The 72089-nt window shown below is 40.9% G+C and overlaps 1 long non-coding RNA gene across 1 annotated transcript; it reads right to left on the bottom strand.

The window, feature by feature from the left end:
- Nucleotides 1-19142: 19142 nt before the first annotated feature.
- LOC125084288 (uncharacterized) lies at nucleotides 19143-62683 on the bottom strand. The gene is made up of 3 exons (XR_007122585.1): nucleotides 62517-62683; nucleotides 51395-51510; nucleotides 19143-19258 (listed from the first exon to the last, which is right to left on the bottom strand). It is a non-coding gene; the product is annotated as an uncharacterized LOC125084288 (long non-coding RNA).
- Nucleotides 62684-72089: the final 9406 nt, after the last annotated feature.

Genomic DNA, 72089 nt, shown 5'->3' with positions numbered 1-72089 from the left:
CGTAAGTGATTAATCACTGAATTCTACTCCTGAAACCAATATTGCACTGTTATATTAGCCAACTAAATTTTAAAAGAAAGAAGAAATTAAGAAGGATTTTCTGACACTTTTATGGTAATATTTAAGCACTAAAAGGCAATTACCAAGGTCTTGCTTTTAGGAATTGAAGTCATTCTTTTTAGCCTCTCTCAAACCTTAAGTATGTAAAGATTTTTATTTTATTTGACAGAGAGATAGAGACAGAGGACAGGTAGGGGAGCAGCAGGCAGAGGGAGAGGGAGAAGCAGGCTCTCTGCTGAGCAAAGAGCCTAATGTGGGGCTCTATTCCAGGACCCTGGGATCAAGACCTGAACCGAAGCCAGCTGCTTAACCGACTGAACCACCCAGGTGCCCTGAGAATTTTTATTTTTAAAGGAAAAAGCTCAATGATAATCTTTAAGTTAATAAAGAGAACATATATATTAAATATGAGGCATCATTTCTCAAAAAAACATTTATTATTAATGAAACTGAAAGATTTGAGATGTGAACAGATATGGAGCAAATTACCCACTGGGAACTATGCACCTGACTGCAGTGTGGTTTACGTCCTTTCCTTCTGAAACAACCCAGTAACCACACCAAGGTCAGCTCTCTATTCACCTGTTCCCATCGTGTCCATCCTGGTCAAGACACTTATCTGGATCCTTTCTACTTGGAGTCAGGGAGCACTTTCAACCACTCTGCTTATTTTGATTACTCCAAACTCTCCTTTCCTGACTTGACCCAATTTTCCTATTTCTAGTGGCTGACTCAGATTTGACCTGTCTCCTGCCTGAATCCAGTAATAAGTTTTGAAGAGGTCCCATGCATCTGATCTCCCTGTTATGATCTCATTGCATTTCTGCCACATTACTTGGAGTTAAACAATGTCACTGGGTCCAAGTGACCTTGGTAACATGAGAGTATCCTGAGTTGTTAACAAAATCACCACAGTTGACATACAACCAGAATGTATGTTTATCTGTCAATTCTTAAGAAATGTTCACACATACTCTTTAGCTTCTGACATGAATGAGATACATTTAGTGTTATCCAACAATGATCTAGAGACAAGATTCAGCATGTTTCATCATTAATTCTACTTGCTAAATACTTCTCTGGCTCTCCGCTTTCTGGTCACATGGTTAAGATTTCATGTCCCAGCACCTCTTAAGTTAAACATGGCCATGGGATCCTTCTTTGGCCAATAAAATGTCAGCAGAAATGTTAATCTAGGCAGTAGCTGAAGCAACCAGTGCTAGACTCAGGACTCTCTCCCTCTGCTAGATGAGTATGAAACCATGGGTTAAGAATACCCATCAGCCGGGGTAACAGGTGTAAGGAGTCCCCTTCTGACCCTTAGATACAGAGCATAAGAAATAACCTTTCATGACTTAAACTACTAGGAGATTTTTTATGCACTTTAACACTGCAGCATTATCTAGCCCTTTTGACTAACATAGCCACTAAGGCAAGCCTAAATGAACTAGTCACATGGAAGTACTCAATAGACAGTTTAACTTAATCAAAACCTGGAGAATACTTTCAGCATGAAGCAAGGAAGCCAAGTTCAAAGCTGCCATATATTTAATTTTATAAAGATAAAAGACAGGCATTTTCTCCTTCTTTTGTCTGAAAGAAATTATATACTTTTTTTTTAAGATTTTATTTATTTGTCAGAAAGAGCAAGAGCACAAGCAGGGAAAGCAGCAGGCAGAGAGAGAAGCAGGCTCCTGCTAAGCAAGAAGCCTGATGCAGGACTTGATCTCAGGACCCTGGGATCATGACCTGAGATGAAGCAGACACTTAACCAACTGAGCCACCCAGGCGTTCCAAGAAATTATATATTCTCACACTCTCCAAAACAGCCTTTCCTCTAAAATAAGGGTGTAAGAAATCAAGGCCAGACTTTTTATCTAAAGATATCTGTAAAAACTACAACTCTCAAAGTCAAAGATAAAAACATCACTTGATTTAATCACACAAGCCACATAATCTGTTAACTATCTGTAAACTGATTCCTCTGTAGATCAATTACATACACATTCATTTGAAGATTATGATTTAATATAGCCTAAATTATAGATTAAATTACAAGCCCTGTGTCTTTATGTGACATTTGAAATGCCATAATGATCACCAATACGGGCCATCCAGTGTGACAGTCAAGAAAGAGTTCTTAAGACATTTCACTGTGCAAACAGGTGCTTTTATTAAAGCATAGGGAGCAACAGGACTTGTGGGCCAGAACAGCTGCACTGAGATTGTGAGGAGTAACTGATCGTATACTTTTTAGTTAGTTGGGATTGGGAGTAAGTAAGTCTAAGGAATCTGCATACATTGAAAGTGAGGTTTACAGGACCTCTCCCTCTGCCCCCCCCCCACTTGTGTGCACTCTCTCTAAAATGAGTAAATAAATATTGTTTTTAAAAAATCCATTGGCTGAATTTTGGTTCATTATTCTAACTATAAGATCAGGATTCAAAAACAAAACTAAGTTTCTTGAGAATTTCTTGCTGAAATACATATAATAGATAAATGTCCTGAATCTCATTAGAGAAACATAAGTAAAGAACTAGTACAGTATACTGGCTTATTACTCTTAACTATTTACAGAGATCCCATTTTCTATTACACAATCCAATAGAGTTTAAATGAATCCACTCCTAAGCCAAGGAAGGAATTAATAGCAAAACTTATCATTTTAGGAGTCAAGATGGCAGAGGTGTAGCAGACTAAGATGACATCAGGTTGCAGGAGTTCAGTTAGATAGTTACAAACCATTCCAAACACCTACAAATCCAACAGGAGATTGAAAAGAAGAGCAGCAATTCTAGAAACAGAAAATCGACCACTTTCTGAAATGTAGGACGTGCAGAGAAGTGAATCTGAAGGGATGGGAAGATAGACAGCCGGGGGTAGGAGGGGAAGCGCAGCTCCCGGCAAGGGGTGGAGCAACAGAGCACAAAATTCAAACTTTTAAAACTCTGCTCCACTGAGGGACATTGATCCAGAGGCTAAGCGGGATTGGAGCCCTTGCGGGGACAGTGTGATCTCAGGTCCCACAGAGTCACTGAAGGATCAGACGTATCTGAGTGTAGCAGAGCTCACAGGTATTAGAGCGGGAAAGACAGAGCCAAGGAGTGACCTCTCAGTTCGGGAATACCTTAAACTGTGATCTGTGGCACAATCACGCCACTGCTCTTTGAGCAGGGACCCCCACAAGTGGTAGATCAGGGGAGAGCCACTGGAAGAGCAGAATGGCAGGAATCTAGTGGGTTTGGAGACTCCAAACGGGGCTGTGTGCCAGAGACAGAAACGCTGGGTCACAGGTCAGGTGAGCTCGAAGCCCAGCTGGAGAGATGGGAGGGATTGAGCACTTTTCTCCCAGGCACACTGAGGAGGGGGCCCCGAGCTCTCAGCTCCTCTGGGCCAGAGATTGGGAGGCCGCCATTTTCATTCCCATCCTCCAGAGCTCTGCAGAAAGCATTTATGGAACGAAAGCTCCAGAGAGCAAACTCAAGCAGATTACTTAGCCTGGCTAAGATTACTTAGCAAGGGCAGGGCTATTCTGCTTCGAGCAAAGACATTTGAGAATCACTACAACAGGCCTCTCCCAAAGAAGATCAGCAAGAACATCCAGCTAAGACCAAGCTCACTGAACAAGAACGCTGGAATTCCAAAGGAGGGGAAAGCAAAGCAGGGAATTCATGGCTTTCTCCCCATGATTCTTTAATCTTACAAAGTTATTTAAATTTTTTAAATTGAATTTTAATTTATTTTTTTCTTATTCTAATCTTTTTAAACTTTTCCTCTTTCCTCATTTAACGTTTTTACTAGTTTAACTTTACAACACCTTTCTTAAAAAAATCTTTTTAAACCTTCATTATTATAGTCATATTTTCTCCTTCATTGTATCTAACTTTATTTTTTGTATACATATACATATACATATACTACATTTTTTGTATACATATACATATTTTTTGTATACATATTTTTTGTATACATATACATATACATACCTTATTTTTTTGTTTTAAAAAATTATGGGATACAACTTCTTCTAGTAGATCAAAATATACCCTAAATCTAGCACAGGGATTTTTTCTAGTCTCCAGCCTGAGAAAATTCTCTCCACTTTCTTTTTCTTTCCTTTCCCAACCAACTCATCTTATCAATTTCTTTTTAAGAATTTTTTGCTAAATTTTAATCTTCACAGTCATATCCATCCCTTCATCACATTTACCCTTATTTTTGTATATATATGTTTTTTCATTCTTTAAAATTTGGGAAGGTAGTTTCTTCTAAGAGACCAAAATACACCCCAAATTAAGTGGGTGGCTCTGTTCTAGTCACCAGTCTAACATATATATATTTTTTTCATTTTTAAAAAAATTTGTTAAAAAAAAAAACTTCTTTTTAACCCCTTTCTTCTCCTCCCAATCTGGGGTCTCTTCTGATTTGGCTTACATTTTTCTGGGGTCTTTGCCACCCTCTTTTAGTATTTTATTCTCTCACTTATATATTCTTATCTGGATAAAATGACAAGGAGAAAAACCTCACCACAAAAAAAAAAAAAAAAGAACAAAAGGCATTACCAAAGGCTACGGACCTCATCTATATGGACATTGGTAATATGTCAGATCTAGAATTCAGAATGACGATTCTCAAGGAGCTAGCTGGGCTCAAAAAAGGCATGGAAGATATTAGAGAAATGCTGTCTGGAGAAATAGAAGCCCTTTCTGGAGAAATAAAAGAAATAACATCTAACCAAGCTGAAATCAAAAAAGCTATTAATGAGGTGGAATCAAAAATGGAGGCTCTTACTGCTAGGATAAATGAGGCAGAAGAGAGAATTAGTGATATAGAAAACCAAATGACAGAGAATAAAGAAACTGAGCAAAAGAGAGACAAACAACTACTGGATCACGAGGGGAGAATTCGAGACATAAGTGAAACCATAAGATGAAACAATATAAGAATAATTGGGATTCCAGAAGAAGAAAGAGAAAGGGGGGCAGAAGGTATACTGGAGCAAATTATTGTAGAGAATTCCCCAAATATGGCAAAGGGAATAAGCATCAAAATCCAGGAGGCACAGAGAACCCACCTCAAAGTCAATAAGAATAGGTCCACACCCTGTCATCTAATAGTAAAACTTACAATTCTTAGTGACAAAGAGAAAATCCTAAAAGCAGCTGGGAAAAGAAGTTTGTAACATACAATGCTAAAAATATTAGATTGGCAGCAGACTTATCCACAGAGACCTGGCAGGCCAGAAAGAACTGGCATGATATATTCAGAGCACTAAATGAGGAAAACATGCAGCCAAAAATACTATATCCAGCTAGGCTATCATTGAAAATAGAAGGAGAGATAAAAAGCTTCCAGGACAAACAAAAAGAATTTGTAAACAACAAACCAGCCATATAGGAAATACTGAAAGGGGTCCTCTAAGCAAAGAGAGAACCTAAAAGTAGTACACCAGAAAGGAACAGAGACAATATACAGTAACAGTCACCTTATAGGCAATACAATGGCACTAAATACATATCTTTAAATAGTTACCCCGAATGTAAATGAGCCAAATGCCCCAATCAAAAGACATAGGGTATCAAAATGGATTAAAAAAAAAAAAAACATCAATATGTGGTCTATAAGAAACTCATTTTAGACCCAAAGACACCTCCAGATTTAAAGTGATGGGGTGGTGGGGCACCTGGTTGGCTCATTGCATTAAGCCTCTGCCTTCGGCTCAGGTCATGGTCTCGGGGTCCTGGGATCAAGCCCCACATTGGGCTCTCTGCTTAGTGGGGAGCCTGCTTTCAACCCTCTCTCTGTCTACTTGTGATCTCTCTCTCTCTCTGTCAAATAAATAAATAAAATTTAAAATGATTACTATAAAGTGAAGGGGTTGAAAACAATTTACCATGCTAATGGACATCAAAAGAAAGTTTGGGTAACAATCCTCATATCAGAAAACAAAAGAACAGTAGAACAAATCACTGAAAGAAGGAGCTGGTTCTTTTAAAGAATTAATAAGATTGATAAAACCCTGGCCGGACTTATCAGAAAGAATAGAGAAAGGACCCAAATAAATAAAATCATGAATGAAAGAGGAGAGATCACAACCAACATCAAAGAAATACAAACAATTATAAAATATTATGAGAAACTAAATGCCAGCAAATTTGACAATCTGAAAGAAATGGGTTCATTCCTAGAGACATACAAACTATCAAAACTGAACCAGGAAGAAACAGAAAACCTGAACAGACCCATAACCAGTAAGGAGATTGAAGCAGTCATCCAAAACCTCCCAACAAAGAGCCCAGGGCCAGATGGCTTCCCAGGGGAACTCTACCAAATATTTAAAGAAGAATTAATACCTATTCTCCTAAAACTTTTCCAAAAAACAGTAATGGAAGGAAAACTTCCAAACTTATTTTCTGAGGCCAGCATTACCTTGATCCCAAAACCAGACAAAGACCCCATCAAAAAGGAGAATTACAGACCCATATCCTTGATGAACACAGATGCAAAAATTCTCACCAAAATAGTAGTCAACAGGATCCAACAGTATCTTAAAAGGATTATTCACCACGACGAAGTGGAGTTTATTCTTGGGCTACAATGTTGGTTCAACATCTGCAAATCAATGTGATACAATACATTAATAAAAGAAAGAACAAGAACCACATGATACCCTCAATAGATGATGAAAAAGCATTTGACAAAGTACAGCATCCTTTCTTGATCAAAACTCTTCACAGTGTAGTATGGATAGAAGGTACATACATCAATATCATCAAAGCCATCTATGAAAAACCCACCACAAATATCATTCTCAATGGAGAAAAACTGAGAGCTTTTCTGCTAAGGTCAGGAACACAGCAGGAATGTCCATTATCACTACTGCTATTCACAGAGTACTAGAAGTCCTAGCCTCAGCAATCAGACAACAAAAAGAAATTAAAAGCATCCAAATTAGCAAAGAAGAAGTCAAACTACCACTCTTTGCAGATGATACAATACTTTATGTGGAAAACCCAAAAGACTCCTCTCCAAATCTGCTAAAACTTGTACAGGAATTCAGTAAAGTGCCAAGATATAAAATCAATGCAGAGAAATCAGTTGCATTTCTTTACACCAATAAGACAGAAGAAAGAGAAATAAAGGAGTCAATCCCATTGACAACTGCACCCAAAACCATAAGATACTTAAAAATAAACCTAACCAAAGAGACAAAGAATCTATACTCAGAAAACTATAAGTACTCATGAAAGAAATTGAGGAAGACACAAAGAAATGGAAAAATGTTCCATGCTCATGGATTGGAAGAACAAATATTGTGAAGATGTCTATGCTACCTAAAGCAATCTACACTTTTAATGCAATCCCACCAAAATACCAACCATTTGTTTCAAAGAAATGGAACAAATAATCCTAGAACTTATATGGAACCAAAAAAGACCTCGAATAGCCAGAGGAATGTTGAAATAGAAAGCCAAAGTTAGTGGCATCACAATTCCAGACTTCAAGCTCTATTACAAAGCTGTCATCATCAAGACAGTATGGTACTGGCACAAAAACAGACAAATAAATCAATGGGACAAAATTGAGAGCCCAGAAATAGACCCTCAACTCTATGATCCACTAATCTTCCACAAAACAGGAAAGAATGTCAAATGAAAAAAAGACAGTCTCTTCAACTAATGGTGTTGGGAAGATTGGACAGCCACATGCAGAAAAATGAAACTGTACCATTTCCTTAAACCACACACAAAAATAGATTCAAAATGGATGAAAGACCTCAGTGTGAGACAGGAAGCCATCCAAATCCTGGAGGAGAACACAGGCAGCAACCTCTTCAACCTCAGCCACAGCCCCTTCTTCCTAGAAACATCACCAAACATCACCAAGGGAAGCAAGGGCAAAAATAAACTGTTGGGACTTCAAGATCAAAAGCTTTTGCACAGCAAAGGAAACAGTCAACAAAACCAAATGACAACTGACAGAATGGGAGAAGATATTTGCAAATGACATATCAGATAAAGGGCTAGTATCCAAAATCTATTAAAAAACTTAATCAAGGGACGCCTGGGTGGCTCAGTTGGTTGAGCAGCTGCCTTCGGCTCAGGTCATGATCCCAGCGTCCTGGGATCGAGTCCCGCATCGGGCTCCTTGCTCAGCAGGGAGCCTGCTTCTCCCTCTGCCTCTGCCTGCCATTCTGTCTGCCTGTGCTCGCTCTCTCTCCCTCTCTCTCTGACAAATAAATAAAATCTTTAAAAAAAAAAAAAAAAAAACTTAATCAAACTCAACACCCAAGGAACAAATAATCCAATCAAGAAATGGACAGGGGACATGATCAGACATTTCTGCAAAGAAGACATCCAGATGGCCAGCAGACACATGAAAAAGTGCTCCACATCACTCAGCATCAGGGAAATATAAATCAAAACCACAATAAGATACCACCTCACATCAGTCAGAATGGCTAAAATGAACAAGTCAGGAAATGACAGATGCTGATGAGGATGTGGAGAAAAGAGAACCCTTCCACACTGTTGGTGGGAATGCAAGCTGGTGCAGGCACTCTGGAAAATAGCATGGAGGTTCCTCAAAAAGTTGAAAATAGAGCTACCCTACGACCCAGCAATTGCACCACTGGGTATTTACCCTAAAGATACAAATGTAGTGATCCAAAGGGGCACGTGCACCAAAATGTTTATAGCAGCAATGTCCACAGTAGCCAAACTATGGAAAGAACCTAGATGTTGGGGCACCTGGGTGGCTCTGTGGGTTAAAGCCTCTGCCTTCGGCTCAGGTCATGATCTCAGGGTCCTGGGATCGAGCCCCGCATCAGGCTCTCTGCTCAGCAGAGAGCCTGCTTCCTCCTCTCTCTCTGCCTGCCTCTCTGCCTACTTGTGATCTCTGTCTGTCAAATAAATAAATAAAATCTTTAAAAAAAAAAAAAAGCCTCTGCCTTAGGCTCAGGTCATGATCCCAGGGTCCTGGGATTGAGTCCTGCATCGGGCTCTCTGCTCAACGGGGAGACTGCTTCCCTTCCTCTCTCTCTACCTGCTTCTCTGCTTACTTGTGATCTCTGTCTGTCAAATAAATAAATAAAATCTTAAAAAAAAAAAAAAGAAACTAGATGTCCATCAACAGATGAATGGATAAAGAAGAGTGGTATGTGTGTGTATGTATATATACATATATATATATATATATATATATATATATATGTGTGTGTGTGTGTGTGTATACACACACACACACACACAATGGAATACTATGCAGCCATCAAAAGAAATGAAATCTTGCCATTTGCGACAACGTGAATGGAACTGGCAAAATAAATCAATCAGAGAAAGACAATTATCATATGATCTCCCTGAAATGAGGAATTTGAGAGGCAACTTGGAGGGTTTGGGGGGTAGGGAAGGAAAAAATGAAACAAGATGGGATCGGGAGGGAGACAAACCATATGAGACTCATAATCTCATAAAAGAAACTGAGGGTTGCCAGGGAGTAGGGGGTAGAGAGGGTGGTCGGGTTATGGACATTGGGGAGGGTGTATGCTATGGTGAATGCTGGGAAGTGTGTAAGCCTGATGTTTCACAGACCTGTACACCTGGGGCTAGTAATACATTTTATGTTAATAAAAAATAAATAAATAAATAAAGTATGGTATATTCAGTCAGGGGAATACTACACAGCTATTGAAAATATTTTGTGCATAGAAATACACCTATACATACTAAGAGATAAAGGTAGACCATAGAGCAGTTTATTTCATATGCTTTCATATTTTAAAAACAAAACCCAAATGAAGGATATGTGTGAATATAATTAAAAGTTTAAAAATTAAAAAAAAAAATACACATTTTATGGGTGCTTGGGTGGCTCATTCTCTAAGCACCTGACTCTTGATTTCCACTAGCTCATGATCTCAGGGGCACAAGATGGAGCTCTGCCTTAGCTCCACCCTGGGCACAGAATCTGCTTGAGATTCTCTGCCCATCCCCCCAACCAAGCCTGTGCATGCGCAGGCACACCCACACACTCTCGCTTAAAATCACTTATTATTTTAATCAATACATCAAATATTTCATAAGTATCAAGAAAAATATATACATAAAAAATAGCTCCTAGCATTTCTGCCTATCTAGGTAGAGCTCAAATATTGTGTTAAAAAAAAGAAAAGAAAAGAAAAGAAAAATTTTGGTGAGCGGTATAGAATCACAATCTCAACTATGAGCTTCCTGCACTGTTTTCATTATTAACAAATTTGGTTTTTGGGTGTCAAGAATTTTTTTCACAACTTTTAGAATTTCTACTTACTTGCTACCAAAAGGCTACATTCTTAAAACTTCCCCCATTTATTCTTCTGATCTTGTGTTGCTTTACAACCATTTTTCTTACAGATCTTCACTGTTGAGATATTCCTCACTTACAGACCTTGGTTTAAAGAGATGCAGGAAAGTACTTGACCTTGTGATCCATGGATCTGCAGCTTATAGACGTGCATTCATTGTTTTATTTTCACCTGTGTTACTATTCATCTTGCTTCTGAAAATTTCTAATGTTAGGATAAAGTCAAATGATTTGAGGAATTCTGTACTAGCTTTTCTTTTTCTTTGTTTGATGTATCAGGTGCCAAGGCTCACATTTTCAAATGTCTTGATACTGTAGGAAGTTGAGCTCCAATGAAACAATTCTATAACTAACTGAAGGTAAGAAGAAGATGCAAGATACATAAGTAATGAAACATTGCTCTAAATCACAGCTATGACCCATGAGACTACAAATGAAAAGGGAAGAGTGTCCTAACACAAAGCGATGTAAACTCTGTTCATCTACAACAGGCTGTAATCAATCTGGTACGCCAGTGTAACCTTCCCTGCAGCGTTCACCATGGTGCTGGGTGCTAGCCCACTACTCTCCATGCTCCCTGCTGCTCTGCCTTCAGACCAGCATCATCTCTCACCCTGATTAATACCGGAGTCTCCAACCTGGCTTCTGTGCAACATAAACATGCCTGTGTTCATCCTGCCTGACCATCTATCACTGCGAACATCTCTGGCATTCCCTGAAAAGATGGTCTCTGAGCTTTGTTCACACATCCCAAAGGGATTTCAGTGCCACACATTCGGTTCTCCACAAACTAAACTTGTTTCCAAAATTCCATGATATCTGCCTCCCCGTACTTTTGTACGCTTGCTGTTGTTCTGCTCGGTGGCGCTACCCAGGTCAAAGTTCCCTTCGGCACTTTGTATCTGTGAGAACCCCGCTTCCTCGCATCCTCTCCATGTTTTGGTTCTCAATATCACCCCCATGGCCTGGTTTTTGGACTCATTCACAATCCTTGTTCCTCCTGTAAACACATTACACTTGCCAGTATCTTAATTAGCAAACCACAGTGATGAGACAACTTCTGGAATGGCCCTGTGGGAAGCTCTGGGAAACCCTCCACACTGACATTCATAACTGGTGAAAAGTGTGAAAACAATGCATGCGGGTACTTAGAGTCTCTGTAAATGCAGCAAATGAAGATATATTTATTCCAGAAAATCCACTAAATCTTAGTCAGAATGGCAAAGTCCTTGGCATTTAATCTATAATCCATTCCCTCCCATGCTCTCCAGCTCGGTGTAATGGAAACTCTACCCCAGCAGGCCGGGAAGAGAGGCTCCCTCTGTCTCCAGCTCCCAGTCTAGGGATGTGACTCCTCCACCAGAGGGGCAGATACCCCACTCTCTGTTGCAGGAGCTCTACTCCAGGCAAGAGCAGCTGAGAGGACTGGGGCTCTGTTCTGCCCCACCCCCCACCCTGACCCAGCCCCTACCCCTAGGACAGAAGGACAACACGTGTGACAGACCAAGAACACCAGAGCTCCTATGGCCCCTGCCCTGCACAATGCCTGGGAAGCTAAGGCGTGGTATCTAAGAGAATGCAGTGATTGTCCTTCTGGCATTTCCTTGAAGGTTCATGACTATTATTATTACTGTGGAATTAGTTATCTGAACCTGTTGATCCAAACTCATTTAACAGTTAAAATTAACAAAACAAAACACTCTTTTGTGCTTCAAATGCCTCTTAAATATTGTTTTCCACTTTACTAGTTTATATATACTTTTTAACCTAACCAAGTAAACTTTTCCTCTGTCTCTGCCATATTGTCATGTATATTTCATCAACCTTAGTCATGTCGCTCATCTCCCTTCACTGTCCGTCCCCAGTGCAGATGCTCACCCTCTCTTACCAAGACATAAAATAAATCCCTCACTTCAGTTTCTGCTATAGGAGATTACAGATATCTCTACCAAATTCATCTTCCTAAGAAACCGCCTTCCTGGGGGCACCTGGGTGGCTCAGTTGGTTAAGCGACTACCTTCAGCTCAGGTCATGATCCTGGAGTCCTGGGATCAAGTCCCACATCAGGCTCCCTGCTCAGCAGGAAGTCTGCTTCTCCCACTGACCTCTCTCCTCTCATGCCCTCTCCTTTTCATTGTCTCTCTCTACCTCTCAAATAAATAAATAAAATATTTAAAAAAAAAAAAGAAAAAAGAAACCACCTTCCTACTAAGAAATGTCCAAAGATTTTTCATAGCCTACAGAATAAAATTCCTACCCTCACATTCTTGCTCCCCATCACCTGGCCCAAACTTTCTTCTCTATTCTAATTCCCCACCACTTCCTGAATGATATCCTACGAATGAAGGAAGAACCACTTCAGGAAATGATGACTAAGAAATCATATCTAAATGAGTTATTAAAGATTTTTCTTAAAGCCCAAAAGGAAAGGGTTAAATGCCTAAACAATTTAATAAGAATGTCAACTTATCAAATTATTATTTATCCCATTTATTGAAATTTTGTTTAAGAAAGTGCTGAAGAGAAAAGTGCTTTTGTCTGTTTTTCTTTAATTCAACTCTGGTTACTGACAACTCTTATTACAGTATCAAAGATATATAACAACACAAACTTTAAAAAAGCTTCTTGTATAGCAGTATTTTATAAAGCCTTTTGTCATGATACATTTTGTAACAGACTGGAAGTTTGTTTTGGGGAGCAGAGAGGATAATTGCAAAATGGCTTAAAACACTTTAAACAGGGGCGCCTGGGTGGCTCAGTGGGTTGAAGCCTCTGCCTTCAGCTCAGGTCATGATCCCAGGGTCCTGGGATCAAGCCCCGCATCAGGCTCTCTGCTCAGCAGGGAGCCTGCTTCCCTTCTCTTCTCTCTGCCTGCCTCTCTGCCTACTTGTGATCTCTGTCAAATAAATAAAAAAAATAAAAAATAAAATAAAAAAACCCACTTTAATCACCGAGACATTTAAGTCTGAAATATTTAAGGGGAGAAAATTATAGTTTACAGGTATATTAGAAATATTCTGAGGGGCACCTGGGTGGCTCAATGGGTTAAGCCTCTGCCTTCAGCTCAGGTCATGATCTCAGGGTCCTGAGATTGAGCCCCACATTGGGCTCTCTGCTCAGTGGGGAGCATATTTCCCCCTCTCTTTCTGCCTGCCTCTCTGCCTACTTGTGATCTCTGTCTGTCAAATAAATAAATAAAATCTTTAAAAAAAAATTCTGAGTCATAAAAGATCACTACAAATGAACGGGTCATTTTTATACTGAAGACCGTATCTTAAAGGTGTAAAGAAGAAAAAAAAATCACAATTTAGCTAAACCAACTTGTCTGAACTAAATATCCATCACCTCATTATTTTAATAACTAGGTAAAAAATTGAGTCATAGTATACTATTATGAATAATTATAACACAAATGAAGTTACAACAAACTTAGTTTTAAAAATTAAAGCAAAATAAATGTAAAACTGACTTTTGAGCTCATTCAAATTGATTTACATTATTTCTTCTTCTTTAACATGAAAAGGGTTGGCCACAAAAATTTTAGCAGTCCCTTAAATTGTTTATCATTCAGAGTAGTTGTAGGATCAAATAAAATCATAATAATAATAATAGCATTATGAATAACATATATTGAGTCCTGAAAATATACCAAAATCTATGCTAAGTGCTGTCCATGCACTATCTCGTTGAATCTTTCCAATAAACTAATGACGTAGATGTTCTTACTTTTACTCATGATGTGAAGGGGAAGACAAAGCACCCAAGATTTAGGGAACTTTCTAATGAGAAACTCAGGGTCCTGAACAATAGACTACACTTCCTCATGAAAGTGCCAAACTTGGAAAATCCTTATAAATCATATGGGAACATTCCTCAGGGGCTTGCACAGGTGCTCTCTCTGATGGTCCATGGGAGGGGGAACGTCATATTTTGTGCTCAACAAGGAACTATGTGGTGACACGGAAGGTGGATGGGGAGGAAAACATGGGTTTGGACTCTGGCTCTGCCACTTTTCAACCACATGGCCTTTTACGAGTCCCCTAGCCTCCCTGAGTCAGGTTTTGTCGACCAAGAAATGAGAACAATAACACATATTGCATTAGTTTGCTCAGGCTGCCATAACAAAGTACCACAGACAGGATGATGCCTTAAACAACAAAAACCTATTTTCTTACCATCTGGAATCTGAAGTCCACAATTAAGGGGGCAGCAGGTTTGGGGAGGCTGGGCTCCTTGGCTGGCAGGTGGCTGCCTTCCTGTGTCCTCACACAGTCATCCACTGGCCTGTGTTGTAGGTGTGCTAATCCACTCTTGTTACAATGACACCTGTCCTATTAGATTAGGGCCCACCCATATGATCGCGCTTGTCTTTACTTAGCTAGGTGAGGACTCTATGAAGCCCTATCTCCAAATACAGTCTCATTCTGAAGGTGAGGGTAAGAACTTCAACTAAATTGGCCGTAGGGGAGAGGTGGGAGAAGGCAGATACAATTCAGCCAATTAGATCTACCTTCTAGAGTTTCAGTAAAATTTAAACAATGTAAATCCCTTGTGTGGAATTAGGAAACCTATATGTTCTAACATCTCTATTACACATCAGTAAAGCCAGGATAATTGAGCTCCTACTACCTTTTCCTAGCTGTATAAGTTAGTAAAAATATACATATTTTCAAACATTGATATAATAAGAAAAGGTTAACACAGGAACAGGTTTTGATTCTTGCAAAGACTGAAGGTGAGCACTATTCAATTCAACGACTTAAGGCTAGCTTTCATTTTGTTAAAGGACGTCTAAGGAAACAAACAGAATAAATATCCTCACTAATAATAAATAAATCCTACATACTCTTTAAATCCCAGCCCATGCGATCAGTGGGACTGCACAAACGTTCTCAACCAAGACCTTCACTTTGCGGTTGAGGAGGGAGCCCGCGGCCAGGGAAGTGACTGGTCCCAAGTCACACAGACAGTTCCCCACAGAGTAGGGCTGATTCGTACCTCACCCTTCCTTCCCTATCCCAAGCCATCACCTGGGGTTTTCCCAGGATCGTGGGCTTGACGGTTTCCCAGCGATTATTTATTTCAGAAACAACACTTACTTCATGTCTGGAGAATTTCACAAGGAGCTGCCTTCCTCATTGGCCCCTCATTTCAACCTAAGTCCAATTTAGGCTAAAACAGTTTTTAAAAATCTGTGACCTCATCTTGCAAAATACTTTGTAAGCCCTCATCAGTGCCTGCAGACAAAAATCTCACCACTCAAATAATACACATTTCCCTAGTTAAAACACATAATAAAATACGCATTAACGTTACAACCAAGACTCATTCTAGCTCAAATGATGTAGTACATGTGCACACTTCCTTTCCTACCACTATGCATTTCTCACCATCACCTGATCAAACAGCAGGTCTCAAATAAGTTCTCAAAATGCTTCCATGTTACTGGCACATCTGCCTTAACAGTATTAAGCAAAATGAAGAACTCAATTACAATTCTCTGGTGAGTCCTTGGGCTACTGTCCACTAAGGAAAACCCCTTCAAAGAGCCATGCATTGTAAGAAGTTTCTTCCCAAGTTCTTCCAGTGAGGAACTAGCCCAGAAGTAAATTATCCTTCAGGAGAAGCAATGATATGACCCCATCCCACTCGCTGCCTTACACACAGGCCTTGAAATGGGAACATAAGCATGAAATTTTGCTCCAATCTGACTTGAAGAAAGCAGGAACAATGGGGAGAGCACACACTTTGGACTCAAAGGAACAGCATTCAAGGAGAGACACCATCATTTCCTAGTTGTGTGACCAGATTGGTAAAAATGGAGGTAACAGGATTGTTGGTTTGTCACACATGTAAAATAAGGTAATGTGTAAAATACATGTAAGCGTAGTGCTTGACATGGAATAGGCTTTTTTTTTCCATGGAAGTTAATTAATGACAGAATACTGAGGACAAAAATACAGATGAAGATGATTCATTGCTTTTCAGACAGACCACACTGCATGGTGGTCCAGAGAGAATTTTTATCACTGAATTTAGAAAAACAATGACTCAAGCCCACACCTGGAGTCTCTCTCTTTTTTTTTTTTAATAGGCTATCTTAAAAATCTTAAAGAGGGGACAGAACACAATTCATCTATTCACTCTTGGAAGTAGAGTGCCAAGGAGGTTTCAAGGAAGTTCAAGATGATTCCCTGGAGGAAGAACACGTTTGGCTCAAAGCAGTAAGTAAGGGACAGGGACCCAGGGGTGTGTGAAACAAGGACAGGAATGCGATCTGCTGCCAGGGCAGGCAGTAAGAGGGGGCTGCCCATGACAGATGGTGGAAAACACTGTTTCTACTCCCACTTCCCTATTTTAGGCTTTGTCAGCCAAAGGTTGCGAGAGCTAGGCATTGATACTGACAATGATAAGGCGTGCACTTCCCCCCCACCTTTTCCCACTCAGCGCGCTGGCTTCTGGGGACCTTTGGGGGTCAAAAACTCTAACAATAGGAAAATGAACCTTACTATGTCATCAAAACTTTGGGTGAACTACTTAACATTTTAGAACCTCAGTTTTTCCCAGCAGTGAAAAGAGGCATTTAAAATGCCTCACTGGACAAGGTGTGTGCTGACTAAATGCTTAACATTAGCATGATCACTACTCGCACAGAGCATTTTTGTGAGGATTATGTTAAAAACATCTTAAAAGTACTTAACAAAACCTGACACATCATGGGTAAAATTAACTATTTCACTTTGTATCATAACTGGGTCATTCAGCCTCACGAGCTGCTTACTGGAAGCAGGGCTGCTTGCTGAGTTAACAGGTTAACGGCAGTATAAATCTAAGTCACAGGACAAACTCTGGAGTGCGGCCACAGGAACGGGGACAAGCAAAACCATCCTGGGAACACCGGGATGTTCTCTCCCAGTGGTACAAGAGTCAACTGTGTATTTAAGTCTTGAAACAGTTGTTGTGCATTGACTGCGCATCTGGTCAGCGGCCCGATGAGGGGTTAGCAAGATAATCAGATGCAAACATACTCAATTCTTACAGCGGAAACACCACTGATGGGGAAGGTGAGGTTTGCGAGTACGGCATTGCCTGCACTACAATCCTAATGTTTTCTTCTTTACTTCCTTCTGAAGATGGAGCTTCAAAACCATTCAATGATTATAATGAGAAGGAAAAACTCAACACCACCAAATTCTAAACAAGTTACCAGATTTGGAGTAATTTTTGTCTTGAGATTATAAAGGAAGAGGCATCCTTCCCGTTTCTGAGGAAGTGTATGCTTTTACTTCTGAGGGAAAGAAAAAAACAAAACAAAACAGTGGCAGAAAGTAATCTAATTATTTCAGTATTCTTTTGGCCTCCACATCTGTCCCTTATTTGGGGCTGTTGAGGTTGGTTTGGGGGCAGACGCATTTGATCCAAGTCAGTCCTTTTATTGACCAAGCACAAGTAACTCAAGTTCAAATGAGAAAATACCAAGCCCCAGGCTACTTCACACAGGAAAAAAATATTATAACATACAACTGCATAGAGAAAATATCAAAGGATCTACTATCTCCTACTTTTTAAGATAGAAACATATAAAAACTTAAATTTTTATATGACATACTTATATGTGTTCTATATGTATTTTATTCTGTAAATTTTATTTACATTAATAAATAACTATTTTATGGATATGTTTTTGCATTATATACAATTTTTTGTGTTTCTATGTCCCACTAGATTCTACATAATTACATATATTCTTTATGTTTACCCAGGTGTATATGTATATAAATGAACAGGATGTCCCATAATCTTCCAAAGATGTCCCAGTTCTTCTTTTTAGACATGTTCTAGTACCTGTGTCATTGCTATGGACATTTGGGATTAAGGAGATCAGAGCTTCACACATGCTTATGGTTTGAATTTTCCTTTCAATGGTTTATAGGACCCTCTCTAAAGTCCCACCGAAGTCCAACAGACAGTCCCACCAAAAGGCCACTTTCAGTTGGAGAGGCTCAGGCTTGGTTCCATCACCCTGCCCCTCATAATCCTCCACTTGAAGGCTGACCAGGAGGGAGAGGAACATAATTATCAGATCTGTGTGGTCAGCAAAGTATGTTCTCAGAGCCTCTGAGCAAAGGTATTAAAAGGAAAACCATAAGCGAATGTCTCTCTGACAGAGTTGGAGAATTCACTCAGGATGCCCCCCCTGCCATCCTAGCTGGTGTTCTGGAGAATGCCCCTCCCCTTCTGCATACTGCTACCTCTCCCTTTATGGATGTGGACCACAGTTGCCCCCCAGACAAACACCAGGCATGATGTGTGTGGGATGGGGAGACTAGAAGAGTCACTTCTGTTTGCCCACACAGCTCTTTTCTTCCTTTAGGACCCTTGCCCTGGCAGATTCGAGGGAACAGATTCTGTGAAAAATGCTTTATACCAAGGGCAAATTTGTCCATAATTCCTTTTTTTTTTTTAAGATTTTTATTTATTTATTTGAGAGAGAAAGCACAAGACGAGGCAGGGCAGTGGGAGAAGCAGACTCCCTGGTGAGGAGGGAGCCCAGTGTGGGGCTCAATCCCAGGACCCTGGGATCATGACCTGAGGTAAAGGCAGACACTTAACCAGCTGGGCCACCCAGGCACCCCATCCATAATTATTAACTGAAAAGTAAATTTTATGACCATTTCTGAAAAGAAAAACTCTGCAGGGGTTAACACTGGCAGTTTTACCTTGAGTAAGAGATGAGTCAGACAGCTCAGTTGTTGAGGTCCTACAATGCTGAGTACAATGTAGTACTCAGTTCTCTCAGGATAACAGGCCCTGTCTATTTTGTGGACATTTCCATCCTTAAGACCAGATATCCCTTTTCAAAAAAAATTTTTTTTAGGCTCTACTATGGCATCCGCCCAATGAATCTTACCTAGTTTCAGTCCTAAAAGGGTGGTCAAGTAACTCAGAAAAATCCACTGATTTCTTTTTTGACTTGGTATAATGAATTACTATTACATTTATGGCATATTGATTTATTTCACTTAGCTGTCCTTCATTTGCATACAAACTGCTCTGACCACAGACAGGTGTGAGTGGCAACATGGTGACATTCAGAGTCACACAGTTGTGTGGCCTTCACCCTTTCCTATGTGATCTGACAGGGTTATAGCCAACACCGTGTTTGTAAATGGAAGGACAGGATTGGAGAATGGCTGGAACCCAACTTTGCACACCTTGACCCTGACTCCTGGAGAGGAGGCCTGGGACATATCCTACCCCCTCTCCTCTGTGCCACAGGCTCGGTTCTTGGTGACAAGCTGCAACTGCCCGGGATCTCAAGCTCTGAGGAACTTGACTGCCACAATTTGTCATTTTCAACATTTAAGTACTGTATGCTCTGTAAGCTTTGGCAATCTTAATGCTGGCTCACATTAAATGAAAGAAATTTATAACTCAAAAAAAAAACAAAAAAAAAACAAAAAACCCTGGGATTCCTAAGTCTAGACAAACATAGCAAAACAGAAGCAGATATCTTAACCCAACTCAGAGGTAAGTAATTACTGACCACTGTAGAGTTTGTTAGCACAAAAACAGGGACTAGAAGCCAGGGTTGCTGGTGTGTAATCTACAATTTCCAGATCCACAGTCCTTCCCCCATGCTACCCTCACCCCCTGGCCTGTATTCAGTACTCTAAGCATGCATATAATAACAGTAACAATAGACTAATATTTATCTAGCACTTACTATATACTAGACAATGTACAACATGTTTTGCATTTATGTAATTCCTCACTTAATCATGCAACGGTATGAGCAAGGTACAATGATCCCCATTTGAGGGACTCAGAAATTTGGGCCTAGACAAGTTAAGAAATTTACTCAAGGTCACACACCAAGAAAATGCCAGTTAACCATGTTTTAGGAATAATCTGCACCTCTACTATATTAATTTTGTCATTTCTTTCTGATGCAAGCAGTCTCTTTTTATCTTTCACCTGCAACAGGTAACATAACCACTATCCAAATGTATCCTAATTGCTTCTCAAGAATGGCTCTTACAGCCAGCAAATAATATCTTGATTTCCTTGAACTCATTTCCAAATGTAAGCAAGAGAAAATTTAAAGTCATATAAACCAAATCTAAGGGACTTTTTCTTTTTACTTGCATATATTACTTACATGCTCAAAGGAATTCTTGCCATATCAGAAAAAAAATAGTTTCATAAGGCAGTGATGTATATTTGATCCTTGAAACAAAAATTAGTTCCCCTAAAAGTTGTAACAATGATGATAACTAGTACTCAGTGATGCTAGGGTTCATTTCCTTAGAAATGGCATTCAGTGGAGCAAGATTCATTTTGAGAATGTGAATTCATATTTATTTTAAGACACAAATGAAACAAGCCACAAAATGGTCTGCAGAGATCATGGCAGCTTCTCCAGGTTAGTTGGGGGGCGAGCCACAAAATTACCACTTAACACCAAAGATCGTTAAAAGGAAGTACTCTGAATATGAAGAGACACGGACAATCATTCTGGACCTAAAAATCCAAACCAGTAGTGGTTCTTGGACTGATATTGACTCTCGTCACACTCAATACTGGTTGCTCATTATTCTGGAACAATTCAATTCTGTTCTGCCTGTGCTTACTCCAATTAAAGGCAAATTTGGTTGTAACCTTTAAAATTCAGACTTTTATACTTATAGCTTCTATTAGAAAACAGTGTTTAGAAACCAGAGAGGGAGACAAAGCATAAGGGACTTTTAACTCTGAGAAACAAAGAGCGTTGCTGGAGAGGAGGGGGATGGGGTGATAGGTTAACTGCGGGATGGATACTGGGGAAGGTATATGTTGTAATGAGCACTGGGTGTTACATATGACTGATGAATCACTGAACTCTACCTCTGAAACTAATAATCCACTCTATGTTACTTAACTGAATTTAAATTTAAAAAAAAGAAAACTGTCTAACAAAGCCCTCTGGAATTATTCAGAAACATCCATTTATACGCATTAGATAAAAATATACTCTGTCAGGGCACTTGGGTGGCTCAGTGGGTTAAAGCCTCTGCCTTTGGCTCAGGTCATGATCCCAAGGTCCTGGGATCTAGCCCGACATCAGGCTCTCGGCTCAGCAGGGAGCTTGCTTCCTCCCCTCTCTCTGCCTGCCTCTCTGCCTACTTGTGATCTCTGTCAAATAAATAAAATCTAAACACACACACACACACACATACACACATACACACACACACACACACACACACACTCTGTCAATTGCTCATGATAAAAAGTGCGTAAGAGAGAGGAGTCAAGAAGGCAGAGAAGTAGCAGGCTGAGACTACTTCAGGTAGCGGGAGATCAGCTAAATAGCTTATCTAAAGATTGCAAACACCTACAAATCCAATGGGAGATTGAAGAGAAGAAGAACAGCAATTCTAGAAACAGAAAATCAACCACTATCTGAAAGGTAGGACTGGCGGAGAAGTGAATCCAAAGCGATGGGAAGATAGACCGGGGGGGAGGGGCCAGCTACAAGCGAATGGCGGAGCAACGGAGCACAAAATCGGGACTTTTAAAAGTCTGTTCCGCTGAGGGACATCGCTCCAGAGGCTTAACCGGGGTGAAGCCCAGGCGGGGTCAGCACGGTCTCAGGTCCCACAGGGTCACAGAAGGATCGGGGGTGTCTGAGTGTCGCAGAGCTTACCGGTATTGGAAAAGGGAAGCCGGCTACAGAGACAGAGCCGAGGAGTGAGCTCTCAGCTTGGGGTTGCCTTGAACCGGTCGCAGGCTCGGTCAGCTCGGAGCATGGCCGGAGGCCAGGGTGACGGGAGTAATTGGGCGCTGTTCTCTGAGGGCGCACAGAGGAGTGGGGCCCCGGGCTCTCGGCTCCTCCAGGCCGGAGAACGGGAGGCCGCCATCTTCATTCCCGTCTTCCAGAACTCTACAGAAAGCGCTCAGGGAATAAAAGCTCCCGAAAGCAAACCCAGCAAACCCGAGCGGATTACTCAGCCTGGCCCCGGGTAAGGCCGGTGCAACTCCGCCTGGGGCAAAGACCCTTGAGAATCACTACAACAGGCCCCTCCCCCAGAAGATCAACGAGAAACCCAGCCAGGACCAAGTTCACCTACCAAGGAGTGCAGTTTCAATACCAAGGAGAGCGGCGGAATTCCAGAGGAGAAGAAAGCAAAGCACGGAACTCATGGCTTTCTCCCCATGATTCTTTAGCCTTGCAGTTAATTTAATTTTTTTTTCTCTTTTTCAATTTTTTTTTCTCTTCTTCTGCTAAATTTTTTTAACTTTTACCGTTTTCTTTTTTAACGTTCTTTAAATAGTTTATCTAATATATATATATATTTTTTTTTCTTTTTATATTTTTTATCGGATTTCTTTTTTTAATAGTTTCTTTCTTTTTTTTTTTTTTTTTCTTTCTGAACCTCTTTTATCCCCTTTCTCCACCCTCATGATTTGGGATCTCTTCTGATTTGGCTAAAGCATATTTTCCTGGGGTTGTTGCCACCCTTTTAGTATTTTACTTGCTCCTTCATATACTCTTATCTAGACAAAATGACAAGACGGAAAAATTCACAACAAAAAAAAGAACAAGAAGCAGTACCAAAGGCTAGGGACCTAATCAATACAGACATTGGTAATATGTCAGATATAGAGTTCAGAATGACGATTCTCAAGGTTCTAGACGGGCTTGAAAAAGGTATGGAAGATATTAAAGCAACCCTCTCGGGAGATATAAAAGCCCTTTCTGGAGAAATAAAAGAACTAAAATCTAACCAAGTTGAAATCAAAAAAGCTATTAATGAGGTGCAATCAAAAATGGAGGCTCTCACTGCTAGGATAAATGAGGCAGAAGAAAGAATTAGCGATATAGAAGACCAAATGACAGAGAATAAAGAAGCTGAGCAAAAGAGAGACAAACAGCTACTGGACCACGAGGGGAGAATTCGAGAGATAAGTGACACCATAAGACGAAACAACATTAGAATAATTGGGATTCCAGAAGAAGAGGAAACAGAGGGGGGAGCAGAATGTATGTTGGAGAGAATTATTGGAGAGAATTTCCCCAATATGGCAAAGGGAACAAGCATCAAAATCCAGGAGGTTCAGAGAACCCCCCTCAAAATCAATAAGAATAGGTCCACACCCCATCACCTAATAGTAAAATTTACAAGTATTAGTGACAAAGAAAAGATCCTGAAAGCAGCCCGGGAAAAGAAGTCTGTAACGTACAATGGTAAAAATATTAGATTGGCAGCAGACTTATCCACAGAGACCTGGCAGGCCAGAAAGAACTGGCATGATATATTCAGAGTACTAAATGAGAAAAACATGCAGCCAAGAATACTATATCCAGCTAGGCTATCATTGAAAATAGAAGGAGAGATTAAAAGCTTCCAAGACAAACAAAAACTGAAAGAATTTGCAAATACCAAACCAGCTCTACAGGAAATATTGAAAGGGGTCCTCTAAGCAAAGAGAGACCCTCAAAGTAGTAGATCAGAAAGAAACAGAGACAATATACAATAACAGTCACCTTACAGGCAATACAATGGCACTAAATTCATATCTCTCAATACTTACCCTGAATGTTAATGGGCTAAATGCCCCAATCAAAAGACACAGGGTATCAGAATGGATAAAAAAACAAAACCCATTTACATGTTGCCTACAAGAAACTCATCTTAAACCCGAAGACACCTCCAGGTTTCAAGTGAGGGGGTGGAAAAGAATTTACCATGCTAATGGACATCAGAAGAAAGCAGGAGTGGCAATCCTTATATCAGATCAATTAGATTTTAAGCCAAAGACTATAATAAGAGATGAGGAAGGACACTATATCATACTCAAAGGATCTGTCCAACAACAAGATCTAACAATTTTAAATATCTATGCCCCTAACGTGGGAGCAGCCAACTATATAAACCAATTAATAACAAAATCAAAGAAACACATCGACAAGAATAAAATAATAGTAGGGGATTTTAACACTCCCCTCACTGAAAGGGACAGATCATCCAAGAAAAATATCAACAAGGAAATAAAGGCCTTAAATGACACACTGGACCAGATGGACATCACAGATATATTCAGAACATTTCATCCCAAAGCAACAGAATACACATTCTTCTTTAGTGCACATGGAACATTCTCCAGAATAGATCACATTCTTGGTCCTAAATCAAGTCTCAACCGGTATCAAAAGATTGGGATCATTCCCTGCATATTTTCAGACCACAATGCTCTAAAGCTAGAACTCAATAACAAGAGGAAATTTGGAAAGAACCCAAATACATGGAGACTAAACAGCAACCTTCTAAAGAATGAATGGGTCAACCAGGAAATTAAAGAAGAATTGAAAAAATTTATGGAAACAAATGATAATGAAAACACAACGGTTCAGAATCTGTGGGACACAACAAAGGCAGTCCTGAGAGGAAAATATATAGCGGTACAAGCTTTTCTCAATAAACAAGAAAGGTCTCAGGTACACAACCTAACCCTACACCTAAAGGAGCTGGAGAAAGTACAAGAAAGAAACCCTAAACCCAGCAGGAGAAGAGAAATCCTAAAGATCAGAGCAGAAATCAATGAAATAGAAACCAAAAAAACAATAGAACAAATCAACGAAACTAGGAGCTGGTTCTTTGAAAGAATTAATAAGATTGATAAACCCCTGGCCAGACTTATCAAAAAGAAAAGAGAGAGGACCCAAATAAATAAAATCATGAATGAAAGAGGAGAGATCACAACGAACACCAAAGAAATACAGACAATTATAAGAACATACTATGAGCAACTCTACGCCAACAAATTGGACAATCTGGAAGAAATGGATGCATTCCTAGAGACATATAAACTACCACAACTGAACCAGGAAGAAATGGAAAGCCTGAACAGACCCATAACCAGTAAGGAGATTGAAACAGTCATCAAAAATCTCCAAACAAACAAAAGCCCAGGGCCAGATGGCTTCCCGGGGGAATTCTACCAAACATTAAAAGAAGAACTAATTCCTATTCTCCTGAAACTGTTCCAAAAAATAGAAATGGAAGGAAAACTTCCAAACTCATTTTATGAGGCCAGCATCACCTTGATCCCAAAACCAGACAAGGATCCCATCAAAAAAGAGAACTACAGACCAATATCCTTGATGAACACAGATGCAAAAATTCTCACCAAAATACTAGCCAATAGGATTCAACAGTACATTAAAAGGATTATTCACCACGACCAAGTGGGATTTATTCCAGGGCTGCAAGGTTGGTTCAACATCTGCAAATCAATCAATGTGATACAACACATTAATAAAAGAAAGAACAAGAACCATATGATACTCTCCATAGATGCTGAAAAAGCATTTGACAAAGTACAGCATCCCTTCCTGATCAAAACTCTTCAAAGGGTAGGGATAGAGGGCACATACCTAAATATTATCAAAGCCATCTATGAAAAACCCACCGCAAATATCATTCTCAATGGAGAAAAACTGAAACCTTTTCCGCTAAGGTAAGGAACACGGCAGGGATGTCCGTTATCACCACTGCTATTCAACATAGTACTAGAAGTCCTAGCCTCAGCAATCAGACAACAAAAGGAAATTAAAGGCATCCAAATCGGCAAAGAAGAAGTCAAACTATCACTCTTCGCAGATGATATGATACTATATGTGGAAAACCCAAAAGACTCCACTCCAAAACTGCTGGAACTTGTACAGGAATTCAGTAAAGTGTCAGGATATAAAATCAATGCACAGAAATCAGTTGCATTTCTCTACACCACCAACAAGACAGAAGAAAGAGAAATTAAGGAGTCCATCCCATTTACAATTGCACCCAAAACTATAAGATACCTAGGAATAAACCTAACCAAAGAGACTAAGAATCTATACACAGAAAACTATAAAGTACTCATGAAAGAAATTGAGGAAGACACAAAGAAATGGAAAAATGTTCCATGCTCCTGGATTGAAAGAATAAATATTGTGAAAATATCTATGCTACCTAAAGCAATCTACACATTTAATGCAATTCCTATCAAAGTACCATCCATTTTTTTCAAAGAAATGGAACAAATAATCCTAAAATTTATATGGAACCAGAAAAGACCTCGAATAGCCAAAGGAATATTGAAAAAGAAAGCCAAAGTTGGTGGCATCACAATTCTGGACTTCAAGCTCTATTACAAAGCTGTCATCATCAAGACAGCATGGTACTGGCACAAAAACAGACACATAGATCAATGGAACAGAATAGAGAGCCCAGAAATAGACCCTCAACTCTATGGTCAACTCATCTTCGACAAAGCAGGAAAGAATGTCCAATGGAAAAAAGACAGCCTCTTCAATAAATGGTGTTGGGACAATTGGACAGCCACATGCAGAAAAATGAAATTGGATCATTTCCTTACACCACACACGAAAATAGACTCAAAATGGATGAAGGATCTCAATGTGAGAAAGGAATCCATTAAAATCCTCGAGGAGAACACAGGCAGCAACCTCTTCGACCTCAGCCACAGCAACATCTTCCTAGGAACATCACCAACGGTAAGGGAAGCAAGGGCAAAAATGAACTATTGGGATTTCATCAAGATCAAAAGCTTTTGCACAGCATAGGAAACAGTTAACAAAATCAAAAGACAACTGACAGAATGGGAGAAGATATTTGCAAACGACATATCAGATAAAGGGCTAGTGTCCAAAATCTATAAAGAACTTAGCAAACTCAACACCCAAAGAACAAAGAATCCAATCAAGAAATGGGCAGAGGACATGAACAGACATTTCTGCAAAGAAGACATCCAGATGGCCAACAGACACATGAAAAAGTGCTCCACATCACTCGGCATCAGGGAAATACAAATCAAAACCACCATGAGATATCACCTCACACCAGTCAGAATGGCTAAAATTAACAAGTCAGGAAATGACAGATGCTGGCGAGGATGCGGAGAAAGAAGAACCCTCCGACACTGTTGGTGGGAATGCAAGCTGCTGCAACCACTCTGGAAAACAGCATGGAGGTTCCTCAAAATGTTGAAAATAGAACTACCCTATGACCCTGCAATTGCACTGCTGGGTATTGACCCTAAAGATACAAACGTAGTGATCCGAAGGGGCACGTGCACCCGAATGTTTATAGCAGCAATGTCTACAATAGCCAAACTATGCAAAGAACCTAGATGTCCATCTATAGACGAATGCATAAAGAAGATGTGGTATATATACACAATGGAATACTATGCAGCCATCAAAAGAAATGAAATCTTGCCATTTGCGACGACATGGATGGAACTAGAGGGTATCATGCTTAGTGAAATAAGTCAATCGGAGAAAGACAACTATCATATGATCTCCCTGATATGAGGGAGAGGAGATGCAACATGGGGGGTTAAGGGGGTAGGAGAAGAATAAATGAAACAAGATGGGATTGGGAGGGAGACAAACCATAAGTGACTCTTAATCTCACAAAACAAACTGAGGGTTGATGAGGGGAGGGGGGTTGGGCGAGGGGGGGTGGGGTTATGGATATTGGGGAGGGTATGTGTTATGGTGAGTGCTGTGAAGTGTGTAAACCTGGCGATTCGCAGACCTGTATCCCTGGGGATAAAAATATATGTTTATAAAAAAAATAAAATTAAAAGAAAAATTAAAAAAAAAAAGAAATTAAAAATAGAACTTCCCTATGACCCTGCAATTACACTACTGGATATTTACCCCAAAGATACAGATGGAGTGAAAAGAAGGGCCATCTGGACCCCAATGTTCACAGCAGCAATGGCCACGGTCGCCAAACTGTGGAAAGAACCAAGATGCCCTTCAATGGACGAATGGATAAGGAAGATGTGGTCCATATACACTATGGAGTATTATGCCTACATCAGAAAGGATGAATACCCAACTTTTGTAGCAACATGGACGGGACTGGAAGAGATTATGCTGAGTGAAATAAGTCAAGCAGAGAGAGTCAAGTATCATATGGTTTTACTTATTTGTGGAGCATAACAAATAGCATGGAGGACATGGGGAGTTAGAGAGGAGAAGGGAGTTGAGGGAAATTGGAAGGGGAGGTGAACCATGAGAGACTATGGACTCTGAAAAACAATCTGAGGGGTTTGAAGGGGCGTGGGTGGGAGGTTGGGGGAACGAGGTGGTGGGTATTAGGGCACGGATTGAATGGAGCACTGGGTGTGGTGCAAAAACAATGAATAATGTTACGCTGAAAATAAATTTAAAAAATGATTAAAAAAAAAAGTGTGTAAGAAAATTTAAGGGGACTAGAGACGTTTAGGCAAAAACCAGCATAGACTAAGCTTCTGACTGTCATTTAGAAGCCAGGAAGAGCAATCTCCTCCCCACTGTCAGATCCCATCCATACAATCAGTCTTTGAGTGTTTCTAGCCATGAGGAGATCTGTGGTTCACATAATTTTTCATTATCCTTAATTATTAGAAAGTTTTTCCTTATCACTTCTTTACCACTATCATCAGATGGCAAGTAACAATAATGTGTGCTCATGACAACCAAACTATGATTATTACTAATGGGTTTTCAACAAGTCAGAGAGATGCACATGGGGCTTCCCACAATATAGACTGCATATATATGACCAGGGAGAAGAAGGCAGAATAGCTGAAAAGCTCATGCTTTGAGCCCCTCTGTTTGGATATCTTGTGTACTTTATTTTTAGATTTCAGTGTCTCAAATGATGAATGGGAATTGGGCTTAAGATATGGCCACACAGGCACAATTTCTAAGCAGAAAGAAGCAATTCAAGGCTTCAGTGCCTTCCACCCCTGGCCCTCCTGGAATGACTGATTGACCAAAGCTGGTACATGCCCAGCTGTGGTTATGGTCCCACATAAGTCCCTGTCTGTCCCTTGAGCTAGGCCAGCTCTGCGGCCCAGGGCAGGTTACACAGATGGAAGAGTACCACCTCATGCAGTGGGCAGGATAAAGAGTGGCGGATAATTATTATCTTTTACCGGGCACAAGATCTGATATAAATGTAAGCAATGCAGTATTTTGGTCAATTTCTATTTCTTAGTGTCTTGAAATTTCCATTACAATCAAAATAATAAAAATGTCTTTTGTCCACACTCATGAAATTGTACACATGAAACATGTACAGTTCCTTATATTAAAACTGTTTTTTAAAAAGAAAATATGGAAGCAGTTATCTGAATAAGATAAATTATGCTAAAATAGCAAATCAGCTGCCGAACTCAATACAGACTTCCTTCACATGGCACTTCTACCGTGGGTTAGCACAATTACTCACAGACCCTCACTGGTGGAGGATTCCCCAACCTTAACCTGGGTATCTTGAATATGCTGTTTCCTCAATGCAAATGGTAGAGACAACACCAATGTATCTCATAGCAGCAAACGGATGTTGTAGCTCAAAAAGAATCCACCCCCCTTCTGCTTGTGTCCTGCTGGTCAGAACTAACCTCATGGAAATGCAGTGGCCAGGGTGCCAGGAGAAGCAGCAAGCTCAAGATTGGGAGGTGCCAGTAAGGTCCATCACATGACCACTTAGGTAATAAATGCCTTTTACTCTCCAATCTAAACATGCCTAACTCTTTCACATGTTCTCCAAATGGCATGGTTTCCTGGACCTTTTTCCTGGCTTCCTTCCAATCACTGTTCTGTTTTAAAGATTTTTTTCAACACTGGTATGTGAGCCCCTTGATTTCACAGACAGGATTTGGGGACCGTGTTTATTTTGCAAAGGAAAAGGGATATAGCTTTCAGTAGACTCTCAAAGCAGTTGTCCTGAGAAAGTTTAGGGATCACTACTCTGGCAGCTCATTTTCTTTCTAATAAAACACCAAGTTGGGGTGCCTGGGTGGCTCAGTGGATTAAGCCTCTGCCTTCAGCTTAGGTCATGATCTCGGGGTCCTGGGATCGAGCCCCACATCAGGCTCTCTGCTCAGCAGGGAGCCTGCTTCTCCCTCTATCTCTCTCTGCTGCTCTGCCTACTTGTGATCTCTCTGTCCCTGTCAAATAAATAAATAAAATCTTTAAAAAAAAAAAAAGTCAATGCAATGTTCTAGCAAAGGTCTGAATAGCATTATTCTGCTACTTACTCTGGCTATAGTAAATACAAAGATCAGAATAAAACAAAATTTGCATTCATTTTTTAAATATATTGTTGCCCTTATGGACCAAAAATATATTTTAATTTTTAAAAAATATTTTATTTATTTATTTGATAGAGAGAGAGATCACAAGTAGGCAGAGAGGCAGGCAGAGAGAGAGGGAAGAAGCAGGCTCCCTGTCAAGCAGAGAGCCCGATGTGGGGCTTGATCCCAGGACCCTGCGATCATGACCTGAGCTGAAGGCAGAGGCTTTAACCCACTGAGCCACCCAGGCGCCCCTATTTAATTTTTTTTTTTTTTTTATGCTATGGAAGCACTCTTTTTTTTTTTTTTAAAGATTTTATTTATTTATTTGACAGAGAGAAATCACAAGTAGGCAGAGAGGCAGGCAGAGAGAGAGGAGGAAGCAAGCTCCCTGCTGAGCAGAAAGCCCGATGCGGGGCTCGAACCCAGGACCTGGGATCATGACCTGAGCCGAAGGCAGCGGCTTAACCCACTGAGCCACCCAGGCGCCCCATTTTTTTTTAAGATTTTATTTATTTATTTGACAGAGAGAGATCACAAGTAGTCAAAGAGGCAGGCGGAGAGGGAGAGAGAGGGAAGCAGGCTCCCTACTGAGCAAAGAGCCCGATGCGGGACTCGATCCCAGGACCCTGAGATCATGACCTGAGCCGAAGGCAGCGGCCTAACCCACTGAGCCACCCAGGCGCCCCAATTTTTTTTAAAGATTTATTTATTCATTTTAGAGAAAGAGAATACACATGTATGAGCGGGGCGGGGGGCAGAGGGAGAGGGAAAGAACCTCAAGCAGACTGTACTGAGCACAGAGCCCAATGAGGGGCTTGATTCTACAACCCTGAGATCATAACCTGAGCTGAAACCAAGAGTTAGATGCTAAACTGACTGAGCTACCCATGTGCACCTGACCAAAAAAATATTTTAAAAGGTACAGCACTTGCACTGCTGATAAATTTTGCCTTTTCATAGTCAAATGGTTTAGAGTGGTCTTTGTTTTTATCAATCTTTAGACTACATGCAGAGCTATCCATTTTTGTTGCATGGGCTGAGGACTCACATCACTTTGAATACTGATCCTATCATAAATCAAACCAGCTGCCTTTGCCAAAACCAGCTTCAAATCTTCTGCATTCCATCAATTTATTCATATAAATCATTTACACAAGCCCTGGACCAGTTAAGCACAAAGGGCCAAACCACAGAACACACTACGGTTCCCTCCAGGAAGATGTTATCACCAGCATACTCTGGGTATCTTCCTCTTTATAGATCTTCTCCCATATGTGTAGTTGTCTCTCTTTACCCTCTTAAGAAGGTGTCATCACGTCTGTCCTTATGCCATTAGTGGCTCTTTTCAAATAAGCTCTTTATTTATTTATTCATTTTTTTAAAAAAGATTTTGCTTATTTGACAGACAGAGATCACAAGTAGCCAGAGAGGCAGGCAGAGAGAGGGAGGGGAAGAAGGCTCCCTGCTGAGCAGAGAGCCCAATATGGGGCTCGATCCCAGGACCCTGGGATCATGACCTGAGCCAAAGGCAGAAGCTTAACCCACTGAGCCACGCAGGCACCCCATCAAATAAGCTCTTTAAAAGTCTCATCCCCTAAAGGCAACCTGAAAGCTCTAAGATCACTGACTTCTATTCTGATGATGCTTTCCTTGATTTTTTTTCTAACCTCCTGCACCTAAAATACACTTTTAATATTAACACTTTTACTACAGAACTATCACCATAGAGGATGTGAAGCAAGATATGTAACATCTCAGGAATTGCTTTAAAAAAAAAAGGCAGGGGGAGGGGATGTAGCGCTATGATCGGCTAAATGGTCTTAAAGTTTCCTGCAAATCAAGAATTGCATGGTTCTGTGACTTTTGCTAAATAAACAGAATAAAATAAACAAAACAACTTTCTTGCCAGGAGTTCAAGGAAATTCACTGATGGATTTGTACTGATTTGCTCAATAAACTTAAGCCTGAAGAAGTTACGGAGTTTTCTACATTAATATCCATAATCCAATGCAAACTAGGAAATACTCCACAAAACTCATATTCCTTTGGAAAAATACCAGCCCTCGTCCTCATCAGGCATTGAAATGGCCCACTTCCCAACAGTAATATCTACTTAACATTGGCTGATGACTCCTTTTAGGTTGGCTGTCTGCTGCAGAGGGTAAGTATGTCCAAAATATTACAAGGTTAACTATGTAATAATTCAATAAAATTTATTCTAATGAATGTTATAAGACTGTAGCACAGGAAAGAAACAGAGACATTACATGCTGAGTAGGTGATAAATGTTTAGGCAGGTGAATGCAGCCACAGCTGGTGGGCAGGACTTGTCCTGACCACCATGACCTCTGTATGGAGCCCCCAACTGCCCATTCAAAGCATCAAGTCTGCAGCACTGACCTTCTTCCCCCATGAGGTCATACCTAATCACACGATATAGTGGAACAGTCTTGCATTGAAAGTACCCAAAAGCACTTCACAGAGGAGAAAGCCTTCATTTTAAGACAGAAGAAAAAAAAAAAATCAAGTCTACTTTGCCTCATGAAGCACAGGAATACCATATAAACTGAAGGATCATGTGGCTATAAATATTTTTCAAAATATATTCCATATTAAGGAATCGTTAAAAGCTATAAATAAACCTTATTCCAATCCAATAAGTAGTGCCTCCAAATAAAATGTGAGTTGATCATTATTTTTTCTTCCTCTTGCCTTACCTTATACAAACATTGCTTATAAAAATAATCTCTAAGGGGCATTTACAGACTTAAAGTAAATGAATTTCACTTAAAAATAAGTAAACACTATCTTTTTATTGGTCTATTCTCAAATAGGATTCTTGTCAAGAAATTTGAGTTGAGTTTTGACTTTTGTTGTGTGTATTTGCTTTACATGGGTTTGCTTTGGTCTTATTCATTAAGCAGAAAAAACACCTTTCATTATCATTTTCACCAATTAATAAGGCAAAAGTGGTTTTCAAATGATAAGCATTTTGATAAATAGTTATAAATGCATTAGCTTAAGAATATTTCATCAGCAACTACTATGTTTCCAGCACTAGAGTAAATTACTTAAAAGTAGATGGCATGGGACATCTGAAAAATGTTGTAATACATGGAAACACCAAAGAATGATGCAAAGACTCAGAATGAACTTCATCAAAACTGCAGAAATCAGTCAAAGGTTTACAGCAATGAAGCTAACAATGAATCAAGAGGAAAGTGATTTAAAACCAGTAAAAGAACAGTGTTATTAGCATTTTAACTCGCTCAAGTCCCTACCCCTATGAGGATCTGTGATGGTCTTAAGGCAAAAGTCCATGTTCCCAACGTGGATTCCTGAACCCATCAGGAGGAGAGCAAATCTTGTTCTAAAAGCATTACACTTGCCTATTTTGAGCCCCTACGTGGGGCTCCCTGAAGGACTGATGGAAGGCACTCTCCTTTGGCCTCACCCAAAAGTCTGTCAAGGTGGATAACTGTCAATGCTGAGGACATTCCTTGATAACGCTGACAGACACATGAACAGGTCACTGTCAATAGGGGAAAGATGAGAGCTGGGGCAAACAACAGACACCAAGGGCCTGAGAGGAAAGGCTGGAGGGAGAGATACTTCAAATAACAAGGGCTTTGGAAAGTTCCTGTGCATAATGGGAATTCTAGAAAGCCACACATAGCCAAGGCGCACTGCATCAGAAAAAAAAAAAAAAAATCCGAAGGGTCTTTCACCTCCTGCTGATGGTTTGGCTCAGGGTAAACAGAAAGTGATGCTAAAGCAAGGCTGTAAACAGCACAGCTAGACATAGGAGCCAGTCAACACAGCCAATGTGCAAGACTGGGAGAGGGCTTGTTCATTTAATTTTTCTACTGGATTCCAGGCATTTTAGGAAATTGTGGTCTAGAATTCCAGATCCAGGAACATGCTAAAGGAACAGAAACTCCAGAGAGCACAGGACAAAAAAAATACAATATTTACAAAAATAGTGTATAAAAGTCACTAAGCAAACACACCACTCTAACCCACAGCAAGCAACAGCAATATACACTGAAGACAGAAACATCTGATGCCCAGAGTTCTCACATCATATTATTTAAAAATGTCCACATTTCCACAAAAGGTGTCAACCATACAAAGAAAGAAGAAAATAGGGTCTATTCACAGAAGAAGATAGTAACATAAACTATTCCTGAAGACACACAGACACTGGAAGGAAATCAACTGTCTTGGGCACCTGACTGGCTCAGTCAGAGAAGCATGTGACTCTTGATCTTAGGGTCCCGAATTAGAGCCCCATGAATAGTGTAGAGATTACTTAAATAAATAAAACTTAAAAATAAAAAGTAAACTGTCTTAAATATGCTCAAACAGCTGGAAGAAACCACACACACAGAAAAAAGGGAAACCAAAAGAAAGATGTTTCAACAATTTAAAAATACTAATAAAGGGATGGAAAGTTTATTTTATTTTATTTTATTTTATTTTATTTTAATCTTTAAGGAATGGACATTTAAAAAAATAGAAATTTTGAACCTAGAAAGTATTTGAAATGAGAAATAGCCTCAAAGCTTTCAACAGCATATCTGAGCAGGCAGAAGAAATATTCAGTAAACCTAAAGATAAGGCGAAGTAGCAGAAAGAAGAAAGAGTGAAGATAAATAAGCAGAACATAAGATGCCTGAGGGACACTGTCAAGTGTACCAACATATACATAATAGAATTTCCAGAGAAAGAGGCAAGAGAGAGGGAATTAAAGAACATCAGAAGAAATAATGGTTAAAAACTTTCCAAACTGATTAAAAAAAAAAAAGAAGAAGAATCTATACATCTAAGTATCTCAATAAATTCCAAGCAAGATATGTTCAAATAGATATATACTGAGACATATTGTAATCAAAATGTTGAAAAACAAAAAGAGAGAGAGAATCTTGGAGGCAACAAGAGAGAAGTAACTCATCATTTACAAGAGATCCTCAGTAAGATTACACTGAATTTCTCATCAGAAACCACGGAGGCAGTGGGAAAACATAAAAGGCTGAAAGAAAAAAAAACTCAGAAAACTAGAATTCCAGATTCAGGAAAACTAACCTTCACAAGTGAAGATGAGGTTAAGACATCCAAGATAAACACAAGCTACAAAAAATGCTAAAAGAAGAAGTCCGTCAGGCTCAAATATAAGTCATTGAAGTGCAACCTAAAACCACCCAAAGAAATAAAAATATTGTTAAATGTAAACTAGATAGGTAAATATAAAAACCAGTATTAGTGCATATTTGGTTCATAACTCATCTTTTCTTTCCTATATTATTTAACAGACATATACATGAAACAATAATTACAAATATGTATAATGTATAAAGCTACAATAAATGACAATAAAAACATAAATGGGGAGGGAAAGAGCTGGATTAAGAGTACAGCTATGGGGGCGCCTGGGTGGCTCAGTGGGTTAAGCCACTGCCTTCGGCTCAGGTCATGATCTCAGGGTCCTGGGATCGAGTCCCGCATCGGGCTCTCTGCTCAGCAGGGAGCCTGCTCCCTCCTCTCTCTCCACCTGCCTCTCTCTCTACTTGTGATCTCTCTCTGTCAAATAAATAAATAAAATCTTTAAAAAAAAAAAAAAGAGTACAGCTATGTAAGCTACTAAAGCTAAGTTCCTGTAAGTTAAAATTAGATCTTTTGTTATAAGACATTAAGTATAAAACTGAAGACAAGCACTAAGAAAATAACATGAAAAGGGAATCAAAGGTTTACAGCAATGCAGCTAACAATGGATCAAGAGAAAAGTGATTTAAACACAGTAAGAGAACACTGTTATCATTTTTACTCCCCCAAGTCCCCAGCCCCATGCAGATCTGTGAGGGTCTTAAGGCCAAAGTCCACATTCCCACTGTGGAATCTTAAATCCAGAGAGGAGGGCCAGCCTTGGACCTTGACCATAGAAACATTGTTCTAGATATGTCTCCTGAGGCAAGGGAAACAAAAGCAAAAATAAACTATTGGGACAACGTCAAGATAAGAAGTACAACTTTTTGTTATACAACAAAGGAAACAATCAACAAAACTAAATGGCAACCTACAAAATGGAAGAAGATAGCTGCAAATGACATATCCCATAAAGGTTTAGTATTCAAAATATATAAAGAACATACCAAACTTAACAACCAAAAAACAAATAATCCAATTAAAACATGGGCAAAAGATATGAACAGACCTTTCTTCAGAGAAGACATCCAGATGGACAATAGACACATGAAAACATGCTCAACATCACTCATCATCAAGGGAGATGCAAATCAAAACTGCAATGAGATACCACCCCACATGGGTCAGAACGGATAAAAATTAACAAGTCAGGAAACACAGGTATTGGCGAGGATGCAGAGAAAGGGGAACCCTCTTGCACTGTTGGTGGGAACACAAACTGGTGCAGCCACTGTAGAGAATAGTGTGGAAGTTCCTCAAAAAGCTAAAATAGAACCACCCTATGATCCAGCAATTGCACTACCAGATATTTACCCAAGGAAAATGAAAACATTAATTTGAAAAATACATATGCATCCCTATGCATCCCTATGTTTATTGCAGCATTATTTACAATAGCCATGATATGGAAGCAGCCCAAGTATCCACTGATAGATAAATGAATAAAGGATATGTGGCATATATACACAATGGAACATTACTCAGCCACAGAAAAGAATCAAAGCTTATTAACTAATTGTGATAATCATTTCACAATATATGTAAACCTAGTCATACTGTACACTTTAAACTTACACACTGCTGAATGTCAACTGTATCTCAATAAAACTGGAAAAAATTTAAAGAAAAAAAAATATGACCCAACTTACATGCTGCCTACAAGAGACTCATTTAGATCCAAGCACAAAAATAAGTTGAAAGTAAAAGGACAGAAAAATAAATTCTCTGCAAATAGTAACCAAGGGATAACCAAAGGATAACTGTGGTGGCTACACAAAAGCCTATGGACAGAAGAGATTTAATCAAAAACTGTTACAAGACACAAAGAAGAAATTTATATGTTGATAAAAGGTCAATATAAAAAATATGTGGGGCGCCTGGGTGGCTCAGTGGGTTAAGCCGCTGCCTTCGGCTCAGGTCATGATCTCAGAGTCCTGGGATCGAGCCCCGCATCGGGCTCTCTGCTCAGCAGGGAGCCTGGTTCCTCCTCTCTCTCTGCCTGCCTCTCTGCCTGCTTGTGATCTCTCTGTCAAATAAATAAATAAAATCTTAAAAAAAAAAATATGTAACACTTATAAATGGATAAGCATCTAAAACAGAGCTCTAAAATAGCTGAAGCAAAAACTGAAAGGACTGAAGGGAGAAACAGAGTTCTACAACAAATAGCTGGAGACTTCAATGCCTTACTTCAATTATGGATTAAAAAACTGAATGGAAGATTGAGAAGGAAATAAAGGACTTGAACCACATCATAAAACTTATTCTGGCATATGTATATGGAACCCTCCACTAAAAATCAGAATACAAATTCTTCACAAGGATACATGGAACATTCTCTAGGACAGACCATGTATTAGACCACAAAGTAAGTCTCAACAAATTTGAAAAGACTGATATCTTACAAGGTATCATTTTAAACCAAATGGAATGAAGCTAGTAATCAATAAAAGAAGAAAAACTGAAAATTCACAAATAAACAGAAATTATGTAACACATTATTAAAACAATGACGGATAAAAGGAATCAGTAGGAAGTTAGAAAATACTCTGAAATGAATAAAAGCAAACACACAGCAAATCAAAACATATGAAAGGCAGCCAAAGCAATGCCCAGCTATAAACATCTACATTAGAAAATAAGGAGGATCTCCAAACAATCACCTAAAATCACACTTTAAGAACTAGAATTAAAAAACAAAATAAACTCAAAGGTGGTAGAAGGAGGGACATAATATAATATTAGAGCAAAGACAAATAAAATAGAGACTAGAAAAATAGAGGGAAAAAAACAAAACAAAACCAAAACTTAGGTATTTGAAAAGATCACCAAAATGGACCAACACTTAACTAGACTGATGAAGAAACACAGGCAGGAGACTCAAATTACTAGAATCAGAAGTGAAAGTAGGGGGGCACCTGGGTGGCTCAGTTGGTTAAGCAACTGCCTTGGGCTCAGGTCATGATCCTGGAGTCCTAGGATCCAGTCCCACGTTGGGCTCCCTGCTCAACAGGGAGTCTGCTTCTCCCTCTGACCTCTCCCCTCTCAGGCTCTCTCTCATTCTCTTGCACTCAAATATATAAATAAAATCTTTAAAAAAAAAAAAAAAAAGAAATGAAAGTAGGAAAAGTTACTACTGACCTTACAGAAATTTTAGAAATTACCTAAGAATACTATGAATAATTATCCAATAATTATTGGATAATCTAGAAAATTTAGACAAACTCCTAGAAACACATGAACTACCAGAATGACTCAAGAAGAAAAAATCTGAAGAGACCTGTAACAAGTAAAATGATTGACCAGTAATCCAAGGAATGGCCAGGATCAGACAGTTTCACTAACGAATCCTAGCAAACACTGAAAAAAAGAATTAACACCACTCTTCAAATTTTTCAAAACAGTAGAAAAGAAGAGAAGACCTCCTCACCCTTCTATGAAGCCAGCATTACCGTGATACCAAAACCAGACAAAGATACCACCAGGAAAGGAATCTATACTCTAACATCTCTTATAAATATAGATGCATGTAAGCTTTAACAAAATACTAGCAAACCAAACCAAATAGCATATAACTACGTGGGATTTATCCCAAGAATGCAAGAGAAGCAATCAGTTTAACACACTACACAAAGAGAATACGGGAAAAACCACCACATGATTACTTTAATGGACACTAAAAAATAATGCGACAGAATCCAATACTTTCATGATAAAAATACTCTGTAAGCTAGGATTAAAAGGAACTTTCTTAACCTAATAAAGGGGGTTTATGAAAAACCAACAATTTATATATTATCCAATGACTGAAGACTGGATATTTACTTTGAAGATCAGGAATAAGACAAAGATGCTTGCTTTCTGCTTTTTTATTCAACATTGTGCTAGAGGGCCTAGTCAGAACAATCAGGCAAGAAATTAAATGAAAGTCAACCAGCTAAAGAAGTTAGAACTGAAACTATCTCTATTCACAGGTGATATATTATGTATATAATACATAAAGAATAAGAAAAAACACACAAACCATTAGAGCTAATACAGAAATTCAAAAATGTTGCAGGGTATAAGATGAACACACAAAAATCAGTTGTATTTCCTTCCATATACCATTAAAGAAAAATATGAAAATGACATTAAGAACTTAAAATAGCATCAAAAATATAAAATGTTAAAAAATATATATAAAATGTTTGGGAATATATTTAACAAAAGAGGCATAAGTTTGTACATTGGAAACTATAACACATTGCTGAAAGAAACTAAGAAGATTCAAATAAATAAGACTTCCTGTGTTCATGAATTAGAATTTATACATTATTAAGATGGCAATATTCCTCAAAGTGATCTACAGATTCAATCCAACCCCTATCAAAATCCTAGTACCTTTTTTTTTTTCTTTAACAGACAGAAAGGCCAATCCTAAAGTTCAGATGGAATCACAAGGGACTTCCAATAGATAAAACAATCTCAAAAAACAAGAACAAAGCAAAAATCCTCATACTTTCTGACTTGAAAACCTGCTACAAATGAGGTACTGTGGTACTTGCATAAGGTTATACATACAGACCAACAGCATAGTACTGAGTTCAAAAATAAATACATATATCTATGGCCAATCTATTTATGACAAACAAGACAAGACTATTCACTTGGGAAAGAATAATGTCTTCACCAAAGGCCGCTTGAAAAACTGGATGTTTACATCCAAATAAATGAGGTTGGACCCTTAGCTTACATTATATGCAAGTACTAACTCAAAACAGATCAAAGCTTAAATATAAGCGCTCAGACTGTAACATACTGTATATATACTCAGAAGAAAACATTTGAGTACATTTTCACAATATCCAATTTGGCAATGGATTCTTAGAAGTGACTCCGAAAGCATAAACTACAGTAAAAGGAAAAAATAAATTGGAATTCGTCAAGATTAAAACCTTCTATGCACTGAAGGATACTATCAAGGAAGTGGGAAACAACCTACAAAATAGGACAAAATATCTGCAAATCACATCTCTGATAAAGGTCTAGATTCTAGAAAAAAGAACTATTACAACTCAACAACACAAATACCATGCTCAAAAATAGGCAAAATGAACAGACATTTTCCCAAACACATACAAACGGCCAAGAAGCACTTGAAAAGGAGTTAACATTTATTAGTCATGAGGGAAATGCAAGCCAAAATGACAGCAACATGTTACTTTACAGCCACTAGCAAACCTAGAATTTTTTAAAACACAGGGGATAGACAGCAAGCATTGGCCAGGCTGTGGAGAATTTGGAACTCTTGTACGTTGTTAGTAAATGGCACCTGTTATAGAAGACAGTGAGTTGGTATCTCCAAAAGTTTAAGACATGACTCAGCAATTCCATTCCTTGCTACGTTCCCAAAATAACTGAAAACAAATATTCTAACAAATACTTATATAGAAGATTCACAGAAAAGTAACCAAAACCACCACTATTCACAACAGACAAATACAACCCAAATCCATCAAAAGATGAACAAATAAGCAGAATGTGGCATATCCATGGAATGGCCTGCATTTAAATGAACAATTCAGTGGTTGAATAGTAGACTCAGAGAGACAAGCAGCAGATTGGCTGTTGAGGGAATGGATACAGGATGGGGAGTGAATGCTTCCCGGTATGGGGCTTCGACTGGGGGCAATGAAATGGCTCTGGGATAAGAGAGAAATGATGGTTCTCAATATGCTGAATGAACTAATTTTTTTTTTTAAAGATTTTATTTATTTGACAGAGAGAGATCACAAGTGGGCAGAGAGGCAGGCAGAGAGAGAGAGAGAGAGAGAGAGAGGAGGAAGCAGGCTCCCTGCAGAGCAGAGAGCCCGATGTGGGACTCGATCCCAGGACCCTGAGATCATGACCTGAGCTGAAGGCAGAGGCTTAACCGCTGAGCCACCCAGGTGCTCCTGAACTAATTTTTTTTTTTAGTACAGTTTTAAAATGGTTAATTTTAACATATGAAATTTACCTCAATAAGAAAATGTATATGATATAGCATAGGACTGTTTAAAGTATGTCTTAGGAGAGGACTGACATATGTAGTAATATAATTGGCAACCAACATAAAAAAATGCATACTTTAAAACATACCAAAATCATCAAATCTTTGTACAGTATGAAAAAGAGGAAAACAACCAGAGCTAAGGTTTATATTGAATGCTTATGGGAAAAGTAGATATTGATATTTTATTATTAGCTCAGACAGATTATGCTGTGGTTAAAAAAATAATAAAACATCAATGGCTTACAATAATGATATTTCTTCCTCACATATCTGTTAACTGATAGCAGAGTTCAGGTTGACTCCATGAAATTTTTATTCCAGGAATGAGGCTGAAAGGACAACTTCTTTCTCTATTTCTTGGCAGAGGGAAAAGAGAAATAGTGGAGCCAATCCCAGGCTTTTAAACTTCTGCTCTGTGTGGCATATATCACTGCCACTCATGCTCCTCTGGCCAAAGCAAATGATTCAGCCAAGAGTGACGGCCATGGGGTCAGGGGTCTACTTTCCTTCTGAGAGGGGGACTGCAAAACATATCAATGAGGATGGGTAATCCTATCACAGGGACACACAATACCTGGAAATTACATCTAATAAAACATAATTTTAAAGGATAAACTACAGGAAACAAAGGAAAAAAATCCCTATAACATGCACAACAAGTATCTTTAGGTCCAAGAATATGAACTTTTTTTTCCCCCCAGTCTGGTAGAGATCCCCAAATTGTCCTATAAAAATGCTACAGTAATTGACTTTCCCACCAGAAATACATCAAATGCTAGTATTACCAAACTTGTTAAATGTTGCCACACTGGTTGGTAGAAAAAAACACTTCATCATTCTTCGATTTCTTTATTTATGAGAAAAGTTGAACATTCTCTGTATATTTGCCATTTGTTTCTCCTACTCTATACACTACCTGCTGGATAATTTAAGATGAATAAAGTTTTAGTCTGAGCAGAAAACAGAGTCAAACTCTTAAAATTCTTTGTTATCTGGGGGCGCCTGGGTGGCTCAGTGGGTTAAAGCCTCTGCCTTCAGCTCAGGTCATGATCCCAGTGTCCTAGGATCGAGCCCCGCATCGGGCTCTCTGCTCAGCGGGGAGCCTGCTTCTTCCTCTCTCTCTCTCTGCCTGCCTCTCCGCCTACTTGTGATATCTCTCTCTCTGTCAAATAAATAAATAAATAAAATTTAAAAAAAAATTTTTTTAAATAAAAAAAATAAAAAAATAAATTCTTTGTTATCTGCTAAAAACCAGATCTGAGGCTTAGCCAGTGTGGCTAAGGCCATAAGTAAAGAAGAAGGATCCCGGGCCTGGGGTTTATATCTGACACAGCAAGTGCCAGAATTTATTCTGTCTCTTTTTGATTACAATATGTTTAAGAACCATCCCAGCAAAAACATAGGTTACCAGACATGGGAGAGTTCACTCTTGATAAAAGTCTAGGTTCTACAGATTGTGAAATATGAATCGCAGACCCACAGTACTGCTGGTGACCGTGGAGAAGAGCTGAAGGTCTCTTGATCTTGGACTGGCATGCCCCACGTCTCTGACACTGGAGAAAATGCAAACTGTTCAGCAGGGCTCTTCTCGGCACTCTGCTATAATGCTCCCTCCACTGCATTTCCCAAATTGTTTTCTATAGAATATTAAGTTCAGTAAATGTCACAGAGGAAAAAGGGGTGGGTAACAATGTGGTCGAAGAAGTTTGCAAAAGACTGCCTATACTAGATCCTGTCCTCAAACAGACTCGCTAGCTGTGGAAAGTTGCTGAGTTCGGAACCTCTCTGGGCTCGGTTTCCTCGTGTTGACAATGAGGGTAATATTAACATCCATGTTGCAGACTTGTTGTATTAAACAAGTTAATTCAGGCAAAGCCCTAACCTCTGGCACCTATTTGAGCAGTAATGATTACCTATGTAAAGTAATAAATTTCCCTTTGAATACCGATGCAGTCAGTACTTGCTTATCACTTTTGTGACTAATGTGATGTACACTATTAAAAAAAAAAACAAAATAAAAATGATTGATAAGCAACAGGTAAGCGGCACTGCTGGTGGCTGCTGGGGTCACATGAAGAGGACGCATGCTTCTTCCAGCCCGACAGGCTTCCGAATCCCCTGAGGACACTGCTTCAGAAACCAAGCGGGAAAGGCTTCTCAGGTCTCCAGGGTAAACTAAGTCCAGCGGCTGGGAATTTTCCAGAGACGGTGCTGCTACAGATCCATCCCGCCGTCTACACTCCAGGTCTTGTCTCACAGAAGCTCTGTGACTTTGTTTTCTTCTTCGTGCAAGTGGCCATCACACTAAATTTCAATAGAGTGGGTATGTTGGAAGGGACAATGACAAAAATATTCTCACAGTGGCAGTATTGCTATCAGAGGAAAGAGATTTATGTATGGCTCGGGTCAAAGAAATCAGAGACTGATGTATTATAACATTGAGGAATGGATGAGCAAAAGTAAATAAATAACATTATAATCACCACCAGAACCAAGAAAAGACCTGGGAAAAGGAGACGGGTGTTGGTGGTAGGTGTTGGCAGAGAAGGGGAACATCTGCTTGCTAAAAGCCAAGCTGCCTTGAGCATGAGGACCTTTTCTCCTGAGTCTTTTAACCCAAATGCCTGCAAAATTCTTGGCACACAGCAAGCACTCAAAAGAGATTTCATTATTAAATCAATGCATGAACAAATGAGAATATGGTTTTATTCAGTAACTAAAATGTAGACTGGATAATAAAAGAGAAATAGACAGTATACATTTTTATACATTCAGTTTTGCTAAGGAGAAACAATAGGTCTGACAGACCTATTTATTCTGTAAAATGACCAACCACCTAAGACCACTGGTTATTATTTCAGAGTCTCATTCATGACAAGCTGAATTTTCTCTCCTTCTCTGGAAATGTCTTTCATCAGGAAGCAAGGAGGAAGAGACAATCTCCAGAAGTCTCAGCCATATTCTTTCCCAGATCCCGGCTGAGACCAGAATCACGGCCCTCTTCATGCTAAGAGGTGATGGGGAGCCCCAGAACATCCTGTCCCTCGCCCAACCACCCAGAAGAGTGGGAAGGGGAGGGCCATAAGAAGAGAGTGGAGTTCTGCCTCCCCAGAAGCCCCAGACTCTCAGACATGACACAACCCTCAAATACCAGTTTGCACATAGGAGCAGCAGCATTTTCCAAGCACAAGGCTCTGGAGTCAAACTGTCTTAGATTTGTACCTAAATATACGCCAGGCCAGCTGTGGAACCTTCCAGAAGCTACTACAGAAACCTTCCCGACCACAGGACCATGTGGCCGAATGGGGCAAGACTGCTCACACACCTGCCTCATCACATACAAAAGGTTTTGCATAAATAGTGGGACCTTCTCAGTACAGCAATCCTCGTATAAAATAAGTGCCTTCAACAAACAGCTAATGCTGTTATTTAAATGATCTCAAATTTCTTGCATTAGAAAGGTAGTGATAAAGATGCTGCCACCTTTATTAATTTGCTAATGCTCTGTAACAAATAACTGTGTGTCTCTGTGTCCTAAACTCCCCATTTTACAAAGATGTCAGTCATACTGGATTAGAGGCTCCCTCAAGTATAACCCAATCTTCACTAATTACATCTGCAACAACCCTATCTCCAACTAAAGTCACATTTCCCATTAATCTGAATCAGCAACATTTTGTCATGCAAATTTCCACTTCCTTCAGAGAGGCTGCTGGAAGCAGTATGTTACCCATCCATACAAAAGCAATATAATACTTATTCTACTCATAATCACTGCCAGTAATAAAGCCCTAGCTGGTCCCTGGCACTGAGCCGCCACCTCACCACACTGTCCCTGTGCTGACCATTGAAGGAGGGTTACCGCCTCACCATCATACAGATGCTTCAAGAGACCGGCTTGGCCCAGCTCACCCTGCTGGCGGGTACAAAGGCTGGGACTCAAAGACAGAATTCCTCCATCTTGATCCTAAGAGAAGAACCATGGCCCTCTGCCAGTCGGTATGCTGCAGGGAATCAGGAAAGATGCAGGAGCAGTATCAGGGCTTCCCAGCTGTAAAGACCACTTGTGCCAACACAGCAACCCGCCAGGTAGCATAAGACGGACAGGTTATCTCATTCAAAGATGGATTCTCTTAGATTATATACCTTGCATCATAATCTTGGATGAATTATTATTTTCCTCATCTTTTTGTCATAGGTGCTTCTAAGATAAAGCATGGGGATAAACAAGAACACCACAGCCAACATCCAGTTTGCTGACCTGCGGGCTGTCCCAAGTGGGAAGATAGGGAGAAGCCTCCAGGTCTAATGATAATTAACTCTACCACTTTCCCCACAAGTTAGATGACATCCTTCAGATGGAAAGTTAAAAGCCATCTGGTCCACCCTCCCCCAGGGCATGCCAGCCACTGTCCTTTCCAAACAAAGCTTCTGAGCTAGAACTGGCACCAGTCTCAGCTCAGAAATGTTCTGAGGAAGAGACTAGGAACTGGCCTCAGCACAGGGGAACATCTCACTCCAAACAAGCCACTCTCCCATGCATGGGGTCTAAAGGTAGAATCAAGTCCTCAGCCTTCATTACAGTAACCTTTCAAGGTAGGAGTGCACACAGGTACCCAACTCCAGTCACGGAGAATGTCAGTTTCAAAACAGGATTTGCTTCAAGTGAAGCATGTAAGAAACATCAAAAATGCTCCATGATTTTATTTCTCTAAATTACCTTCTTCTCTTAAGATGGTTTGCAGTGGGGTGCCTGGGTGGCTCAATGGGTTAAAGCCTCTGCCTTCGGCTCAGGTCATGATCTCGGGTCCTGGGATTGAGTCCAGCATCGGGCTCTCTGCTCAGCAGGGAGCCTGCTTCCTCCTCTCTCTCTGCCTGCCTCTCTGCCTACTTGTGATCTTTCTCTGTCAAATAACTAAATAAAATCTTAAATAAATAAATAAATAAATAAATAAATAAATAAATAAAAAGATGATTTGCAGTGAGCACAGTCGAAGGCTATTACTAGCTCTAATACAATAACAGATGGGAGTATGCCCCCAAATCATGTTAATGCCTTTATTAAACTAGGTGCAACTGCATACAGTAATTGCGAAATGACTACAGGGTGACTTTGAAATCCCAGGAGTGAAGAATGTAAAGATTAACCGAAGAACCACCCTGCAATGACCCTCAGTGCAACCAATCCCCACCTGCCAGCCTCCGCAGAGCACCTTGAGCCTGCCTCATCCTCTCCAGGACACAGCTGTGGGCTGAGAGCTAGCCCTCTACCCACCCCAGCCAGGGCCTCCCTCTCCCTAGCCCCCCACCACCCCCCACCCCATATGTGCTATCAGCATTCAACTTACTACCCAGCACAGGGAACCTACCTGAAAACTGACGTACCCAATTTAAACACTGAACTGAAAATCCTAAAGCAATGTTTGGTCCTCAGCAGGATACCCTGGAGATACTCTAGAGCCTCTCACTTGGTGCTGACTCGGGACTGGCACTGTTCAGATTGATATAGAAGCCCCTACTGAGGTGTGCCCCTCAAATATAAGCAGGTTCCCGGGAGCCCCAGAGCAGGGATGGCTGTCCTGGCCTGTGCACTCCTTGCTCATCCCCGGGGGTTTCACCCCTGCCTGGGACACCCAGCTCAGGATGCCCAGCCCAGCTCTGTACCCTCCCCAGTCCTGCCCAATCCCTAGCCCCAGTGCTGGTCTCCCCAGAAGCTGACTTAGCTGCTCACGTCCTCTCATCCTGGATTGTGCAAGAACAGGCCTCCTACTAGGTGAGAACAGCCCCCGATCTTTTCAATAAGACAGAACACTGACCCAGAAGGACATTTAGTTACTGTGCCCTGCACAGAGTATGCCCTTCATCCAAGTTTGCTGCTTTGAATTGAATTCATCAAATTGCAACCCCGAACAACTGCTCCCAGGTTCAACCTCAAAAGTTAGCTTTATCAAGAAGATGCAAAAAATTTAAAAATTAGAAACACCAATAATCCCTAGAAATTCTGATATGAAAGAACCCAAAGGACACTTGAGCCAATTCATTTATTTTATACAATTTGTTATAAAAGAATGTCAGTGCAGTCCCATAGCTTGCCTAATATCAAACAGGTTGTTATTGGTAAACCCATGGAGGACCTTCTTTCTATCCCTAAAGGTCTGTGAATAATGAATGCTTGTTCGTGAACAGTATGATAAATTCTGCACTATGCACTGAAATAAGAGATCACACCCCACTTCTATCCCAATCTTTGTACAGCAACTCTTCACGAAACTGTGGTCTTAATTTAAAGACATGATCGGATTTCAGGCCCTGGGATGGGGTCTGTGAAGTGTCAAGGTTAGATAGGCCTCAGAACCCTCCAACTACCGCTGAGAGCTTAAAAGTCAGCCCAGAGCAACCAAGACAAACACTGAAGAAAAGGGATTTATGCCACAGCATCACCAGGAGTTTTAACAAGACAGAGAACGGCCCTAAAACAGAAGGCATTATTTATAATCCACAATGTGTTTGCTGAAGGTTCATGAGCCAAAACCCAATGAAATGCCTATAAATTACATTGTTACCCAAATCCCCAATGAAATCTGAAATTTCCTTAACCTTCCTGAAACTATCCATTCCTCTTTTACCCATTCCCCTAGGACACAATTAAGTCAGCAGAGAAACTGTGAGTATGGAAAATACACACGTATTATGGGAAACAAATATGAATTAAGTTTCAGCCATCAGTCCTTTGATGCTCTCTATCATCTGCATGAGTGAACCAGCCAGAAAAGAAATCACTTGGCAAGAGATTTTTCCAGCCCTAAGATGTTCCACATGCTAATTAAGGGCTCTGTTAGGGGCCTGACCTTCAAGGACTAGGTGCTTATTAAACCTCTTTGGTTTCTCCCTCTGACTGAGATAGGATTAGATTAAAAAAAAATTGTACTTAAATGTTAATAAGAAATTATTTTAGCTCAGAACTTTGATGTTGCTTGTGGACCGTGGATATGAGATTTCAACTTAACATAATTGACAGATTGTTCCCCATTATCTCTCCCAAAATGTGGCTAAAAGTTTTTGTTTTGTTTTGTTTTTTTCTTTAAATTTTCTTTTCTTAAAACATTCTATCCTGGCGTTAATCAGATTTTGCTTATTTTATTATAACTAAGTAGATTTTCTTTTTTTGTATAATTTACATAAACACAAGTATTAGGATCTAAGCTAGAAGACCAAGAGACTTTTCAAAACAAGTATGACTCCTACAAAACTAAAGATCAGATCAGATGCCAGATTAAATGAAATAATAAAGTTGTTAAAGCAAGGAAATAAGTAAAAAGGAAAATATGAGCGAGTACCCAATAACCCCACCATTAAAGTATTAATGAGCGTAGGCATGGTGTTTCCCTAGCAGAGCATTGAGGATCACCTACACCAGAATCACCTGGGCTCGTTTTTTTTTTTTTTTTTTTTTTAAGATTTTACTTACTTATTTGACAGACAGAGATCACAAATAGGCAGAGAGGCAGGCAGAGAGAAGGGGGAAGCAGGCTCCCCACTGAGCAGAGAGCCCAATGTGGGGCTCGATCCCAGGACCCTGGGATCATGACCCGAGCCAAAGGCAGAGGCTTTAACCCACTGAGCCACCCAGGAGCCCCTGGGCTCATTTTTTGACCATGGATACCAGGCCCCCACCAGCCATGTCTTATATCTCTGTCTTGATAGTCTGCATTTTAATAAATTCTCCCCTAACTAGAAACAACGGTTTTTGACAACTGCTATTTCAAAGAGACACAGAGCACTACTTCCCAGTTTCCCTAAGTACCTTCCATCTTAATATCTGGGGAAAGTATTCTCCCTTGAAGGGAAAAAAAAAATATTTTATCCAATTCCTTTACAATATTACCATGTACAAAGTAAAATCCATAACCATTTTAATAAGAAAGGAATTTTAATATTTTCCAATAATTTCTAACACATCACCTTGTTCACTTCTTTATTTAGCAATATAAAACCCTAAAAGCAGAGAGGAAAAATCGGGGGGCATCTTATTCCCGTGTTCACCTGTACTGAGCATAGAAGGCTCCTGGGAGAAGGGATGATCACTAAGCAAGGGTATGTTCAGAAAAAATGCAATACATCTAAAAAATGGAGTCTGAAATAGCTGCGAACCATTTATCCTAATACTGAATATGACAAAGGTTTCTTATGGGGGGATGTGGGGAAGTCAGGGGTGGAATCAGTGGAAAGCTACAATGGGGAGGACAGCATCTCCCCCGGATCCTACAGCCCTGCATTTAGCTGCAGCTGTGAGCATCAGGCCCCACTAACACGCTCCCAGTACACGTTTGCTTTGCAAGGCACCACGTGAGAAACACAGCCCCTAAAAGCCAAGACCTGAAATAAAGTGTGCTTCAAAAGGCTGATTTTGGTTCTTGACAGATCATTACACTCATCTTCCTGGTTGGTCTAGACAAACATTTCTGCCATTACTTGTACAAAGGGGACATCTCTGCCCACAAGTATTTATAAAACAATTCTAGAACAATTACAGGAAAGTTGAGGACTCCTGCGGTACAATCAGCATAAAGCTTTTCTTTTCCTTATTGAAAAGATGGTGAACAAAATTAATTCTGCATTCATGCCAAGAGGTAATGAAATAAACAATGTTACATTAATGTTATAATGTGACTTTTAGAGTCAGATAGTCGGTAATCATGTTTTATGAAATATACGCCTCATTGACGTCAGCCCCAAATAAGTTATTACTTCTGTTCATTAAATGCACAAAAGTACATCAGGCAAAATTAGATTATTTTATAGCAATCTATTTCATTAATTTTTTACCAATAAAGTAAGTATTGAAGCATATTCCTCTTCAAACACAATTTTAAATTGATAGCTTACTCATTTAGAAAAGGACACAGCAAGGAGTGACCAATTTAAATGGATGCTTCCTGCTATTAACACAACTGCAAGTTATTGTGATTTGTCACCCCTGGAAAACCTTCATGATGAGAGAACACTCTGGTAGAGGAACTGGCTCCTCAGAGATTCTTTTCTGGAGGGGTGGGAGGTGGTGAGTTGAAAGTGGAAACTAAGTCTATCCTTATGACATTGACTGTCCAAGTTTCTTGATGGTAAAAAGAAATTACTCCTTTGACGAGATCTGGCAATCAGGTCAAACACTGAAAGTCCAGAATTCAAAATCAGTGAGGGTGCTTCTGTGTGAATGGAGGGAGCTATCTAGCAGCCTCTTTCTCTGTGAATGGACAAAAAAAAAATCAAATTCCAGTGAGTTATCCACTGGTGTTTCAGTACAGTTTGCTAACGATGGAGGAGCTGATTTTCTACTATAAAACTTCCCACCATGGCAGCACATGGTACTGCCTCTGGGTGTCTGAGACCATTTCTATTGGCATTAGTAACTCCAGAGTCGATCTCTGAATTATGGAGAAATTGGTCTTATATGGTATAAAGCATCATAATACCTCTCTAAAATACTAAATTAAAATAATTTCTGTAAAAAGTTAAATTGTAAATATTTCTACCCCCAAAGTTTTGAATAAGGGATTGTGGGTCTGGGTCTGTATCCTTACCTGGACCTGTTGCTATATGTCAACCAAATCACCATTGTGGCCTGAGGCTTACCTTCACACCCTCATGGGGAGGGCAGGTGGATGATTCCGGGCTCTGGCAGGAAGCATCCAAGGGGCTGTCTAGGGGCAATCTCAGGAGGCCTCATGGGATGACGGTGAAGGTGAGATCTGAAAGGAGAAGTGCTTCTCTCATTACAACAGACAGGAGCACAGCACGCCACCCCCCTCCACCCTGGCCAGTGTAGACAGCCAAGCAGGTGTGAAGGCAGGAACACCGCCTGTGTGAGAACATGAACAGCATGGAGCACAGTGAGAAGGGCAGAGGGAGGAAGAAGAGGAGTTCAAGTGCACAGGTGTGAACAGCCCAACGTGGAGAAATCTGACTTTTATGTTAAGTGTTCTGAACAACAGGGGTTGTATTTAAGGGAGGGGGAAGACATGACCAGATTTATCATTTTAAAAGATAACTCCGAGGCAAGAGAAAACACAGAGGAAACTTAAATGCCTACCACTAAGTGAAAGAAGCCAATCTGAAAAGGCTGACTTCTGTATGATCCCAACTCTAGGACACTGGAGAAAAGCTAAAACTAGTAGATAATTAAACTATCAGGGTTGCCAGGGGCTAGCAGGGGGAGGGATAAACAGGGTCGTGAAACTGTTGTATATGACAGACTTAAGGTCATTTGTCCAAACCCTTAGAAATATCGCAAGGGTGAATCCTCAGGGGAAGCAGGGACTCTGAGTGAGAATGATGAGTCTGTGTAAGTCCTTCTGTTATAACAAATGTGCCCTCTGTTGTGGGGTGTTGGTAATGGGGGAGACTATGCATGTGTGTAAGGGCAGGGGGTGTTTGGAAACTCTTCTCGCTTTTACTGTGAACCAAAAACTGCTCTAAGAAGATAAAAATTGTTTAAAAAAAAAGAGGTAACTTTGGCTGATTTGTAGTGAATGGACTAAGGGAACAAAAGCAGAAATAAGACCAGCGTGAAGGCCTTTTCAGCAGAATAGGAGGGAAGAGGAGGTGGATTGTAGTAGGGTGGGAGGTAAGGATACAAGTCAAAATTTTCTTCTTTTTTTATTATTACTTTTTTTTAGAGATAGAAAGCGTGAGCACATAAGCAGGGGGTAAAGGGCAGAGGGAGAAGGAAAGACTCTTAAGCAGATTCCATGCTGAACATAGAGCCCTATATGGGGCTTGATCTCACGACCCTGAGATCATGACCTGAACCCAATTCAACAGTCAGATGCTTAACTGACTCAGCCTCCCAGGTGCCCCGGAAGGTAACATTTTAGAGGGTTAATCATGGAAACTTCCTTAATGGACTATGGGAGTGAGCAGCAATGAGGGATGGAGACCAGGGAGCAACACTTGGGGGAGATGTATGAATTCACCTTTGGGTATTACAGCCCCTTTCAAAGTAGAGATGTAAGCAGACATCTCATATATAGATCTGGATCAGGAAGGAAAGATAAATTTGGGGTCATAAGCTTATGGAAGGCAGTTAACACCATCACAATGTGGGGAATTCACAAAATGACTTGGGGAAGGAGAGTATAAACAGAGACATGAGGTTGTCTGAGATCAAGACCGAATCAACTATAAAATTTACAAGTCAAGCAAAGGTTAATAAGAGAAGCCAGTAAGATATGAGGAAAAACAGAGAAAGACAGAGAAAAAGGTACTGCAGAAAGATCAGCTCTATTTTGTGCCACCAAGTTATCCAAGACGATGAGGACAGTGAAATGTCTAAATGATCTTTGTTGTCATTTCTGGCTGGCTGGCAGGTCCGTGGAAAGGATGAAATATGGTTCATCCCACCACAACTGTAAGCTATTGGGTACAGCTCATAAACAGCACAGAGTTCAGAGCCAAAGCCTAGGGCAGGTACTCCCTCTGCTCCCCCATCCTCCAGGGAGTGACCCCCACGCTGCCCTCAGCACCAGCATAAACAGCTTCTGAGAAGCCATCCTGACCAGCCAGGGGCTGCATGTCCCTGTCACAGGCCTGCTTAGGAGACCTCACTCCTTCCTGTCATCACATTCCATTTATGGGATCATGCAGATGTATTCTGCAGCCAGGTTTTAATTCAGTGCAGGGGAGGTGGTGAGATGCAACCCTGCACCCACAATCTCCAGTATTAGAAGCACGATGGGTGCTCAACAAACATCTGTAGATAGAAGAGACATTCTTTTCATTGGCGAAGACTGTGCTGTGGCTGACAATGGGTTGGTTTGTTTTAAAATCAGACCAATGTAGTTTGGGCATCACCAAATAGCTTGATGCTGGAACAACCTTATACTTAGACTCAAAATTATAAGTGATAGAATTTAGAAATTGCTAACTAAGGCTCCTACCTAAAAAAATTTACTTACCTTGTCTTAATAGAGGGCTAAAAACTCCCATGACATTAACTCCTTTGGCTTTAAAATTCTTCAACTTACACAGATATTCTTTGAGAGGTCACATGTGTAGTCACTCTCAACCACACTCACGGTAAGAAATATCAGAACAGTGAGTCAGCTCCCAGCAGTCACAGAGGACATGACCAGGAGTGCTAAGATTTGGAATGAGAAGGAAGTGTTCTGACTACCAGGACTCCTCCTTCGAAGCTAGGACTCTACACAGTCCTGGGATCTGAATAAAAGATAAAGAAGAAGCAACAACCAATTTCCTTCCCTACATCACAGGAGTCAAGCAATGGTAAAAACAAAAACAAAAACTAAAAAACTAGCTTATAGAGTTGCAAATTCCAAAATCAACTTTTGCCCCCACTATGGGCACAGGGCTAACAAGGAGCACAACCAGGACTCAAAATGAGAATTGCATCACATGAAAGCCAAGCTCTTTCGACTAATCCATGCTTCCTCTGACTCCTGAAATCTGCTTAGGTAATGCCCACTGAGAAACTAGCCCTCCTTTGCTCCTGATTCACACCCCTGCTCATAACCTACTATTTTCACATTTAAAAGCCCATCCAGAACACAGCCAAAGGTTAGTATTACTGATATTTTGTATATTCAAACCAAGGACTGGAGTCAGCCAAAGACCTCTGTGCTAACACATTGTTCCCAGTCTGGTCAGAAATCCACGAAGATTTGATGCCTGCCTCATGTCAGACACTGAGTTCCAGCAGATATATTACTGTATTTACCCCCCACAGAAATCCACAGATGTCACGTCCCCACACTTCTTCAGTTAGAAGACTGAGAGTCAAAGAGAAGAAATAATTTTGATAAGGCTGAAAACTGAGGAGTAATGGACAGATTTGCTTCCATGCAAGCATAGCAATTAGTGAAATCATTCCTGGTCATAGGCTCTCTGCCACCAGATCTAAATCCAACAACTGTTAAAATGTTTTGGACTTCAGTTTGTATGTTTCTAGGACAATCTACTAAAACTATCAAGTGAGTTAGTACCTGTACCCCATGGCTACCCACAGATGGCATCCAGAAGTTCCAGAATCAGTATTTTTTTAAGCATCAAAATGCTCCAGGGGCAATGGGTCAGACAATCTTCCTTCTCCCAATCCAGCTCCTCAGCAGTAAGCTGTGCCAACAGCACACAAGTGTCTGCCGTTGCAAAACAAAGCACTCAGTACAAACACAGAAGATTTGAGCCAACAGGATGCCAAATGGCTGGTGTCCTTTTCTCTTCACACATGTCTACCCTCCACCTAGAACGGTCTAGACCGTTCTAGACCATTGGAACGGTCTAACTCTTGTGACCTCGAGTAAATGTGGTCCTCATGAGGACAGATACTCACTTTTGGTGCAGACAAACTGTGTGGACACAGAACATGTTGCCAGCCCTCTGGAAAATAAATGACACACTAATACATACAAACTGGGACATCATGTTCCCCTCATCAGTCACAGAATCAGCCACAGGACTCCTCCTGAGCTCTGTTTTGATCTATGTGTCCTCCTAGGTGAATACCTCTCTCCTCAAAGATCTAAGTGTCCTAAGTCTGCAAGAAAGGATGGGGTTCCACACAACTGAACCCCGCATCGGCCCAGGTAAGTGATGGCTTAGTCGGGGTCTTCCTGGTCAAACTAACCTGCAAGGACACCTGTTTCAAGACTCAGGGAGGCAAACGCATCCTCCCTGCTGTCCTCATTTCCAATTCCTCTTAACTTTTCTATTTTCATGGGGTCATAATTAAAATTACAGCTCTTTTTATTTACATAATATAACTAATACAGGTATTTCTTTCACAAATTTACCTTAATTTCTCCTAAGAATCCTATCTTGTGTCTAATAAGAAACCTTTGAAAAGGCATTACAAGTTAATAGAACCTGAGAACCAAGTGACTTCCCCAAGTTCTGACCTTGTGGGTGACAGAGCCAGGACCTGGACAGCAATGTTCACCCCAAACCTCCTGCTCTTCTTGCCAGGACACGGTGGCCCAGACTCCCTGTGCCCACACGTTCTAGCTTTGGGTGTCAAGGAAAGAGGGCTAAATTCAGAAGGCGCCTCCTGGCTCCTGCCTGATGGCATGACCTTGGAAAAGTTGCCCAGAATCAGTCTCTTTCTGCAAAACTGAGAGAGGCTGGCACCTTCTCTGGACTGGGGTGCTCTTACAATCCACAATCCACTCTCCACCCAGTGGCCAGAACAGTATTTTTAGAACATAAATGCCCTTTGCTTTCCTACCTGCACCCTCCAACACTCTGACCTTGAACAATAAACAACTTTTCACTGTAATGTACAGACCCTACCTGATCTGGGGTGTGCTGGCTGCTCCATTGTGCCCCTCCACTCCCCTATTCCGTCACCGTCCTGCAGCCACAGCGGCCCTTTGCATGGGCCTCCAACAAACCAAGTTCACTGCCACTCTCACAGCTCCTAGCCCTCCAGGGCAGCCCATTCTCACTGTTGGGGTTTGAGAGGCCCCTCTGTGTCCTCTTTCTAAAGGAGCTCCTTCTCTGCCCTCACCCCTCTCCCAACCCATCGCCCTAGGGCTTCATGTCCATCACACTATCACCACCTCAATTCTATTTGTCTTTCTGCTTTACATTTATTTCCCCCTCTCCTCTCTCTACTCCTTAACTACAATACACACCCCCTGTGTCCCTAACACCTTAATGTCTGGCACCTGCTAGGAGCTCAAAGCATCTTTGTCAAATAACAAATCATCTGTAAAAAGACATATAAATAAAAAATATAACCACTAAATTCAGATCACAAATTTATGACTATTTGTTTTGATCTGGGCCAAAATTTACTGCCCTACTGTCTAAATCAAAACAAAACAAAACAAACAAAAAACAAAAAGACCCACAGTACTCCTAAGCAGATGTAAAAGGCAAACAAGAAATTTTGAAGAAAATTCTTCTTAAGTATTAAAGCAACAACAGAGACCAAATACACCACCTGTGGGAAACCAATGAGTCTTGAAGGAAGTAAGACCTGTGGGACCGCTGGTCACAGCACCTTGTTTATGGATTACTGTTACATATTTGCTTTAAGATAATGAAACAATATTTAATATTTCTCCTCGTTCCTCCAATTCAGACTTGACGAATTCAGAGCACCTACAGAAATTCCCTACCACAACCTCTTCATCCTGCCAGCCTCCTTCCTTGCCCTGCCTTCTGGGCATTCTTCAAAACTTTACTCTCTTGCCTTAGGCAGGAGAGAAAGAAGAGTTAGCCCTAGAAAGGAAAGCCCTGCCTTTCCTCTGAGGGGACAAAGAAACCATGCACACGGATGCACTGAGCTGCCCACAAAGTGTCCAATCAAAGACTCGGTAAGGGCCAGCACCTCATTCTCACTGATTCTCGATGCTCACCAACACTGAATTTTATAATCGTAACTAAGCCGCGACACCTCTGAACAAGAACTATGCCTTCTATTTCATTCTTATTCCCCAAAGCATAGGACTTATATCCAAGAAAATACCTACAATTGATTCCTACCAATTAACATAAATTAAGCATGTCTTATTACATTTACCTTTTCTGGTATTTCCCACATCTTTCATCATCGCATTATTAGGACTACAGAGAAAAGACCGAGTGCTAGCACATAAGAAACTAAAATGCAGGAAAGTTTCTTTTAAAAATAAATAAAAACTGCTTTATGCACAGCTTGTAAAATCAGAAATTAATTGATGCAAATGTGCTGACACACATTCTAATGTTTTTATTTTCGACATCATTTAACAAATGCCGATCTCAACTATTTTTCAGAAGAGCCATTTTCTTAATGCCTGTGTTAATGTGTTCATTATTTCAATATTTACACTCATGTAATACTTTTTCACAAGGAGTTTCTGGACTTTATACCCACCAAACAGCACAGAGAGGAACTTTTTTCAGGAAGGAAGGGGTGTAAGAATAAGCAAAGGGAAGAATCCTTCACCGCCAATACTTAGGGAATATTAGTAGTTCATATTATTCCTCTTCAGATATTGATTCCTTGAGATTCTCATCAATCCAATCAGAGAATGTGACCACGTGCTAATAAGTGATCACCTCAGCCAACTTCCCCGAGGAACTTCCCCATGTAAGGAAATCTCTCTCATTTTAAAAGCATGCCCTCCATCACCTACCTTTGCCTTATTTAGGGAAACTTTTGAGGAAATCATTCTTATTGGCCTGACAAAATGGTTTTTGACCTCAAATACTTTGCTTCCCTAGCACCGCCTATGAGCTAAGAAATAGCAAGAAGCTAAAAAAGATTCCTTCAATAGCAGAAGGCAGGAACCCTTAGTCACACTTCTGTTTCTGTAGCTGCCTCTGTATTTACCACCAGACTGGGCTTCAAAATCCACAACAACTACACACAGAAAGCTTAAAACCCAGCCTGAGGAAACTAACCAAATATTTAAATGTAGTTTGGTCCTTTAAAAAAAATAATAATAAAACACTTAAATAAGCGTGATTTCAAGACATGCTGTTCCATAATATTTTCTTTTTGAATGTTAATAGAAAAATAATCTTATTTCTCAACAACCTGAAGTATACAATGATATTCAAAGAACTATCACCTATTATCTATCGATAAGTAAATATTCCTTTCGGAACTCACATTGAAGGACAACACAAAAGACTGCCCATGAGACAAGCATCTCAATGGCTAATCATACCATCATTTGTAACATCTGCCCTGGTAACTCCTGATTCAAAGACTTAAACTTTGCTTTCTTAAAATACCATCCTCCCATCCCAGGCTGTTAAATTTCTACCATTTGTCCAATACATTCCAGTGATTAATTTTTCAGATTTTCAGAGATTCTCCAGATATCACAAGCTACCCACTGAGACCTCATCTTTCAAGCCATCTAAGAGAGATGTCCCTATTCAACTTGAGGCCTGTGGAATTCAGTTGGCAAAGATGAACAGAGTGAGCACGCAGAACATTCTGATAAAGAACCATGACTAACACCTGCTGAACTACTCAGGAAGACTGAGGTCTTCAGAAATCCCTTTTTATAGGGAAGCACAAAAGAATCTATGTTAGAACAGGCATTTACAGCCAGGAATATTTGTCTCTAGAAACTGAAATTATGATATTCTGGTCCACTCAGTAAGTACCCTGCTTTCATTTTCAGCATGTTTGTGAGCACACCTACTTCATTTAGGGGGACATTAATAACCAACCTGACTTACTACCCATGAGTCACCATTCCCTTTCCTGGGTTCAAGTTTGGTGATTGGAAAACCATCTGGTATCAAGGTTTTCATTGGAATCACATAAAGAATTAGTTCAGAAGCTGCCAGTGAAGAAGGCAGGTTGAGGAGGCCTTCGATTCCCTGGTTCAAACATTTAGGAAAACTGTTGGCAATTTTAAAAATAAATCTGTAAAACCTGTGTCAAATTCAAAAGCAAGAAAGGGGACTCTTTGGTAGAAAATAGGAACTGAAGACCACAGCACAGAGTAGGAGTTGAAGTTGCAGAAATCTGGAGGTACCTGAATATACATGAGGTTCTAGGGTTTAGCACTCATGCTTCAGCTGGTTTTGAGGCCATATTTGGTGGAAAACTAGCCCATGCTTCCTGCAAAAATAAAGACCAAAGATGGAAAGCTATCTCAGCTAGAACAGAAACCTAAAACAAAAAGACTCTGCCCACTTTCTCCAAAGCTTGATTTGAAAGCAGACTCTCCTTCAGAGCTGTGGGATGATTGCATAACAGGATAATTACAAAGTACACAGAACCCCTAAGTGACCCTTTCTTACTACTCACTTGGTATGAGAACCTAAGGGAAAAGCTAGTGTAAAAACTGTTCAGCACTGAAATCCCCATCCGAGGAAACTATGAAAGAAATTAATTCCCACTGAAGATGAGCTCACACACAAAAACACAAAGCACTAGAGAAAACTGTCTGAAATGACAGCTGGCCAGCCAATGAAACCAAGGAGAGATTTCTCACCCCATGGAAGAGTAGCATGCCCAAAGGGAGTGTAAAGGACCAACTCCCCCAAACAGGCAAAAAAAAAAACCAAGTAAACTTAAAAAATGAAAAAAAAAAAAAAAAAAAAGAGAGAGAATGAACTTCTGGAAATGGAAAACCGTTATAAAATTAAGAAAGTCATAAAACAGTCAATAAGACAATTCAAAAGAGCAAATTTGTGTTTTGAAAGACAGACTTGAACAAACTATCCTGAATGCAGTATACAGAAATGGAGAAACATTTCAAGTGTTTCCTGACTACAAGTCAAGACTTCAGGGAGTTCTGAAGATCAAATATAGTGTAAAGACAAGTCACTATATATAGATCAATAACTCTGGGGAGAGAGAGAGAGAGAAAGAGAGATATGTTAAAATCTCAAGGGACAATAAAGTTAAACTGTTAACACAAATAACCGAGGTGAAAGCTCTGCTCTGAACAAGCTGGTCCCTGAGGATCCTACTTCCCCCTGACCTTGCTGATTTGCAACCACCTATATTATTCATACTCCAGGAGGATCTTCCTACATAGTAACCTGCCTCCCCTTCTTTATGCAATTAGCTTGCTCTCTGTTTAATACTTTAAATTCCAAATCCATAAATTTGGGTAAAATATTCACAGGAACAAATTCGTTTCCTCTTAAATTTGCTTAGAAGAACAGACCTTCCCTTGGCTGTCTTAAACATGTCCTGAAAAGCTGAACTTCATGGCTGAATTAAAAGACCATGGTTTGCTCTGTGGTTAAAATTCTCATTATCCTATGATCTTCTGATTTAAGCTTCAAAAATATTTTTCTCTGGCATAAAGAGACTTTTGATATTTTAGCTGTAATCCAAATCAATTCCTAAATTTATAACCACCTGATGTGTGTATTTTACTCTGGTCAGTGAGACTCAAAATTTCTATAAAGACTTACTTCTTTCTGTAAATTTTCTATGCCTGAGGTCCCTGTCTTTTAATTAAGAGTACACAAAACATGGAATCATACGACCACATGAGGAAGGACCTGGGCCACATTTATGAAGGGCAAATTGAAGGGAGCCAAGAGTTAGTATCTGGCATTTGTCAGTCAGCTTGCCAGGAGGAAGCAAAAGGTCTACCAAGGAGTTGCTGAGATGCCAGAAAATCTGCTTTAGAACAGGATTGTTCAGGATGATGGGCTACATGGTGGGAGAACATGAGTAAACACAGCGCTCTAGAAAGTCATTGCCAACCATCAAAACAAACACATGGGATGAACCTGACTCACAGAAATCTAGACTCTAAACGGACAGAGTAGAATTACAGCAAGCATATTCAGTCCCAAATGGCATGCCATTACAAAACAAGTTATGGTCAATTGGAAAGGTAGATTTATAAAAGACAGTCATCCCTTGGGAGTCCACCATCCTTTCAAAATTTCAAAACCATCTCGCATACATCTTCTCATTTGATTTCAAACAGTTGGGGAGGTAGGCTCAGGAGGTATTATCCCCTTTGAAGATGTATAAAACAAAGATTACAGAGATCCAATGATACAGAAAACATTGCATTGAACTTAACAAATGGCTAGAAAAGAAAGCTCACCATTAAGAATGATAAGGTTTTACAACAGATGCTCCTGACAAGTAAATAAAAGAAAAAAAAAAGATGACAACTAATATTTATTTTTCTCCCAATTCATTTGACTCTCTATGTAAATATTAGCCCAATAGAAATATCTCATGTAAAATGAAACCTAATTCCCACATCCTTTCATGTCCTGTCTCTTCTGTTTCTTCCTTGCCCTTATTGTAACTTTCTGATATATGCATTTATTAACTGTTTATTGTCTGTGTTTCTCACTAGAACATACACTGCAGGAAAGGAGGCTTGTTGCCTGTGTGTACTACTATATCTCCATTACCTGAGGGACATAATATAAGGTTAATAAATATTTGTGGATATGTGAAATAAGGACGAATACATTGAAGGTCTCATATGTTACATACTTCACAGACCATCTTATTTTTTGGAACTAAATGTCTGAAATACCATGAGATGATTAAGAGGTCGGTGATGAATTGCTGACACAATTCTATTTGCATTTGTACAGAAAAAAAATGTGTGTTACGTGTTTAATGAAAGTTGGCTTTTAGGGGAAGGCCCAGTTGGGCACGTTTCTGCTATAAGGTACACTCCTTCATGGGAAATTGTTTTGAAAATGAGGCCCCACTATCTCATTCCCTGACCACTAACTGAATGTTCTCAACAGGAAGGTCATGCTGGCTGAGTTTTATTTTAATCTAGGATGAAAATCTCTGGCTGCATAAAGTAGAGGCTCTAACTAGGCATTAATCCCTGAACTTTTAGACGCTAGACCAAGAAAGTGCCTGGTGAAAAGGCACCGGGGGTATACAGTGCAGCAGATACACGTGTGGAAAGGGAGGGTCTGCATGGATCCGAAGGTCCAACCTCAGGTCCTACTTCTTCCCAGCTGTGTGACCTTGGGTCATTTTCCTTTCGTTTCCAGGCCTCCACGTTTCCTCTGGAAAGTGGCCATGCAATGTCTTCTCACAAGGATGCTGTGAGTGCTGACTGAAATCTTCTGTGAGGGTGGTGTGATTGATGATACCAGTGAAACTTAGGCTCATTCATTTGGAATCACAGATAGTAAATCAAGGGCTGTGATTTACCACAAAGTTCGGTGAGTATTACTCAAAAGGGAGAAGAAAAATAATTTGGAAAACTTTAGATCCCGAAAACAGAACTGTTTTTGAAGCTTAACATATTTTCCTTGCATTAAAAAAGCCAAATACCTGCGCATTGTCATCAAAAATAGGATCCTTTCAGGCAGACTCAAAGGCTCTCTCCAGTTGTTTGAGTTCAACTGTGGCCTCTCCTTACAAGCCCTTTTCGGAACCTCACAAAGGATCTGTTCCGGGCTTCAGAAACTGGATTGTGAGAAAGCGGCTTTGAAAGAAACCAAGGCAGACTTTCAATTAACATGAATAGGAAGAGGGGTTTGGAGCACACTTCGTTCTACCCTGTGAGCAGCTCCGGCGCGGTCCTGGGGAGTCCCTCCCCGACCAGTGCAGGACAGAACGACAGTTAGCGTCCCCTAAGGGACGTCCTCACACAAGGCCCTGCACTTAGGAGGACCAGCCGGCTGGACTGCTCAGCCGTCACAGTCGTGAAATTATCATACGGAGGCTCACAATTTCGGTTCCTCTGGTTCCGCAAATCACGCATAACCCAGAGGACGCCAGCGAGCTCTCCTCAAGAACCCGCCGACACGCGGCTCTGGGGACTCTATTCCCAGCGCCATTCCCCGGGACACAACAGCTGGGGCCTATCCCGTCCCAACTGCGCACAGGTCACGGCTGGCCCGCCTGCCACACCTGACGGCGCCCCGACTCTCTCCCGGATCAGCTGGGGCACCCGCAGCTCTGAGAACTCGCGCGTTCCTCACACGGCCGGCGGGGTACGGGCTCGAAGGCGCGGTGCATTCTGGGGCCGGATGCCTTCTGGGCAAGAGTCCTGGGACGGAGCCAGGGGCGGGGCGCCGTCAGAAGAGTGTCGTCTGGGGGTAGGGCCTGTTCCGGTGAGCACACTCTCAGGGACCTGTGGGTCAGTCTGTTCTCCTAGATCCCGAAACCTGAGCGACTCTCCCCCTGCCCTGCCTCCCCCAACCCTGCCCTGGCTCCCAGAGTGCGCATGCTCAGTTCTCCGTCAGCTTCAGGTCCCAGCGGCCCCTGAACTCGTCGCCGTTTGGCGCCACCCTGCACCAGCTGTCCTTCGACCCCTCCTGACAAGGCCTGGTTTCTGCGCTCGGCCTCAGAAGAAAAAAGGCGGCACTGTGCGCCAGTGACGCCTTCGAATGAAACTTCCTGAACAGTTCCCAAGTGCGAACCCTCCCGTGAGGCGCCCCTCTGCTGCGCACACAGTCCCTAAAGAGGCTGAACCGCGAAAGCGAGGGTTCCGGTGCCCCTCGCCCCGCCCGGCGCCCCCTGCCCGTTCTACCCCGTGCCTCCCCGCCCAGACCCCTCCCGTGCCCGCCCAGCCACCCCCGCTGCGGCGCACACCTCAGCCTCCCGGGCACGAACTCGGGGTGTTGTACATTCTCAAGCAGCACATAGTTCCCACTTTCGCTGAGAGAATCTAGCACCCTCATTCTATTTCATTTAAGCTACAGTGTGTCGCCTTCAGAAAGGGAGCCGGGAAGTTAGTTCCTGCGCGCCCTGGCCGCCCGCGGAATGGAGTTCCCGCGCCGCGCGGCCAGGGACGATTTGCGCGGGCCCACAGCGCCATCTAGGGGCTGCGCGCTGGAGCGACGGTCTCCCGAGCCTCTGCGGACGCGCGTGCTCTGTCCAGCTGCCCACAGGCTCCAAGTGCACCTGCCTGCTCCCTTCCCAAGTCACTGGTCCCAAGGTCTAGGATTAGGAGGGGTAGGAAATCTGAGGGCCGTAGGCTAGAAGAATGAAGTTAGGGACTCTGGCATATGAAAAGGGTCCCTCTGGCTGCTCCTGGAAGTTAGCCCTAGGGATGGTGTTCCCTGGGAGCACCAGTAGAAAATTAGTCTCAACAAGTTTAAACAGAAGAGGGTGGAGTGGCCCAGGGTGCAGTTGGAGAAAAATAGTAGGATGCGGTAGTCAAGGTGTCAAGGATGACTCCAAAGAATTTTTCCCTGAACAACTGAAACAACTGAGTCATCATTTACTAAGTTAGGGAAGACACATGTAAACTCAGTACAAAGGCATCTCATAACTCCATACAAATAAAATCCCAAGTAGGTAAGAAAGAAGCTTATCACCACCCCACCACCACCACCACCTTTCCTGACTGAAGATGACCCTCTTTTGACAGACCTGAGCTGGGGAGGAGAAACCTCAATGTTGAAACAAGTTCAAAGTTTAGATCTTTTTTAAAGGCTGTATTTATTTGAGGTGGAGTGGGGGAGACAGAGAGCAGGAAAGCACACAGAGGGAGAGGGAGAAGCAGACTCCCCACTGAGCAGGTAGCCCCATGTGGGACTCCATCCCAGGACCCTGGGATCATGACCTGAGCCAAAGGCAGATGCTTAACCGACTGAGCCACCCAAGTGCCCCCAAAATTTAAATTCTTAACATGAGAATGCAGATGTTACTTAAAATTCAGCACTTTGGGGGCGCCTGGGTGGCTCAGTGGGTTAAGCCGCTGCCTTCGGCTCAGGTCATGATCTCAGAGTCCTGGGATTGAGCCCCGCATCGGGCTCTCTGCTCAGCAGGGAGCCTGCTTCCTCCTCTCTCTCTCTGTCTGCCTCTCTGCCTGCTTGTGATCTCTCTGTCAAACAAATAAATAAAATCTTTAAAAAAAAAATTCAGCACTTTGTCTTAGCAAGTCATAGTCAAGAAAGACTCGAAGTAAGTGAAGGAATACCCTAAAAGAGAGGATTTAAAAGGGAGAGTGAGATATAGTAAAGTTGTTTGACATATGTCTGCCATGAGTCAGGCTGTTTCAAGATTAACTGTATAAAAATTCAGGGATTGTTAGCCATTTTTTGACCATCTATGTATTCTTCATTGTGTTTTAAATGTCTTGTACATTGGATGTCCCCACATATTTATTCATCCAAGTATCTAATGAGCAACTGCTATGAGCCTGTTGACGTACCCAGAAATTTTGGGGACAGAGATGAATAAGACATGGCCTCTGTCCTCAAGGACACATAACCCTAATAGATGTTATCACCAATAACTAGGAAAACTACGGTACCCACTTTGAATGCCACCAAAACTCAGGAGGGTTGGTTAGAGGAAGCTGAGAACAGACTCCGTGAAAAAGATATTTGAGCTGCTCAGGAAATATGTGTTATCTTTAATGTGTATTTCTTCTGTTACTTAACAGAAATATTTAAATGTAGAAGGGATTATGCAATGTCGGATTTGCAGGCCAGAGAAATTGCCATGAATAAGTGTGAGTTTCTATCTTTTAATGTTTGGAGAGTGTGGATGTCCCCAGACACCAGTCAAATGCTGCAGGGTGGTTGTTTCCCCGCAAGAAAGCACCCCCCACCCCCAAGGGACTGGTGGTTGGATAGAACTCCAGCTATTCCTTCTGTCCTGTCTCTTCCCCCATCCTTCCTGATAAACTCCCCATCTCGGTTCACTGGTGCCTAAAATTCAATAGCAAGCATTTCATGTTTTAATCTTTAACGTTTAGCCCCAGTTAAAGTACAAATGCCTGTGAACAGAGAGTATATTATGTTTGGGAAATAAAATACAAAAGAAAATCTTCTCCTAACCCAGAAAACCTCTTGACAAGGTAAAAGAGAAAGAAAACAATTTTATTATTGAATAAGCATTAAACCAGAATATGATGCTCATTACAGGATAGCCTGCAAAGAGATTGCAGAAACAGCAAGAAATCTCACCCTTGTACATAGCCAAGCAGATGCATTCCATTACATACATGTGTTCAAGATAACCAGCAAGCAGTCCATGAGAGGACTTACAGCAATGTTTATCACACACAGTTAATCCCAAATTTGCCTGGTAATTGTTATGACCATCTGTTTGCTACTTGGCTTTGTCCAAAGGAGAAGCAAATTTCTATCCTTATGAAAAGAGGTTTTTTTTTTTTTTTAAAGATTTTATTTATTTATTTGACAGAGAGAGATCACAAGCAGGCAGAGAGGCAGGCAGAGAGAGAGGAGGAAGCAGGCTCCCTGTTGAGCAGAGAGCCCGATGCGGGGCTCGATCCCAGGACCCTGAGATCATGACCTGAGCCGAAGGCAGCAGCTTAACCCACTGAGCCACCCAGGCGCCCTTTTTTTTTTTTTTTTTTTAATTTGGAGCCAAGCACTTAAGCAAAGTCAGGTCCCTACTGTCCCACAGAAACTGGGAGATAGGGGTGCTATCTTCCCTAATTGGTTACATTGGAACGAATGTTCTCAGGAAAGAGATGGTTCTCAGGTCCTTGGGAAAGAGATGGTTCTCAGGTCCTTGGGAGACATTTCTGGCAAGAGGTTTAGCTGCTGCTGCTGCTTCTTCTTCTTCTTCTTCTTCTTCTTCTTCTTCTTCTTCTTTTTAAGGTTCACATATTTATTTAGAGAGAGAGAGAGAGCAAGCACAAGCAGGAGAAGCAGCAGAGGGAGAGGGAAAAGCAGGCTCCCCCCTGAGCAGGGAGCCCAACACGGGACTCCATCCCAGGACCCTGGGATCATGACCTAAGCCAAAGGCAGATGCCCAACCAACTGAGACAGACCAAGAGGTTTCACTTTTTAAAAAGATTTTCATGTATTTTTAAGGGATGGAGAAAGAACTTACAAGGCTTCTAAAAGTAAATGCTCTAGGAAAAGAGGGTGGGGGACATGGAGTTTCTTCCCTTATTTTCAACAGGGAGAATTAAGCCTCTTAAAATTTGTATTTGCCCTTACAACTACTAGTCAGTCACACTTTAGCATGATAGAATTTTGTAGGTAGTTGTCTGAGGGAAAGTTCTTGTAAAGGTGCAGACTGTGTGCATACCAAGGGGCTTGCTTCCCTCGGTATAAAGGGTGTTGCTGAAGCTGACAGAAATCAGAGAGAAGAGCTAGGGGCCAACAGCTGAACACAGCTTTTGTTCCATCATTTTAACCTGTAATTTATTTCTGAAACTCATGTAAACTCCTTCCAACTCTAGCCATCTGCCTGTCTTTCCTCCAATGCCTGAATACCCAAGCTTCCTTCTAAAAAAACAATTAAGAAATTATGCTAACAGATCCCAGAAGCTGCTTTGACTCAGTTTGCCAGGTGAGATCATGCTTTAAGTGGTGACAGACAAAATGACTCTGAGGCACTCCAAAGCAAAATAAGCACACCAGTGTCTAGCGCCTTCTGCTCGGATGTACACTTCTGAGGATTGTTTCATGATGTGTCAGAAGACCACAGCTCAAAGAAGATGCTCTCCTTTGTACAGGCATTAAATCACCAGTATGCCTTGGAAGTGATTGCATCTAGGCCTTTAGGTCCCCGAGATTTGCTAAAGGGGTTCATGGGCCAGAATTTCCCATGTTACATGCTACAGTTCTCTGGTATTGGGGAATCTGCCCTTGCCTTCCTGGAGCCACATCCAGGCAACTGATACCCAAAAGCCCCTTCAGGGGCAAACACCACCAGCATCTAGACCTTCATTCAGCAAATGCTTCCTCCGTGCCTATGATGTGCCGGGATATGTCTTCAGCTTTGGGTACTAGAAATGGAGGAGATGCAGCCCCTACCTTCTGGGGACTCAAAATAGTTCATACTTAAGGAGGGGTAGGGCTACATGTTAACAGTCAGGGAACTAACCACCAGCAACTACAGGCTTTATTTATTTTATAGGACTGTGGGGAGGAGAAGAAGAGAGAGAATCTTAAGCAGACTCCAAGTGCAGCAGGGAGCCTGATGCAGGGCTCCATCTCAAGATGGACCTGAGCCCAAATCAAGAGTCAGATGCTTAACTTATTGAGTCACCAGGCACCCCTATGCCTGACACTTTTTAAAACCATGTTACATGTATTAACTTGTTTAATTCTCACAAACAATGAGAGGAATTATCAATTTCTGCAAATGAAAGATGAGACACAAAGAGGGTTAACCTCATGCCCAAGATTACTCAGCTAGTGAGTAGCAGAACTGAGATCTAGATCCAGACAGTCTGGCTGTGTTTGTGTGTGTGTGTGTGTGTACACAAGCTCACACACATACAATGTAACCCAAATCTCTGTATGAGCACAGCTGATGTGCCACAGCCATGTCCAAAGCAAACAGAAAGAGGATGCTCTGTTTCTACGCTTCAGTAGCCCAACACTACAGTCCAGTAACTGGTCACATTTAACAACGTGTTGACATACTTGGCTTTTAAATGGATTCCACAGACAGAAATCATTTTACAGAAGAAAGAAGAATAAAAATTAAAGAATTGAAAAATATCTCTAGTGCCTGAACATCCCAGAACTACTGAATCGTCCCCGTATCCAAATTAAATGTTGGGATCTAAAAGCAAATAAAAAATCAGTGAGTCTTTTTGCAGGCTTTCCTAAGAACCTGCACATTTTTTTGAGATCTGTCTGCTCTGCACCTGCCAAGTGAATTATTAAATTTATGAGGGTGAAGCAAAGCCAAAGCTACTGATCAGTGAAATTAGTTGCAACTGGGTGGAAGAGCTTCACTGCTGAGAACCCCAGCAAATGGCAACATCGCTTGGAGCGGGCAGGATTCTGCTGGGAAAACATTATAATGCCACACACATTTGGATGCCTGGCTGCCAAAGGCGCAGGGGAGAGGTGACTTTATGAGCCTTGTAAAACCTCCATACAAAGCTGGGCCAATTGCTCTTCAAACTCGTAAGATTTGAGTTTAGAAGAAATCTGGCTCAACTCTGGAATTGGCCTTTGTTTATCAAAATCAAAACCTACTTTAAATCATAACCTACTTTCCAGAGAGCACCTTATTAAAATAGCTTTACAGAAGGAAAGCAAACTTTTCTTTTTTCTCTTTTCGGTACCTATATTGGATGACAGGTGTCAACTAAACTTACTGTGGTGATCATTCCCCAGTGTAAGTAAGTCAAATAATTACTCTGTGCACTTTGAACTCACACAGTGCTGTATCTCAATCAAACTGGAAAAAAATAAAATAGCTTCTATTTACCATTTGAGAACTGACCTCCTGAACTTAAATGTATCATTCTTAATTGGTTGTTCACAGCTTAAATGAGTCATCTTCATATTTTTTATTTGTTGTTGAAGAGTTTGTAACCAAATGTAGCCAATGTAACCAAAATGTAATTATAATGGATATGATAAGTACCGGCAGAAGAAGGAGCTTTCCAGAAGTGTGGAGAGCTGTAAGCAAACCCCATCACTCATGGATGCTTGAGCATTGACTGTGTTCTCTCTCCTGAGGAGTGAAAACTTAATCCTGTTGATGTCCTTTCTGTTCTGGCACCAGGAATGTTATAAACAGGTCTCGAAACAGAACCACATGGATGGGGCACCCTTGAGTGGCTCAGGCTCAGTCATTAGGCGTCTTCCTTCTGCTCAGGTCATGATCCCAGCATCCTGGGATCAAGGCCCACATGGGGCTCACTGCTCAGCAGGGAGTCTGCTTCTCCCTCTCCCACTCTCCTTGCTTGGTTTCCCTCTCTCAATGTGTCTCTGTCAAATAAATAAAATCTTTAAAAAAAAAACCACACACACACACACACACACACACACACACACACACACACACACGGATTGCCTGAGTTTAGAGATGAAAACTCTCAGGTTCAGTGAGCAGTGACGTACAATAACTGCGTCTTAGCTGGCGATGCTGTCGTCACATCAATACATCAGGGTTTTCCCAGCTTACTGGCCTGGTAGAAGCATGTCCCAAACTAGATTCCATGACAGACCTGGCATCTCCCTTTGCTTCTGCTTCACTGACCACTCTGGAATATGTGCTCAATCCTCCTAAGATCCACAAAACACCAACAGAACAAACCAAAACAAACAAACAAAAAACCACAAAACAAAAACAAAAAACAAACCAGTTCACTAACAAAAGGAGATCTCTGCTGAGTTCATTAGTCATCATTCTGCCATAATTATGGGTGTGATCCCTGAGTGAAAGGAGAAGGGGGATTTTTCTCAACCCTCAGCTAAGCCCAGGCTGTTGCCTCTCCATTATGAATCAACTTTCAAGCTTTATACAAAGGAAAAGGTGGCCCCTGTGTGGTCATTTTCTCTTGCTCTCTAGACTTTCAGTAAGGACTAACACTTTCCTGACATGTTAAGAAGTATTAGGTCACTTCTTCCTACTTTCAGCTATTTGACATGAAATCCCTGCAGGGCACAGTGGAAACAGGGATAAATTTTTAGAACTCGAAAGCTGCTATTACCAAGGCAACCGATAAGAAGAGATAGAACCACCTGCATATATGCACGGATACAGCCACTGATAAAACAACAACTAACAGCTGAGGAAGCTCAGAATCCTACCAGATCAGTGTAAGCAGAGCTTGCCCTTCAGACCATAATATCTGATCATGGATTTTGATGTGCAGATCCCCGGTTTAACTTGGATTTAATCTCTTCCATGAAAAGTGCCATTTACTTATCCCCAAAAAAGAATCTCAAAATCCATGTGGCTAGGGAAGTTTGTGACATTCACAGAGCTGCTGGTGTGAGAGGACCCATGAAGTAACAAATACACCGGAATGGCCAAAATCTTAGCTACAAGCGAAGTCCTAGGACAGATGTCACTACCTTTCATTAATTGAAATTAATGTGCAATTACAAGTGATAGAAGCAGAATCAGAAGCACGTTGACCAGAGCAAAGAAGCAGGATGGACTGGCTGCCTCTCCGACCCCCTTCCAGCCCCACCTCCAGTGAATCTTGCCACCTAAGAAAAAAAGCTGGGCTCCTAAAAATGGAAGATGTGCGGTTTAATGGAGTATGTTAAGATTTTCTGATGCAGTTATAAAATATCATTTATTGAATTCTTATAAGTTTGAAATAAATAGACATGACCAGCCCATCTAGAACTCTTAATTTCTGAGTCAGCCTCCAACTCTCTCATTGGTTCAAAACTTGCAGAATACTTGGGCTGAATCCATTCATACAATGAGATCTGTAGATATAAAATGTAAGAATAAATTAGCCCCATAGGAGAATTGCTCTATGGTCACAGGCCCATTAATATATCCTCATAATAAAATATAATAAATTGTTCTACATAGCTGAAGTTAAGTCCAGGAGAATTAAATGAGGACCTCGTCACTGGGAGTAAATAGAGCACAGACAGTTCTGGCACAAAGTAGCAGTTCAACTATTAAAATATAGGCAGTGAACTGAAATGACACACCACTGGAAGGAAAGGAGTTAATAGAATAGCAGGTGGGATACACTACACCAGACACTTGAGAAATATGGAGGAAATCACACCTGCAGAGCAAGAGAACTGGGTGGCTTTTGCTAACCTTAGCTGGAGTCTGCAAAAAGACAGAGACCTGACAGTGATTAATTGGTGATTCAAAGTTAAATATGAGCAAGCCCAGTTCCAGTTCAAGATATCCCCATAGGGATACCCTGAACTCATCTCTTCCCACGGACACACGGAATCCACAGCTGCCTGTGGACCAATATCCTCCTGAAAAATCTAAAGGGGGGCTGAGTGATGAGCACAAATCAAGTCAATGAGAAGGAAACCACGCTGCAGGAAGTAGGAGAGGCTGGGACACAGTCTCATCATAAATCCCACCACTAGCTGGGTGTCCCACACCTGGGAGGGAACTCAAATTCCAGAGGAGAGAGTGGAGAGGTTGAATGCTGCATTAGGCACCCAAACTTTGAAGACCTGCACTTGAGAGACAAGCCCCCCAAATGTCACTTTGGGAACCAGCTGG

This window comes from Lutra lutra, chromosome 14 (genome assembly GCF_902655055.1).
Source record: "Lutra lutra chromosome 14, mLutLut1.2, whole genome shotgun sequence".
NCBI lineage: Eukaryota > Metazoa > Chordata > Mammalia > Carnivora > Mustelidae > Lutra > Lutra lutra.
This window is presented reverse-complemented; position numbering and strand designations above follow the sequence as displayed.